Source organism: Dasypus novemcinctus, chromosome 18 (genome assembly GCF_030445035.2).
Source record: "Dasypus novemcinctus isolate mDasNov1 chromosome 18, mDasNov1.1.hap2, whole genome shotgun sequence".
NCBI classification, from domain to species: Eukaryota; Metazoa; Chordata; class Mammalia; order Cingulata; family Dasypodidae; genus Dasypus; species Dasypus novemcinctus.
The window spans coordinates 68,126,585-68,195,397 of NC_080690.1; the positions used below are offsets into that span (position 1 = coordinate 68,126,585).

Here is a 68,813-nt window from a genome sequence, read left to right on the forward strand (position 1 = left end):
CTCAAGACGGGGGGGGAGAGGGGGGGGTCCCTGAACGTCCTTGCCAGAGGCAGGTGTAGGTGATGTGTCACAAAGGCAGGTGTCAGGCTGAGGTGGGGCAGAGGCCGTGCGCCGAGGAGTGCAGGGAGCCTGCAGACGCTGGAAAAGGCCAGGGCACGGTCTCTCGCCGGAGCCTCCAGGAAGAGCTTTGGTTTTGGACTTCTGGCCCTCAGAACCGTTGGAGACTAAATTTGCATTGCTTTAGGCCACGAATACGTGGTGACTTGTTATAGCAGCTGTCAGACACTGATACAGAGCACTGGGCGCCACCTCTGGACTTTCCTCCAGCTGGTGCTCCGGGCAGAGACACAGCCCTTCTGCCCTGTTTGTTATCCGCAGTGGGTTGACTGTCCCTCTCCCCAAAGATATACCCGAGCCCTGAGCCCTGGAACCTGTGGGTGGGGACCTTGTTTGGAAAAAGGTGTTTGTCGACGTCCTTTGTACTTGAGATGAGGATCTCAGATGAGATCCTCCTGGAGGTCGGTCGAGTCCTAAATCCCGTGACAGGCGTCCCTAGAAGAGAAAGGCAGAGGGAGATTTGAGGGACACAGGACACGGTGGGGGGGAAGGTCCCGTGAAGACGGACGCCGAGAGCGGAGTGAGGTGGCCCCAAACCCAGGGAGGCCTGGAGCTGCCGGCAGCTGCAAGAGTCAAGGGGACAGTCTCCCCTCAGCCTTCAGAGGGAACGTGGCCCCCCAGCACCTCGAGTTTGGACGTCTGGCCTGCAGAAGCATGACTGAATACATCTCTGTCATTTTAAGCCCCCCAGCTGGTGGCACTTGGTTCCGGCAGCCCGAGGAAAGGAAGATACTTGGGGAGCGGCTAAATGAATTCTCATGGACTGCTGCCCGGCAGGTGCAGCTGTGGACCCGGCTCTAGACACTGCCGAGCGACAACAGGCGAGAACTGGCCGCGAGGAGCTGCTGTCGTGGCAGCCACGGCGCACGGGTCGCCTCCGTCATCACTGGCCAATTATAGGTACTCCTCAGTCGCACTGGCCACGTTTCCGTGGTAAGAGCTCCAGGTGGCTGGAGGCTACCTTCTTGGGCATCACAGATAGAGAGCAGGTCCATCGTTGCAGAAAGTTCTAGCGGACAGAGGTGTTATAGAATCTTCCCCCCATTTTCACCTCTACGGGACTTTTAAATCACAGCACTTTCCACATAGTTTCTCCTTTAAAGTAATCCTCACTATAAACTGGGGAGATAGGGGTGAGGTGCTCCATTTTACAAGCTGAGGGTCAGAGAGGGGCATTCATTTGCCCGAGATCACACAGCAAAGCATAGAGCTAGGGTTCGCTCCCCGGTTTGCTCAGCTCCAATGTCCATGCTCTTAATCACCAAAATCTTCCTTCAAGGCCTTGATGACATGACACCTCCACCAGGGAGCCCTCCCCGATTCATTCTCCTCCCAGGAAATAAATGTTCCTCCCTTTCTGAGTTTCTGGGACCCAGGTTCCTAGGTAGACCGTAAATTCCCCAAGGGCACCAACTGGGCCACTTTCATTTCTGTCTCTCCCCTGCTCTTCCAAGCTGATCCCAGGGCTTAGAAAGAGCCAAGCTATCTTTGTCTATTCCCTGTTTCTCCCAACTAGAACGTAAGCTCACTGACGCTGGGACAGCTTTCTTGCTACCTCTTTTTCTTTTATCTCACACAGGGACACATAGTTCTCAAAAATACACATTTTATTCCCTGGCATTTTATTCAGAATTTTCACATATGAATTATGAAGACCAAGACTGACTTGTCAAATGAGTTATGTTATGGGATAATTTATATAATTTCTCGAGGAGTTGGAAAAATCCCCACGTAAATCAATTGGGGCCAGGTGCCATTATGGAGAGTTCTTTGATAACCTAAAAAAAAAGAGTCCTTGGTGTTTTTGAGAAAAGTTTTCTGTTCCATTGCATTGGCTTTATTTTTTATTAAGAAGAATCAATTTCAGGGAAACTTTCTAAGGCATTTTTGCAATTTTACTTAGAATTCCCTTGATCTTTAAAAATAACTTTTATGTCTGTTGTAACTTTTCTTTTTATTAACAACTTTATTTCAAAATCACGAAAATGAAAGAACAGAAAAGGCAGCTCAACAAGTTATGGAGGGAAGCAAATTTGGCTCAACTCATACAGCATCCGCCTACCACATGGGAGGTCCAGGGTTCAAACCCAGGGCCTCCTGACCTGGGGGGTGAGCTGGCCCACACGCAGTGCTGATGTGCACAAGGAGTGCCCTGCCACGCAGGGGTGTACCCTGCATGGGGAGCCCCGCACGCAAGGAGTGCGCCTGCAAGGAAAGCTGCCCAGCACGAAGAGTGCAGCCTGCCCAGGAGTGGTGCTGCACACGCGGAGAGCTGTTGCAGCAAGATGACACAACAAAAAAAGAGACAGGGATTCCCCGTGCCGCTGACAAGAATACAAGTGGACACAGAAGAACACACAGTGAATGGGCACAGAGAACAGACACCTGGAGGCGGGGCGGGGAGTGGAGAGAAAAAACCAAAAAACAAGTTATGGAAACACTACCCTATAAAGTTCTTTTTCAGGCATTTTTATTTCATCTAATTCCAGCTGCCAACTCAGTTGTTCCTCTAGTGTTCAAATGAACGCAAATTAGTTAAATGACATAGTCAAGGTCTCCTTAATAAGGGAAAAAAGGAAAAAGTGCTTAATTGTTTTCATATTATAAAACCAAACATCATATTCTTTTTTTTACCTTTAGATTTAATATAGTACCAATGTTGCTTTTGCCACAAAAACATTACAATATTATTGTTAACTATAGCCCATAAATTACATTAGTTTATTTTCTCCACGTATCCTCACATTCTTAGTACATTCCTAACACCCTGGAGTAGAACATTCCTATATTTATACTGTTAACCACAATCCTCGTCTATTTCCAATATCATTCTTAAATATTCCCAATATTATCTTCAGCTATCCTCCAACTCACAGTAAGCTCCCTAGGCTACTCAGCCATAATCACATCCATAAATCAACAGTGTTTGTTACGTTCGTTATACTGTGTTATGATCAAGTCACTGATATGAACTAAATACAGTGAGTAGACTTACGGAGTTGGACCGTGAAGTATGGGTTGGTGGGAGATGGATATGGGATGAGAAGGGAGAGAAGATTCTGGATGTATGTAGAATGTTTAAAGGTCAAATGTAAATATGTGATAATGGTTGGACTTCATGGTAACTTTCTGTTTTTCATTACTAATTTTGGTTAGCTGTACTTTTTTTTTTTTTTTTTCACTTACAGCCTAAAATTGAGTTCCTTATGTTTTCAAAGAACCAGGTCTTAATGGTTTTTCCAAGAAGTAATCTCAACTCTGCTCTTGGATAGGTTGTGGCTTTCCTCTTTCCCCACTCCCTGAGATGGCTCCCTCGTCTGTTTGCCTATTGTTTCCTTAGGAGGCACCGGGAACCGAACCTGGGACCTTCCATGTGGTAGGTGGGTGCTCAACAGTTTGAGCCACATCTGCTCCCTGCTCGTTTTTGTTTTGTTTTGCTTGGTGTTTCCTTGATTGCTTGTTGCTTGTTTGTCAAACCTGGGACCTCCCATGTGGGAGGCGGATGCTCAGCTGCTTGAGCCACATCTGCTCTCTTGTGGCTTTCTCCTTTTCTTTTTAAAAAGATTTTTATTTATTTATTTACCACCACTACCCCCGTTTGTTTGCTCTCGCTATCTGCTCTCTGTGTCTCCTTGTCTTCTTTTTTTAGGAGGCACTGGGAACCGAATCCAGGACCGGTCATGTGGGAGGGACATGCCCAATCTCCTGAGCCACCTCTGCTCCCTGCTTGTTGTGTCTCTTTGTTGCATCACTTTGTTGCATCAGCTTTGCTGCGCCAGCTCTTCATGACAGCTCGCTGCCTTGCTTGTCTTCTTTAGGATGCACTGGGGGGAAGCAGATTTGGCTCAACTAATAGAGCATCCGCCTACCACATGGGACGTCCAAGGTTCAAACCCAGGGCCTCCTGACCCATGTGATGAAGTGGCCCAAGCGCAGTGCTGATGTGCACAAGGAGTGCCCTGCCACACAGGGGTGTCCCCTGCATAGGGGAGCCCCACGCACAAGGAGTGCGCCCCCTAAGGAAAGCCGCCTAGTGCGAAAAAAGTGTAGCCTGCCCAGGAATGGCGCCGCACACACGGAGAGCTGACACAACAAGATGACACAACAAAAAGAGACACAGATTCTGGGTACTGCTGACAAGAATACAAGCAGACACAGAACACACAGTGAATGGACACAGAGAGCAGACAACTGGGGGGGGGGGGAAAGGGGAGAGAAATAAATAAAAAATAAATCTTTAAAAAAAAAAAGGGTGCACTGGGAACCAAACCCAGGACTTCTGATATGGTAGGCGGGTACTCAACTGCTTGAGTCTCATCTGCTTCCCTGACTTTCTTCTTGGTTTCACATGTCTTATTTACTTCCTTCCATTTTCCTTAGGATTTCTTCTTCTTTCTTAAACTTTAGTAGTTCACATTTGGAAGTTTTAAGCAGATTGCTCAGTTCACTCATTTCTTCCACTTCTTCTTTTGATAACACATGAATTCTCTGTGTGGGGCTGTTTCCCAAAGATTTTGATAATTACATACAACTGCCCACTCACTTCACATCCCAATTGGATGTCCAATGCATGGCTCAAATCTTAATATGCCCCCCAAAAGAACTCTGGATTTTCTTTTTCAACCCTCCTCCCACATCTTTCTGATGTCAGTTAATAGCAGCCCAAAACCACATTTTCAGGTCCTTCAGTCAAAAACCTTGATGTCTCTCTCTTTCACATTTCACAGCCAAACTGTAAGCCAACCCTCTGGATCCTACCTTCAGAATATCTCCAAGAGCCAACCACTTCACACAGCCTCCTCTGCCGCCACCCTGGTCTACCTGCTACCATCTCACACTGGATGTGGCGGTGGCCTGCTCACTGGTGTCCTTTTCTCATCTTGGTCCCCTATATGCTGTTCCCCACACCAGAGTCAGAGGATCCTGTTAAAATCTAGGTCAGGTCGGGTCCCTCCTCAGCTCAAACTCCTCCCATGGCTCCCACCTCACTCAGATTAGAAGCTGAAGTCCTTCCAAGCTGTATCATCCCCCACCTCACACCTCCCTTACCCCTTCCCTCACTGTACCCCAGCCACGCCAGCCTCCTTGCTGTTCCTTGAACTCACTGAGTTTGTTTCCACCCCTGTCTTTTTTTTTTCTTTTTTTAAGATTTATTTATTATTTATTTAATTCCCCCCCTTCCCCCAGTTGTCTGTTCTCTGTGTCTATTTGCTGCGTCTTGTTTCTTTGTCCGCTTCTGTTGTCGTCAGTGGCACGGGAAGTGTGGGCAGCGCCATTCCTGGGCAGGCTGCACTTTCTTTCACGCTGAGCGGCTGTCCTTAGGGGCGCCCTCCTTGCGCGTGGGGCTCCCCTACGCGAGGGACACCCCTGCGTGGCAGGGCACTCCCTGCGTGCATCAGCACTGTGCATGGGCCAGCCCCACACGTCCACCCCTGTCTTTGATCTACTGTTTCCGCTGCTAAAATTCCACCCGCTCCCAACCATGCCCCAGAAATCCCCTGGTTTGTGGCCTGGCTTTATTTATTTATTTATTTATTTTTTAGCTCTTTGCTCAGCTGTTACTTTATCTGAGTATCTTCTCTGATCATGCCACTTAACATAGCTTCACTCATCCCCACTACGCTTTTATCCCACCTCCCCACCCCCGTTTAGCATGCAATACTGCTTTCACATACGGTTTATTTTTATTTATGTAGCTGGCTCTGTCTCCCCCACTAAATGGTGAGCTCCATGGGAACAGGGACTTTGTCTGTATCCCAGTGCCCAGAGCCCACTCCAGAACTGGAAGCTGTACCTTCTTAACATCAATATTATCCTAAGGAAAAAGGAGGAGGATGGCGAAGATGTAATAATCATAATAAGATCTAACCTTTATTGAGCATCTATGAGTATAGTAGTGAGCAAAGCAGTCCACATACTTCATGCGCATTTTTTTTTCATTTATTTTTCCACCAAATCCCGAAAGACAGGTATTATCCTCATCTTTTAACTGAGGCTTAGTCCTGCAAACACTGACCCTCTAGCACTGCGGGGACCCACTTATTTCGTTCAGTCATTCACTCAACTTTTACCGTGCCAGATGTTTCCGGCAACTGGGGACTGAGTTGGATTATTTATTAGTGAATTGACTGGGTTAATCATGCATTAAGAGACTGATCATGGACTTTTAATAAAGTCTGAGCCTAGGCCAGCTCCCTCCCTGGGCTAAACCGGGCTTCCCATCTGGGGTTGGAGAAGTCGGGAGTGGGAGAAGGGCTTGCGGACTCCGCGGCAGCGCGTTGGTCCGCAGCTAGAGGGCGCAGCGTCCCCCGAGGCACTTGCCCACGCTAGGCGGGGCCGGAGCGTGCTGTGCGCAGGCGCAGGGTGAGACGCCGGCGCCTGCATCTCCCGGCAGGCTCCTCCCTCAGCAGCGGGGCGGGCCCTGAGGGTGGCGTGCGCAGGCGCAGGAATATCTTCAAGGCGGGAAGAGCGCGTGGAACCGGAAGTTGAGACTTTCGCGGCTGTTGGCGAGGTGAGGGCTAGGGGCGACGGCGGCGGCCGGAGTCTGGTCGGGTCGTGGCAGCTTGGGAGGGACTCTGGGGGTGGAGGAGACTCTGGAGCCGAGAATATGTGTGGGAGGAGGCCGAGGGGCCGCGACAGGCGGACGGAGATGGGCCTGAGCGCCCCTGACAGAGCGTAAGGGACAGAGGCTCGAACCTGTGAGCAATGGAGACCCGAAAAGAAGAGTTGAAAAATCGGCGCTTCAGACAATTAGGAGACAGAGTATTCCATGGAGGAGTGAAAAGAGGTGAAGAGATTATCGAGATAGAGAAAGAGATAGGAATGGAGAGTTAGAAGTGGAGAGAGACTAAAAGATTAAAACAGAAAATGAGAAAGACATTGTGAACTAAAGAGAAATGGAGTCAAATGGAGAAAGAGCTGGTTGGAATTAAGAGAAAATCAAACCAAAATAATAATAATAATAAAGAATGAGAGAGGAAGTGCGTCATACAAATGAAGAGATTAGATTAGGAAAGGGAACAGAGATGAGGATGGTTAACTAGATACACCAGAAAAGACAAAGCCTGGAAGTGGAGAGCCTGGGAGGGAAGAGAGGGAAATGGAGAAAACCCCAAAAGGCAGTGAGCTTAGGAGAATTAGGCAAAGAGGCCAAAAGATGGCCAGTGACAGGGTTATAGAGAAACCAGTAGACCCAGAAAATCTAAAAGATTGCCTAAAAGAATGGATTCCTCGAGTCTGTGGGCCCACTGGATAGGCAGTGTTCAGCCTGAAAGGAATGGTCTCCTTTGCAGTGTCTCTGTCCCTTTCTGAGAATGGCTCAGGCCTCTCCCAGTACAGGAATTCTGTGTCCAGCAACCCTGGCACCAACCGGACTGGTGGTTTACCCAGAAGTGATGCACACTCCTCACAGTCTACGCCTTTTCTTACTCACGTGACACCCATATCTGGCTCTAGGTACTTCATGGTTGGCCTTCGTTCATCCTCCTGGGGCTGCAGGGATCGAGTCTCTGAACTTCCTTCCGTGATGGCCCTTTAGTATAGGTGAAAGCATTGCTAATACCATTATGAAGTCAGATTGTGGCCTTCGGGTCTAAAATTTCCCAGGTTACATGCCCACGGTTTCTCTCACTGTTTTCCTTATGTTTGTCATCTCTTATAATAAGGAAAAGTACTTGGCCTGAATAGCGCTTCCCTTTACCAGGCTAGATGATAAACATTGCTAATATCTTGAGATGGGTATTGTCTCCATTTTATAGGTAAAGAAATCCGCCTCAAGGAATTAATTTGTTGGTGGTCACACATCTAGAAAAAGGTGAGGCTAAGATTCAAATCCAGATCTGCCTGACTCCAAACAAAGCCCATAAAAGAAGGTGCTGAAGTCTTCTGAATTCATTAGCTCCTTGATGAATCTGAGTGATTGGGGAGTGGGTGTAGCTGAGTGGTTGAGTGCCTTCTTCCCATGTACGAGGTTCTAGGTTCAATTCCCAGTACCTCCTAAAAAAAAAAAAAAAGAATCCGAGTGATGACCTTCCAGAAAACTGCACACACAAGGGTGTGCTCTTTACTAGTCAGGAGTTTTTCAGCTGAGAGTCAACAACCCAACGTTAAACAAAACAAAAAAATAGCCATTTTTGGAAAGAGGAGGGTTGGAGAGAACTAGGCTTCAAGCATGTAGTGATGGGCCAGGCTTCTTTCTCGCCTTCTCCCTCCTCCTCTTATCTCCTCAGTTACACAGGACCATCCTTGCGCATGCCTCGTTCTGCTCACATGCAGGTGTTTCTCTAGCAATAGAGTCCTGATACCTGAGTGTAAATCCTGGAGAGGCCCCTGACTGGCCCTGCCTGGGGCATGTGTTCACTCCTCAGACCAGTCACTGGTTAAAGGAGGAGTCGGGTGCCACGACTGGTCAGGCCTTTCGTCACTTGCCCAACCGTAGGGGGTTCTGGGACTTAGAGGTGGTCAGAACCGTGTGGAGTGGGGACAGGGCTGTTCTTTAAAAGAAGGGGGGTACTGTTAGCAGAAAGGAAAAGGGAGGTGCCAGGCAAGCAAAAACATGTAACAGGCTACTTGAAAATTTTGTGTTTAATTTCAGAGGATTCCCTGGTGTCCTGAAGCTCAGGGGACCCCAGATTAAGAACCCCTGGCCTTACTCATTTCCTTACACCATACCTCTCCCATGTTTTGGGGCCAAAGTTCTGTAGTTGATTAGCCATGTGGCCTACAGTTCTTCAAATCTCAGATCAAACATGCCCCGCTCCGGGGATCCTTTGCTGACATCCCAGAGTCAGGTACCTCCTTTGGGCCCCCAGAACTCCCTGGGCTTCCTACAGCCCAGCCCCACTCACTCTGGCTTGTCACAGTCTGGTGGGGACTGTCTCTCATCTGACCATGAGCTCTGTGAGGGTCACTGGTGATCATGCTTAATACTGTACCCCTGGCTTCTAGTCCAGTGCTTGAGAAATAGACTTTCAGTAAGTGATTCTGAAAATGAATGAATGAACATCTGCTCCCTGCCTCTCCCCCCCCCAACTATTCAGGGCCTGAAAACCCAGGATGAACCTGTGTCCATCTCAGAGATTGCTGCTGGAGTTGTGAGGCACCCTGCGTATCACAAGCTTGACCCAGGCCCCTGGTCACTTACTCTTTTGCCTGTGTTGGTCCCATATTCTCAATAAGAAGAAACTCGGCTCTGAAGAAAAAGCAGTTCCTTGTTGCAGGCGTCAGCCTCTCCCTCTGGCCTTGAGGTGAGGAATGGGTGAGAGCATTTGGTCCAGGTGATCAGAACCGAGGCCGATTTTGTGACAGTGTTGTGGTCAGCAGCATGCCTCCTCCCAGAACAAGGGAGGGCAGGGGTCACCGAGACCACCACCCCCGGGCTACCCGTGAGGAAGAGACCCCAGAGAGATGGGACTGGAGCTCCCCAGAGACACGGAGCCTCTTGGAAGACGCCTTCTTCCGTGATGAGGACTACATCCGCCAGGGTTCTGAGGAATGCCAGAAGTTCTGGACCTTCTTCGAGCGCTTGCAGAGATTCCAGAATCTCAAGACAGCCACCAGGAGGGAGGAGAAAGACCCCGGATACCCCAAGCGCAGCATTGCGGCCCTGGCTGACCTACCTGACACTTACGACCCTCGGTACCGCATCAACCTCTCCATCCTCGGCCCTGACACCCGGGGCTTTCGCGGGCAGGGTGGGCGCCTGCCCCCAGAGAGAGTGTCTGAGTTCCGCCGGGCCCTGTTGCACTACCTGGACTTTGGCCAGAAGCAGGCCTTCGGGCGGCTGGCCAAACTGCAGCGTGAGCGGGCGGCGCTTCCCATCGCCCAGTACGGGAGCCGCATCCTGCAGACGCTGAGGGAGCACCAGGTGGTGGTGGTGGCAGGTGACACGGGCTGTGGCAAGTCTACTCAGGTGCCCCAGTACCTGCTGGCGGCCGGCTTCAGCCACGTGGCGTGCACCCAGCCTCGGCGAATCGCCTGCATCTCGCTTGCCAAGCGCGTTGGCTTTGAGAGCCTCAGTCAGTATGGGTCACAGGTGAGGGGGTACAGCGGGTATGCGAGCTTGGGGGAGTGGGCTGCCTGCCCAGATGTCATCATCAACAGAGGTTACCAAAGCACTTTCCCTTTGGCCCAGTGGCGATGCTTCTAGAAGTTTATCTACAGATTGGCTTCGGGTATGGTCCGTGTGACAAAGGTGTTATGCTACATGGTACAGCCCTTGAAGAGCAAAAAATTGGAGACGTCCTACAAAGCAGTTGTCGTTTCCTAGGAGGCCCAAGCAAACACAGTGCAGTGGGTCGGCTTAAACCGTGGGGCTTTAAATTCACCCCATGGTTTTGAGGCCGGGAGAATGTCCAAATCAAGGCTCATCGAGGTGATGCTTTCTCCCCAAAGACCGGGGCATCCGGGCCTGGTGGCTGGAGATACTCCCCTGTCACGGGGCAAGGCACCTGGGTATCTCCTGGTCGCTTCCTTCTCTTCTGGCTTTTCAGCTTCTTGCTTCCTGTGCCCTCTCTCTCTCTCTCTCTGTCTGAATTTCATTCTCTTAAAGTGGACTCCAGTGAGAGGTAGGAATGTCTTCTTTTATTTTTAAACCATTGGTGGCTTTTAGTATTTTAGTATGATCACAGTGTGTGCATTCATCATAGTAATGTCTTTTGTTGTCTTTCGGTCCATATTTCTGTTGGGTTTGTATCTGGAAGGGAAGCCGCTGAGTCTGATTTGCGTGTATGTTTAGCTTTAGTTTTGCAAAGTGGTTGTACCAGTTTCCCCTCCTCCCAGCAGCCAGTTCCACATGGTCACCAGCACTTGGTGGTGCTAGAGCTGTTTGCTGGCACTTTTCTGCTGGGTGTGTCGTGGTCATCTCATTTTAATTTGCATTGTAGGCCTTAATTTGCCTTTTCCTGGTGGCTAAGGACCCTGAGCACCTTTTAGTAGATTGATTAGCCATTGGAGATCCTCTTTGTGAAGTGCCCGTTCAGGTCCTTTTCCCATTTGTCTATTGGGTTGGCTCTCTTTCTTCTTGATTGAAGGGAGATCTTTATGGATTGGGGATCTGAGTCTTTTGCAGGCTTCGTGCGTTGTAACTGTCTCCTCCCATCCGCTGAATTGCCTTGCATTCTCTGATGGTGTCTTTGTTATTTTTGTTTTTTTTTTTATTTATTCATTTTTTAAAAATATTACATTAAAAAAAATGAGGTCCCCATTCACCCCCACCGCCCCCACCCCTGATGGTGTCTTTGAATTCAAGTATAATTCACTTAGTCATTTTCTTTTTATGGTTAGCACTTTCTGATTCCTATTTAAGAAATCTTTGCCTACTTTAACATCACAAAGATGTTCTTCTAGGCTTTTTAAATTTTATTTAAAAGCGTTCATATTTAGATCTGTAATCCATCTGGAATTGTTTTTTTTTTTTTTTTGCATATGCTCTGAGCTAGGGATTAAGACACCTTTTCTCTCAGTACCACTTCTTGGCTGCGGGAGTTGAGCGAGTAGCTTTACTTCTCTGTGCCACAGTGTCCCCATTTGTGAGATGAGACTAGCAGTAGTTGTTCCATTGTGTGGTTGTGAGGCTGAAAGAAGTTGAAACACATAGAGCCTTTAGAGTAGTTCCTGCCACATAAGAAGGAGTCAAAAAAAGGTGAACTATTACTGCCATAAACGATTAGTATTACACACTAGGTGCTGTTTCAGACCCTTCATGTGCATCATCACATTTAAGCCTCCCAGTAGCGAGGAGGAAAAAGTGTGTCCCCGGGAGATGGAATTGCTTGCCCAGGGTCAGTGGCACCGAGTGGCAGGGCTGGCGCTCACCAGGCTGGACCCCCGAGTCTGATGCGTGGGCATGGCACCCGCTCCGATGTTCAGTTTGGGCAGGATGAGGGCCTGGTGCCAGGCCCAGGGTCCACTCCTGACCGCCCACCCCCACCCGCCCCCAGGTCGGCTACCAGATCCGCTTTGAGAGCACGCGCTCGGCGGCCACCAAGATCGTGTTCCTGACGGTGGGGCTGCTCCTGAGGCAAATGCAGCGGGAGCCCAGCCTCCCCCAGTACCAGGTCCTGATCGTGGATGAGGTGCACGAGCGGCACCTCCACAACGACTTCCTCCTGGGCATCCTGCGGCGCCTTTTGCCCCGGCGGCCTGACCTCAAGGTCATCCTCATGTCGGCCACCATCAACATCTCGCTCTTCTCCAGCTACTTCGGCAGCGCCCCGGTGGTGCAGGTGCCCGGGAGGCTCTTCCCCATCACGGTCAGTGCTTTGCCGCCTCCTCCGCCCCAGACCTCACCCGGCCTCTGGCCAAACCGGGACCGCTCCCTTCTCCTCGCTGGCGTTCTCTTTCCCGTCTCTTCAATTCAGAACATTATCTTTCTTTTTAAAGCTACCGCCGGGCAGTGGGTGTAGCTCAGTGGTTGAGTGCCTGCTTCACATGGATGAGGTCCCAGATTCAATCCCTGGTACCTCCTAAAAAAAAAAAATTAAATTAAATAGAACTCTTCCTGAGCATTTGCAAGGCCCCAGCTAGAGTGCTAAATGCTTGTTAGAGTAAAAGCAGAACTGTGGTAACAAAGGGAACCCAAGATATAAAAGCTCAAATAAAATAGAAGTTTATTTCTCTCATGTAACAGTCCAGCTGGTCCGGGCTGGTGGGCAGCGCTGTTCCACGTGGTCTTTCAGGGACCCAGGCTCCTCTGTGCTCATTGCTCTGCTGTCTCATTGGGCAAGGCTTCTCAAATTCAGCCTCACTGACATTTGGGCTGGGTAACCCTTTGTTGTGGGGGCTGTGCTGTGCATTGTAGGATGCTCAGCAGCATCCTGGCCTCTGCCCACTAGGTGCCAGTATCGCCCCCTCCCCAGTTGTGGCACCAAAAATGCCTGAAGGCATTGCCACTGTCCCTTGTAAAATAAAAACCACCCTTCTTTGAGAACCACCGTCCTGGGGAGTTGTCCATGTCTGCGTGGTCAGAGCTGGCAGGAAGAGGGAAAGAGCCAGAGCCCAGGGGAAGCAGCTTGTCTTTAAGTTGGACTTGACCTTGCAGTTGCTCAGGTCACTTCCATGTTCATCGCATCCCATCTAGCTGCAAGGGAGGCTGGAAGGTGTCGCCTCTCACTGGATGTAGTATGCTCAGGAAGAAAGGACAACAGATTTATTTCGGGATAACTGTGGATCTTCCATTGCATTTAGCATGCCTGATCTCACTTGATTCTCTCTGGTGGATGCAAGAAAGGGAACTTCATTAAAAATCATGTTTTTTAGGTCTTTTTACAGTTTTCTGTATCCAGACTCAGCTGAGGTCCTTTTTAGCATCCTAGTTTCCCCTTCAACTTGGGCCCTGAACTTTCCTCCTTTTTCTCCACTGAGTTGCTATGGCTTGCATATTACTTTTGTCATTAATAATAACGGCGATGATCAAGGCTAAGGTGTTTGGAGTGTATCCTGCATGAGCCACAGTTAACATATGAGAGCCCATGGGATCCCCTTACTGCAGACTGAGTGGTTCTGAGCCCTGCGCTACTACCTTTACCTGTTTTACCCGTGGGGGGAACACCGAAGCTCAGATGAGAGAAGTCGGTTGTTCAAGAGACAGCTCAGAAGTGGCAGAGCCAGGACTTCAGCCCTGCACGCCGACAGACACGGGCCAGGCCCGGGGGCTTCTGTGTGCCTTCCTGGCCCACTCTTCCCTTCCCCGCCTTTCTGGCTTCCCTGTGGGCTGACGCGTGTGGACTGCATCATCGGGCCCCTCGCCCTCTCACATCCCGCTGGCTGGTGGGAGATGAGAGGGCAAGAGGGGAGTCTGTCCCTGTCCTCAAGGCCTCCAGGAGGCTGCGTTCCTCAACTGGAGGTCATGGCTCCTTTCAAGGCGGCTCTGTGCTTTGTGGTTTGGGTAACAACACCCCTTCTTGTTCCTTTGGATCGGGAACAGCTCTGATGCTCATAGTGTCTGCAGAGTGCACGTTCCTTATGGCTTCCCATCCTTACACCCAGCCTTCTGCTTCAAGCTAGAATAAAAAGGAGGACACTTCCTTAGAAATGGTTTCTAGAGTTCCAATCCTGGCTCCACCTCTGAAAATGTTGTTGATATTGAAGTCATCAGTAATTTTTTTTTTTTAAAGATTTATTTATTTATTTAACCCCCCCCCCCCCCCCGGTTGTCTGTTCTCTGTGTCTTTTTGCTGCTTCTTGTTTGTCTGCTTCTGTTGTCGTCAGCGGCACGGGAAGTGTGGGCGGCACCATTCCTGGGCAGGCTGCACTTTCTTTCGCACTGGGCGGCTTTCCTTACGGGGCGCACTCCTTGCGCGTGGGGCTCCCCTATGCGGGGGACACCCCTGCGTGGCAGGGCACTCCTTGCGCGCATCAGCAGTGCTCATGGGCCAGTTCCACACGGATCAAGGAGGCCCGGGGTTTGAACCGCGGACCTCCCATGTGGTAGACGGACGCCCTAACCACTGGGCCAAGTCTGTTTTCCCAAGTCATCAGTATTTTAAACACAGAAGAATGCACCTGTCCTAAATGCATATAGCTCAATGAATTTTCACAGATTGAATATCTCTGTGTACCGAGCAGCTAAATTAAAAGATCAGACATTACCTGTACTCCCGCATCTGTTGTCTCCCCTTCTGGTTACTTTTCTACATTGTCCATTTGTTCCGTCCTCTGCAAATTGTCCTGCAAATTGTGCCATCTGCTGCCTAACCCACCTGGTCTTCTCCGTCCGCCTGCAACGCTCCCCGTTTCCAGGACCCTTTCCCGCCCCGATGTCCTGGGCTGGGAGTGACGGGGGCCCCCCGCCTTCTGCGGGGGGCCATCTCGTCGCAGGTGGTGTACCAGCCACAGGAGGCGGAGCCCGCCGCGTCCAAGTCGGAGAAGCTGGACCCGCGGCCTTACCTGAGGGTGCTGGAGGCCATCGACAACAAGTACCCGCCCGAGGAGCGGGGCGACCTGCTCGTTTTCCTCAGCGGCATGGCGGAGATCAGCACCGTGCTGGAGGCCGCCCAGACCTACGCCAGCCACACGCAGCGCTGGGTGGTGCTGCCGCTGCACAGCGCCCTCTCTGTGGCCGACCAGGACAAGGTATCACCTGGGGCCTGGCAGGCAGGCAGGTGGGGTCTGCTCCTGTAGGTCAGGGAAGGACAAGTGTTGGGGCGGCTACGAACAGGACTGATGAGCTCCACAGATGCAGGGCTGCGGGGGGCTGCCGAGGTGGGGCTGCTCGCGTCTTTGAGGTAGGGGTGTATGTGCCAAGGAGACCTTCCCGATGAGGTCACAGGCATTAGGGCTGAGCTTTGAAAGAGGCTTTATAAGAGCAGAAGAGGGAGGAAGGCTTTCCTGGTTGGCTGGTGTCAGGGGAGGTGGGACTCTGTGAGCTGGGCGTGGGAGGGAGTGAAAAGGTCCATCTGTGAGGGTTGAGGAGAGAGGCCTTCGGGTCCCTATGTTCATCACTGCTGTGTGACAGGTGACCCCAGACTCAGCAGCCTGGAGCAGTGATAAGCGCTGATTGTCTTCCCTGGTGTCTGTGGCTCGGGTACCTGGGGGCGGCTTAGCTGGACGCTCCGCGCTCAGGGTCCATCTGAGGCTGCGGTGGGATGCCAGCTGGGGCTGCGGTCCCCAAGGGCTTGACTGGGCCGGTGGGTCCTCTTTTAATGGCTCAGTCACGGGGCAGGCAAGCTGCGCCCCCAGTTGCTCTCCAGGGGGCCTCCCTGCGGGGCTGCTTGAGTGTCCTCACAACACAGTGGCTGACTCCTGAGAGACCAAAGCAGATGTTTCTTTTCCTGGTCGAGTTGTGCAGTCGGCCCTGTGCAGCAGGTGAGGGCGCGGGCACTAGGTGTGGAATCCCGCCGGCCATCGTGGAGGCTGCCCGCTGGGTGCTCCGGGTCCCGCCAGGGTTTGCTGATTGAAGAAACAACCTCTGAGCACCTCCTTAGTGCCTCCCCCGGGGCTGGGGGGCTCTTTGAGTCTCAGTGGGGGCCAAGTCATAGTCCTTACCGGACAGATAATAGACACTGTTACCAGCAGCAGGGGAAGTGCAGGGCGCTCGGAGCCTGGAGGACTCGGGAAAGGCTCCCTGGGGGGGAGGGCCTTTCAAAGCTGAGACCCGAGCTGTGCAGCAGCCAGGGTCGGAGTGCCAGCCCGGGCTCTGGGCCCTGTACACACCTCCTCTCACTTAACCCTCACAACAGCTTCTCTGGTAGGTGTCCTTGTTACTCCCACTTGGCAGCTGGGGAAACTGAGGCACTTGTGCAAAGTCGCAGAGCTCCCCAGTGGCAGGGCCAGGCGGTGGGCCAGGCGGTGAGCCTGGTCGGTGGGCACTGGAGCCCACGCTTTAATCCAGAGGTCGGCAAACTTTCTGCGAAGGGCCAGACCGTAAATATTTTCTGCTCAGGGCCCTGTGGTCTCAGTTGCAACAGCTCCCTTTGCTGCGGTGTGAAAGCAGCCAGAGCCTAATGGGCGAGGCTGGGCTCCAGTAAGACTTACTCACAACGCCAGGCTGGAGCTGGCCCCCAGGCCGCCCCGGACTGTCCCTCAGGGCTAAGCCTGGGCCGCTGGGCTGGGGGTGGCTTGGGAAGGGGAGGCCGGGAGAGATGGGACCGGAGAGGTGGGGGGCTAGACCACACCTGGCCTTGAAGGTTTTCTCCTGCGGGTACTGGGAAGCTATGGAGGGTTCCGAGCCAGGAAAGGGACAGTGTCAGGTTTGTGCTGAAGGAGGGCTTGGACGGGATGGAGGCTGGAGCAGGGCTCGGGCCTGGGGCTGAGGAGGGGAGTGGATCCCAGGGCTGTTCATGATGTGCAGGTGTGGCCGGGGCAGGGGCGTGGGGGGAGGAGAGGCCCGGGCAGCCCCGGGTTCCGGCCAGGTGATGGGGTGGATGGGGACTCTGATGTGGGGACTCTGCAGAGGAGCGGGTTCAGGGGACGGTGCCGGGGCTCTTTTAGGCACATGGGTGTGCAGCGCCCATGGGACACCCAGGAGGCCTGGTAGGCTCCTGGGTCGTGGGGGCAGAGCTAAGGCCCCGGCCCCCGCCTCTCTGCCTCAGGTGTTCGACGTGGCGCCCCCAGGCGTCCGGAAATGCATCCTCTCCACCAACATCGCTGAGACCTCCGTCACCATCGACGGGATCCGCTTCGTGGTGGATTCTGGTAGGGGTTCCCCCCGCCCCACCCACCCCCTCACGGGCCCAGAAGGAAGCGTGGGGTCAGCCCTGCCGTCTCGGGCCTTGGCACACACCATTGTCTGCCGAGAGCCGTCTTTCTCCAGCCGCCCGCGGGCTCGTGCCCCCACCTGTCTGCTTAAACGTCTCCCCATGAAGACTCCTCCGCCGTCTACCGTCACCAACGGAGCTCCCCCTTTCCTCACTGCCCGTCCCTGATGGTTCTTTCTCTTCATGGAGCTGGCCTGCTCTTTTATACCTCGTGGCCAATTTGTTTTATTTTCTGTCCCCTCGACTGAAGTCACATCGTGAGCCCTGCTGGCTGGCTCCACTGCTGGCGGTAATGTTAGCGTGGCGTCTAGGATGGAATCCCGGAAGCCTTGGGGTGTAAATGTCCTCTATTTTATGTCCCATTAAGAAATTTTAAGCATGCTGTCAGTTACACATTGCCATGCCGCTGACTGGAAGGCTTCGCATCCTGTTTTCAGAGACAATAAAATGCGCACACGGGTTGGTCTTAGAATTGATGAGGCCTGGTTGCGGGGCCACCCCCGAGAGGGCAGTGACTTTGTGGTGTTGCCATACATACAATTATACAAGAAAAATAAATAGAACTAAGCATCCTACTGCTGAATCCCTAGTGCAGGACAGTGCCTGGTACACAGTAGGTGCTTATTAAAAACTCATGACGTGAAAAAATAAATGAAACAATGTGTGAATAAGGAAATGAATGGCTAAATTTTAAAATTCCAGAATTTAAGCTTTCTGAGGACAGGGCCTTGTCCTCGTCACTGCTGTGTCCTCAGTCCCTGGAAAAGGGTCTGGCCCAGAAAAGGCCCTGGCTCCTCTTTATGGACTGATTGGGGGGGGGGCGTCCGTGGGCGAAGGGGCAGAGTGCCCGGGCGGGGAGGCCCGTGCGTGACCGCCCCGGCTCCCCTCCCTGACCGCTGCCCTCGCCTCCCAGGGAAGGTGAAGGAAATGAGCTACGACCCGCAGGCCAAGCTGCAGCGGCTGCAGGAGTTCTGGATCAGCCAGGCCAGCGCGGAGCAGCGGAAGGGCCGGGCGGGCCGCACGGGCCCCGGCGTCTGCTTCCGCCTCTACGCCGAATCCGACTACGACGCCTTTGCCCCCTACCCCGTCCCGGAAATCCGGCGGGTGGCCCTGGATGCATTGGTGCTGCAGGTGAGGAGGGGGTGGGGGCCCATTCCTGACTGCTGTGTGCCAGGGAGGAAGGGGGGGCTTAGATCGCTCCACCCCAGGGCTTCTGGGCCCGCAACCCAGGGGAACTCATCCCTTCCTGGTGTCAAAATTCCATGTCAAGGGGGAAATTGTTCCCCAGTCCACAGGCTGTGGAAGAGCCCCTTGGCTGTATCAGAATGCTTTCAGCTGTAACAGAAGTCCCAACGAGAGGGGGCTGGAAACGGGTTCCTCGTTAGATTAGGTCACCATGAGGAACAGACCCAGCCACGTAACAGCTGAGACAACAGGACTGTAGTTCTGAGGTTGGCGGGCAGTTCCCTGTACTCGGGGACCCAGGCTTCTTCCATCCTGTGATCCCACCGTCTCCCCAGGGCCTTTTTTTTTTCCTTTAGGGAACAGAACCCGAGACCTCCCTTGTGGAATGTGGATACTCAGCTACTTGAGCCACATCTGTTCCCTGCTTGTTTGCTTTTGCTCATTGTCTGTCCATTGTGTTGCTTGTTGTTTTTGCCTGGAGTTTGCTCGTTGTTTGTCTCCTTTAGTAGGCCCTGGGAACCGAACCCAGGACCTCCCTTGTGGGAGGCGTGTGCTCAACTGCTTAAGCCACATCCACTCCCCACCCCATGGCCTTTTCACCATCTGCCTCCCTCCAGCTGAGGGGGGACAAGGATGAAGAGGAGGGAGGGAGGGTGTGAGTCCCTTCCACTCACCCTCCCTGGGACTGAGCGTGGCCACACGGCTACATCTCACTGCAGAGGAGCCTGGGAAGCTGGTCTCTGTGCCTGGGACTAAGGAGAGAGGAAGTGGGGAAGTGCTGCCACTGCTGCCACACGCGTCCCTGAGACCTGTGGCCTTCCTGCAGGTGTCCCCATCGGGGCTTTCTCATCCACTCGATTTCATTTCTTAAGACTCCAGTGTGACCCACTCCCCGGATTTCCTGACCCACCAGTGGTCAGATAACCAGTTACAGCCTGCAGCTTAAACACTAGTCGCTTGAACAATGGGGAAAAGGCAGCGTTTCATATTGCCAGGCGGCTGAGAGAGCCGGGTCCAGGCTTGGTTACTGGAGCGCGCCAGTGCTGTCCTGGCGGACCCGCTTCTTTCCGTGTTTCCAGCCTCAGTTTGTCGGCAGCTTTCCTGATGATGATGATGATGAAAAATGAGCCAGGCACTGTTCCCAGTGTTCCATGTCTATTGATTCTTTTGATCCCCACGAAAGTCCCATGGGATAGGTACTTCTATAATCCCAATCTATGGATGAGGAAATGGGTGCACAGAGAGGTAAGGGAACTTGCCCACGGTCACACAGCGGGCAGATGGCAGAGCTGGGATTCCAGTGGAGACTCTCGGGCTCCACCGCTTGCCTCCTGAGTGCTCCTGGCTTGGTGGTAGTGGGTGTCTCCCCCTGGGTCTTCACCAGCCAGAGGCAAAAGGAAGGACCTGCCCCTCTTTGTGGGTCTTGTCCTAAGGCGTGGAGCTGACCTCCCTGTCTCGGTGGCTGGCCTGGGTCACGTGTGCCCACCCTGTCACTCGTGGTTGCCTGGGGGAGTGGCCTTGCTGGGATGGATCAGAGCGCTGGTTCCCACCTGTAGCTGCACATTGAAATCACGGGATGAGCTTTAAAAAACCACATCCTGGCCCCCAGCCAGTGTTTCTAATTTAATTTAAAGATCTTTTAAAGAGTAAAGAGAACTGCCAAATGACATCAAAGCTTGGTTAGCAGGGAAGAAGCTGGAAGGGCTCTTGCTGGGTGGATGTCCAGAACTTCCGGTGCCCTCGGCCGAGGGCCAGGCAAGCAGGTTACCTCACTGAGCCTTTGGCCGAGCCTCCAGGCTCTCTGAACTTTCCTCTCCTTCTCGGCAGTGACGTTAGCCGTCATGCCAGCCTTTCTTCCATCCAGTGACCAAAGAGGTATTGTTGGTTATGCCCTGCCACCATGACCCACTGCGCCTCTGGGCCTCTGAATTATTTGCAATTCTTTTGGTTGCAAGTGAGAGAAACCCAAGTCAAACAATCTTAAGCAGAAAAAGGGATTTTATCATTTTGTATATCCATTGGGCAGGGGCTCTAGCTTAGGAACAGTTCAGGGGTTTCTTTGCTGTGGATGGGCTGATTCCCAGGCAATGGGTAAAACAACCACAAGCACCCTGGATTTCCATCCTGGCCACTCTCAAGCAGAGAGGATGCTGGAGCTTCCTCTCCCACCTCCAGTTTGCAAAGTCCCAGGGAAGAGTTCTGATTGGCCCAGCTCAGTCACGTGCACATCCTTAGGCAGTTGCTACAACCAGGGGTGAGGAGTCCCAACTCGTCCAGCCTAGATCGTGTGCTTGGTTCCCCGTGGCCGGAGTCTGGGGGAAGGGATGCTGAGCAGACGGACAGACAAATCACCCCACTCCAACTCAGGTTTTCCCACGTGTGCAACAGGCTAGTCCCAGCCGTGACCTGGCTCCACGGCGGCTCACGTGCTTGCGGTTGTCATTCCAGATGAAGAGCATGAGCGTGGGGGACCCCCGGACCTTCCCCTTCATCGAGCCGCCCCCACCAGCCAGCCTGGAAACCGCCATCCTCTATCTTCAGGACCAGGGGGCCCTGGACGGCTCGGAGGCCCTCACCCCCATCGGGTCCCTGCTGGCCCAGCTGCCGGTGGACGTCGTGATCGGTGAGGACCCGCCCCGGGTGAGGGCGCAGGTGCCGCGGTGGGGTGCTGGGCACGCTCCCTCCTGCGCGGCCCGCAGGCTCGTCTGCTCCCCCCCGGGCCCTGCTCATTCCTTCACGGGTCCTCTGTGCCAGGCACTCTTCCAGGTGCTGGGGACAGAGTGACCCACACAGACACAGGCCCTTGCCCTCGGGGAGAGGACTGGCAGTAAAACAGAAGAAGTCAAACCTCTAGTCGGTCAGATGGAGATGAGCTCCATGGAGAAAAAGCAAAGCCAGGGCCGGGCATAGGAAGTAATGGCGGTGGTTGAGGGGTTGCCTCAAGGAGAAGGTAACTGTTGTGCACAGAACTGAAGGAGTTGAGGGGCAGGAGCCACAGAACTATCTAGAACAGCAGTCGCCAATGGGAACAAAAATATAATGTGAGCTCCACATGTACTTTAAAGTTTTCTAATGGCCACATTAAAAAAGTACCAAGAAACAGGTGAAATTAATTTTGATAGTATATTTTCTTTAACCCACTATATATCCAAAACATCAGTTTCCACTTGTGATCGGTTGTGGCAGAACATCCTTCCTAGTGGTCTCAGTCCAGGCCTGTGGGTGTGACCGCTGTAAGCAGGCCGGTGGTGGTGCCCGAAGTGGAGGCGTGCCCAGCTGAACCAGGTGTGTCCTGATCCTGCCCTGGGGGGCTGTGTAGAGAAGGCCACGGAGAGAAGCCCGGGAGCAGCGACCCAGCAGGGAGAGGAAGCGACACCGCCACACGCATGGCCAAGTGACGGGAAAGCCAAGGAACCCCAAATACTGCCAGGGGAGAGGGCCAGCCAGGGGAGAGTGACCCTGGGAGGAGGCAGCCTTCAGCCTCTGGAATCATGAGCCAGTAAATTCCTGTTATACCAACCCATTGCTTGGTATTTGTTTTAGAAGCTTAGGAAACTTAACATCAGTATAAAAGTATTACTGATATTTTTTATTATTGCTTTCATACTAAGTCTTGGCAATCCAGTGTACAGTTTACACTTGTAGCACACCTCAGTTTGGACGAGCCACATGTCAAGTGCTCAGGAGCCACACGTGGCCAGTGGCTGTCGGACTGGACAGCACAGATGTAGCAGAAGGGTGTTCGGGCAGCGGGAATAGCAAGTGCAAAGGTCCTGAGGTGGGAACGTGCCTGGTTAGGGGAACAGTGACCCGGCCGGTGTGGCTGGAGTGCAGCGGTGAGGGACAGTGGAAGGAGATGGTAACAGGCAGTCCTGTCCATCCGTTTGTTTATCACCTATTTACTGAGCATCTGCTCTGGCTGGGCCCCGGGCTAGATGCCAGAGATACCACAGTGAGCAAAGCGAAACATCCACTCACACAGAGCTCGGGTGAAACTGGGGAGACTGAGCTTTTACGTGGCTGAAGATGGTCAGAAAATTAAGGAATTGACCTGACAGTTCTTCAAGGGCCAGGCAAGGTCAAGGTCCTGAGCCCGTGCAGAGACCATACCATCTGCTGTCCACAGCCTTCCTGAGTTCAGCCGGTCCCAGGCAAATGCTGGGTTTTCCTGTCACCACGGTGTGTGCAGCCGGGACTGGGAAATCCCCAGGGGTTCGGGCCCAGTCGGCACCCTGGACCCTGCAGCTGTAGGGTCTGGGATAGCCGGCCCGAGGGGCTGCCTGGGATTATCCGAAAAGGATGGCACGCACCGAGATTCTGAACGAGCGATGAACGAGCGACCTCAAAGCCACGCTCTCACCCGAATTCCATGGCACTTACGCAGCCTCCACGGGCAGAAGCAGGCCCTTGCCCCACCTCTCCTCTGCGCAAGCCGGCCCCGGCCCCACCCTGGCAGCACCCCACCTCTCGTGGTCACCAGCATGTCAAAACCCGGCTGCTGCTTCCCCTTGCTGGGTGTGCGTCACTCCCGCCCCTCCCGAGCTGGGTGACCGGGGCCTGTCCTGCCTGATTGTCCAGTCTCGCGGCCTCTCTGCTTCTACTGCCCATGACGCACGGAGTGTTCCAAAGCGCGTGGCCCAGCAGGACCTGCTGCCTGCGTCGACGCCTCCGAATCCCCGCCCTCGCGGTGCACTGGCCATCGCGATAGGGCCTGGATCCCTGGACTGACAGCCTCCTGGCGCCGGGAAGATGCCTTTCATTTGCTTTAGAGGGAAACGGGCAGAGTAAGGAGAATCAGCTCTGAGGAGAGAAGACGGTGCTTCCGCGAGCACTTGCTGTGTGCAGGGGAGGGCTTCATGGACCTCATTGCACCCAGCCCTCCCCAGTCACCCCCGGTTACAGATGGGGAAACTGAGGCTCAGCAAGGGGTGGTGCCATGTGCCCTGCCAGGTAGCAAGTGGCTCATTTTCCAGGTGAGGAAAATGGGTTTCAGAGAAAGGCTGTTGCGGGCCTGAGGTCACCCAGTGCTGGGAGGCCCTCCCCAACTCCCGGCTCCCCCCCACCCCAGCTCCCCCCACCCCGCCCCCTCCTCCCTCCCTCCCTCTCCACCTCCCTCCTCTTTCCTCCCCTTCCTCTCCCCCTCCCCCATCCTTCCCCTTTCCTCCCCCTCCCTCCTCCCCTTCCTCTCCCCCCAACCTTGAATTAAGCAAAGATGGCAGGAAAAGACTCAGCCTGGGAGGTGCACCGAAGTGCACCCTACTGTGTGCCAGGGCAGCCCCAGTTCCCAACGCCCCTGGAGTCGCCTCCTAGAGGGTGGGGAGACAAACCCTGGCAGGTCAGAAGGAGAGCCAGGGCTCGGGCGCTGGGGTGGAGGTGAGAGGGGCCGAGGCGGTGCTGCCTGTGCTTCCGCAGCCCGCGGGGCAGGAACCGCACTGTCCCCAGCCTAGACGGGCCGTGGCTCCTGCCCCGGCCACAGACCTGGGTTGGAATCGGGCCTTCTGGCTCCCAAGGCTCTTCCCTGGGCGCGGTGGAGGCAGGCAGGGCAGGATGCGGGGTGGGGGGCCGGTCAGGGCACCCCGAAGCCCCAGCCAGGGAGGGACGCGGGGTTCCGGGGCCCCAGGAGGCGCGGCTCAGTGCCTGCCTGCCCCCAGGAAAGATGCTGCTCCTGGGCTCCTTGTTCCGCCTGGCCCGAGGCCCGTGCTCACCGTCGCCGCCGCCCTCAGCGTGCAGTCGCCCTTCTCACGCAGCGCCCAGAGCAGCCCCGAGTGTGCGGCGGCCCGGCGGCCCCTGGAGAGCGACCAGGGCGACCCCTTCACGCTCTTCAATGTCTTCAATGCCTGGGTGCAGGTGAGGCTGGCGGGGGCCGTCGCCCGCGGTTTCTGCTCGGGCCAGGGCCTCGCTGAGGCGGGGGAACCCCGAGGAGGGACCCTGAGCCCCGCAGACCCGGCCTTTCTGGGGAAGACTCTGTCCCCACCGTTCATCCTCCCGACCGAGGACACAGCACGTGCGAAGGCCCCGGGGTTTCTAAAGTGCTGCTGACCAGCAGGGCCTGGTGGGGAAAGTCCAGACTCTCTGTGGCACCGCTGCACTAGCACATTCCCTCAGTCCCTGCTCTGTACCCCACCCAGCTACGGGCGGTGCTGGGGCCCAGAGGGGACCAAGACAGCCCTCGCTCGGCCCTCCAGTGGGGGCGACAGACCTGTCCCCAGGCAGTGATGGCCCAAAGCAGGCTGGGGCTCTTCCTTGTGGTGGGAGCCCCAGGGGCTGGATAAGGCAGTCAGGGAGCGCTTCTTGTAGGAGGAGGCATTGGGACTGAGACCCAGGAGGAGGAGGAGGATGGGGCGTCCCTGAGGGAGGGGCGCCTCGCACCCTGCCAGGGATTGCTGGTCCCCGTCCTGCCTCAGGCCCTTGCTGGGGTGATCTGGGCGTGGGGTAGGCCCAGAGCTGGCCAGGCCCTGACACCCAGGCACCTGCACCTCCACCCAGGTGAAATCTGAGCGGAGCAAAAACTCGCGCAAGTGGTGCCGCCGCCGGGGCATAGAGGAGCAGCGGCTGTATGAAATGGCAAACCTGCGGCGCCAGTTCAAGGTGAGGGGGGGGCGGGGCGCCGCCTGCAGGGCGGGCAGAGGCCATTTCAGGCTGGGGTGGGGGGAGAGCACACCCAGTGCTCTGCAGAGCGCGCCCCTTCTGTCAGTGATGGGATCAGAGCCCCACCCTGCAGCCACGTGGCCAGAGCTAGGGGCTGGGCAAAGGGGTGAAAATCCAGAAGGCCTTCCTGGAGGGGGCAGGCGCCCTCAGCGGCAACATGCCGCATCCTTGTGACCCAGGGACGCTGAGCTGGCCGCACAGGCCCAGTGCTGGGAGGCAGCCGAGGGCGTTGCCAGGGGCCCCAAATCTGGAACCAGGCATCCCCGTGGCACTTCCCAGCTCTGCCATTAGTCCACAGTGAGCCCCTGGGCAAGTTACTGCATCTCTCTGGGCCTCAGCTCCCCGCTCTAGGCCTGCTGTGAGGACTCTGAGCCAGCGGGTGTGGAGGGGCACAGAGGTGGTCCCACGTAGCTGGCAGTTCCTGCTGTTGCTACGATGATGATGTAGGTGGGTGGTGGGGAGGTAGGTGGCTTCTCTTAATCATGAATTGGTTCCTCCTTGACACAACAGTTCTCCAGCCTGCTAGTTAATACTCCGCCACTGTCCTTCCATCCGAGTACAGAAAGGTCTGCTGCGGTGTACTTCTCAGTGCTTGCAGTTTTCCATGAATGAAAATGAAACAGAGTCCCTGGTATAATCTATTCTCTTTGGTTTCAGATGGACAAAGCAAGGCCCCATGTGGGCAGTCGCCATCCCAGTGGGTGAAAGTGGTATCTCGTGGTTTGATTTCAGTTCCCTGGTGGCTAACGAGGTTGAGCATTTTTGCACGTACTTATTGGCCATTGAAGTTCTTTATATATTTTGGGTGTTAAACCCTTACCAGAGATGGGATTGCAACTGTTTTCTCCCATTCTGTAGGTTTCCTTTTACTTTCTTGGTAATGGTCTGTGATGCACAAAAGTGTTTCCTTTTTTTTTTTTCGGGAGGTCCTGGGGATTGAACCCGAGAGCTCTTACATGGGAAGCAGGCACTCAACCCCTGAGCTAATCCACTCCCCAAAAGTTTTTCATTTTGATGAAGTCACATTTATCTCCTATTCCTTTCATGGCTCATGCTTTGGGTGTCATGTCTTAAGACTCCATCAAATTTAAAGTCATGAGGATTTGCCCTTATGGTATCTTTAAAGAGTTTTATGGTTTTAGCCCTTATGCTTAGGTCCTTGATCCATTTGCACTTAATTTTGTATATGGTGTGATGGAGGCATCTAATTTCATTCTTCTGTATGTGGACACCCAGTTGTCCCAGCACTGTGTGTTGAAAAGACTGTTCTTTTGCCCTGCAAGTAATTTTGCACCCTTGTCGAAGATCAGCTGGTCATAGATGTGTGGGTCTGTGTCTGGGCTCTCAGTTCCATTTTCTGGGATTTCTCGTATTCCATTGGTCTGTTTGTCTGTCCTTATGCCAGTCACACATTGCTTTAATTACTGTAGCTTCGAAGTAGGTTTTGAAGTCAGGAAGTGTGACTCCTCCAGCTCAGCTCTTTTTCAAGACGGATTTGGCTCTTTGGAGGCCCTTGCAATTCCATTCAGATTTAACAATCAGGTTTCCATTTCTGCAAAAACAAAACAGCTGCTGGGATTTTGATAGGAATTGTGTCGACTCTGTAGATTGCTTTCAGTAGTATTGCCATCTTCAAATGTTAAGTCTTTCAGTCCATGAACAGAGTGGGTTGCCGTTTACTTAGGTCTTCCGTTTCTTCCAGCAGTGTTTTTTGTTTTCAGTGTACAAGTCTTTTTCCTCCTTGGTCAAATTTATTCCTAGACATTTCATTCTTTTAGAGGCTGCTTGAGATGGAATTTTCTTAATTTTCTATTTGAATTGTTTATTGCTAGTGTGTAGAAACACAAATAATTTTTGTGTATTGATCTCGTACCCTGCCACTCTGCTGAATTTATTAGCTCTAGTAGCTTTCTTGTGGATTCCTTGGGATTTTCTCTATATAGGATCATGTTATCTGTGAATGGAGATAGTTTTCCCTGTTCCTTTCCCACTTTGGATGCCTTTTATTTTCTTTGCCTAGTTGCTCTAGCCGGAATGTTCAATACAATGTTGAATGACAGCAGTGACAGCGGGCATCCTTGTGTTCCTGATCTTAGGGGAAAAGCTTTCTGTAAGATGGTGGCAGTGGGTTTGTTTTTGTTTTTGTTTTTGTAAATGACCATCTTGTTGAGAAAGTTCCCTCCTAGTCCTAGTTTTCTGGGTGTCATAATCACAAAAGGGCACGGAATTTTGGCACATGCCTCTCCTGCGTCTGCAGCTTTATTTCTCTCTTCTGTCGCTGCGGTGTGTTGCACGATCGGCGCTGGTGTGGTGAGCCCCCGTGCCTTCTCGGGACGCAGCCCCTTGGTCATGGGGTGGAATCCTTTATTAAGCTGATGGGTTCGCGTGGCTGGTGTTCTGCTGAGGATCTCACACCTGTGTTCTCTTTCATGGACCAAGTACACGTGCCTGGCACCGCGCAGAGGCGTGCTTTTATACCCCCCCCGCCAGCCCCCAGCAGCCCTGCGAGGGGGTCCTGCTGGGAAGGAGCGCTGTGGCTCGGGGCGGGTTTGCCCGTCGGCAGTGGCAGGCCCCAGGGTTGAGCCCGCCTGGGTCCGCAGCCCGCTCGGCCTGCTGGCGCCCACTCGGCCACCCATCCCCCAGGAGCTGTTGGAGGACCACGGGCTGCTGGCCAGGGCCCAGGCCTCGAAGGCGGGGGACAGCTACAGCCGGCTGCAGCAGCGCCGGGAGCGCCAGGCACTGTACCAGCTGAAGCGGCAGCACGAGGAGGGCGGGGGCCGCAGGCGCAAGGTGCTGCGGCTGCAGGAGGACCAGGGCGGGGGCTCCAGCGACGACGAGCCAGGCGGCGCCTCCCGGGGGGACAGCGTGGACATCCAGGTGGGAGCGGGGGGCTGTGTGGGGCCTGGGGGTGGGGGTGGAATTGACCGGAGCGGGGACACGCCCTGCCCTGGGAGGGGCCGACGTGAGGGTCACGGCCCCGCCCCCAGGAGGCAGCTTTCACAGGCCGGCCCCTGCCCCAGCGGGTGCAGAAGCCTTGGGCCCACGTGGCCTGGTCCGAGCCCTTTAGCCGGGGCGGGGAGGGGCCCAGGAAGCCCACCTTCCCCGTGTGCCCACCAGGACGTGAAGTTCAAGCTCCGGCACGACCTGGAGCAGCTGCAGGCGGCAGCCAGCTCGGCACAGGACCTGACCCGCGACCAGATGGCCCTGCTCAGGCTGGTGCTCGGGCGCGGCCTCTACCCCCAGCTCGCCGCCCCCGACCCCTTCAACAGCGGCCGCAAGGACTCGGACCAGGTGGGCCTGCCTGCCCGGCCCTGCTGTGGCCTCGTCCTTCCGCTCACATTCTCAGGTGCCGGCGCTGTCCCCGGCCCGTGCTGGGACAGCAGTGACCGAGCCTGACCCCACTTGCCCGCCCCGAGGCTGAGATGGGGGGCGCGGGAAGCCGCAGGAGCCTGGGAGGAGTGAGGGTGGGCTTCCCGGAGGAGGGGGTGTCTGAGCTGAGGCATGGAGGCGGGAACCAGGCCGAGAGGATGGAGGAAAGCGTGTGGCCGGGGCAGGGCAGGTCCGAGGGCCTCTGCCACCCAGCGCCCACCCTTGGCCTCTCTAGCTCTTCCACACCCGGGCCAAGCAGGGCACCGCGCTGCACCCGACCTGCGTCTTCGCCAACAGCCCCGAGGTGCTGCACGCGCAGGAGCACGAGGCCAGGGGTGGCGAGGGAACCCGAGGTACGCAAGCCCGGGCGGCGGGAGAGAGCCCCCGTGGGGCGCTGGGGGCTGTGACCGGAAGCTCAGGGTGCCCTTGGCCTTTGGGGCGCCCCCGCTCCTTCCCGCGCTGGCCCTGGCCGGCACTGCTGACTTGGGGCCCGCAGGGCGGGAGGTCCCGGGTGGGCTTGGACGAGACCTCCCCACGCTGAGCCTCCCCTCCGCACGCGGTCGGAGTGCGGGGGGTGGGGGGCGGGGAGGGCCTGAGGCGTCCCCTCGCCCTTTCAGAGGACAGGGACAAGGTGAGCAGCAAACACCAGCTCCTCGCCTTCGTCTCCCTGCTGGAGACCAACAAGCCGTACCTGGTGAACTGCGTGCGCGTGCCCGCTCTGCAGGTGGGTGCCTGGCGGGCGCGCGCGCGCGCGGGGGCGGGGCGGCTGGAGGGGCCGCGGCGGCTGGGGGGGCCGCGGCGGCTGGGGGGGCTGCGGCGGCTGGGGGGGCCGCCTGCCTCCCGAGCAGGCCCTGGCTAGCGGCGCGGCCGCTTTTCATTCGCTCCTGCATTCGGTGAGTATTTGCCGAGCACCCGCGTGTGCCAGGCTGTCAGTGGCTGAGAACGCGCAGCAGGCGACACCGTGAGCCCCAGCCCTGCCTCGTGGAGCCCACGCACGGCCGGGGAGGGCGGAGCCCAGCAATGAGCAGAAAGCAGCAAATGACTTGTGGGGAATAAGAAAAAGTAGAGTGCGGGCGGGGCTGGGAGGGGTGGGTGGAGGGGGGGTCCAGGGCAGCTTGTCGCCTGAAGCACGGTGACGAGTGGCCCTGGCTGAGCAGGGGGGATGCCAGCAAACAGCTGGAGGGAGCTCTTGGGGAGAGCGTTCCAGCCAGCGGGACGGGCCATGCACAGGCCCTGAGGCAGCCGCGCGCCTGGGCTGCTCAGGGGCCACCAGCCAGACGCAGTGAGGCCGGCAGGGGCCAGAGCTGAGGTCAGAAGGCCAGTGAGGGAGAGCCCCGGCAGGTCTGAGCAGATCGGGGACGGGATGCGACAGGTCTTAACGAGGGCCTTCTTGCCCCGCCGACAACGGACGGGGGAGGGCAAAGGCGGGTGCTCCTGGATCGACGAGCGAATGGAGGGCAGGTGCTGTGCTGGACAGGCAGGCAGCCGTGTGGACGGGTGGTGGGTGATGGGGGCATCGGTACACTGGGGAGACTGGGAAACGGCTGGCAGGTGGCTGGCCGGATTTGACGGGCGCGGGGCGGGCACGTGGGCCCAGCCCGTGGGCAGGTGGCCTGCTGCCCTCGAAGGCGGCGCCCGCCCCATGCTCCTGCCGTCCCTTCCTTCTCCCCAGTCCCTCCTGCTGTTCAGCCGCTCCCTGGACACCAGTGGTGACTGCTCCCGCCTGGTGGCCGACAGCTGGCTGGAGCTCCGCCTGGCCGACAGCGAGGTGGCCGCCCAGCTCCTGGCAGCCGCCCTGCGCCTCCGGGCCCGCTGGGAGAGGGCCCTGGACCAGCAGCTGGCCCGCCAGGCCCGGCGGCGGCTGGAGGAGGAGGAGGAGGCGCCGGGGGTCGACCCCAAGGAGGTGGCGGTGCTGAGCAGGGAACTGCTGCAGTTCTCAGCCTCCAAGGTACCCGCCGCCCAGGGCTCTGTGGCCTGTGGCCTGTGGCCAGAGGCAGCGGCTACTGTGGGCGTTAAGACTCAGGGAGGCCCGGCTCCCAGTCCACGCGCTGGGCGCCTTCTCCCTCCTCGGAGGGGCACATTGGGGTTTTCAACCAGAGAGGTTAGGTAACTTCCCCAAAGTCACACAGCCATCAGTGGAGGAGCCTGGCTCCAGAGGCCGCGTTATTAACTACTGCCCTGTACCACCTGCGTGGCTCCCTTCAGGTGATCTTTATTAAATTCCTTCTGTGTGAACGAGCCGTTTTACCCCCTGTTTAACAGGCAAGGGCATGCAGGTGCAAGGAGGCAGGCAGATCCTCCACGGAGGACAGGGGAAGAATTGGAGAGGGCAGACTAGAAAGCAGGTCCCCGCAGCACTCCCTCCTGCTGGGGGGTTGGGAGGTGCTTCTGGTCCTCCCACACGCGGATGGGCTGAGGGGGAAGTGTGCAAGCCATGGGACTTCCTGGAAGAGTGGAGAGACTTAGGGAAACGGGGCAGGGGCCCAGCGAGCCAGGCAGGGGTCAGGGTTGACCTGAGCGGAGCTGGGGGAGGGAGGGCCGGACTTCAAGGCCAACTCAAGTCTGGATGTGGTTCCAGGGAGACGGGGCAGGGGGGTCTGGGGAGGGCAGGCGGAGTGGCGGCGGGCGGGCTGAGGCGGCGGGCGTGCTTTGAGAAGGCTCTGGTGAAGAGCGTCTGGGCCCCAGGTGTGGCTTGTTTAAGCACCCGGCTCCCGTGACGGGGAAATGCAGGGCTGGGCTTCAGGCTCGGGTGGATCCAGGGGCTCCGATGGCATCTCTCTCTTCAGGTTCCCTACAGCCTCCGACGGCTCACGGGGCTCGAAGCCCAGAACCTCTATGTGGGTCCCCAGACCATCACGGCCACCCCCGGTCTCCCTGGCCTCTTTGGCAGCTCCACCCTGTCTCCCCATCCCACCAAAGGGGGCTACGCCGTCACCGACTTCCTCACCTACAACTGCCTCGTGGTGAGCCCAGACCCTGCCTTGGCTGCGCCCCTCCGCCCCGCACCCACTGCCTTCCAGCTTAGCCCGGGGATGGGGTTTCGGCGTGTGCCCGTCACCCTGCGGGCTCTGGGCAGGGTCCTGGCTGACGGTGGGGGCGAGGCGTGGGGGCACGCCCTGACGCAGCCCGCCTGCCGCAGAGCGACACGGACCTGTACAGCGACTGCCTCCGCTCCTTCTGGACCTGCCCGCAGTGCGGCCTGCACGCGCCCCTCACGCCTCTGGAGCGCATCGCCCACGAGAACAACTGCCCCGAGGCCCCGCGGGAGGGCCCCCCAGGTGAGGGGGCGGGAGGAGCCGGCGCCGGGGGCACTGCCCACGCTGCTTCCTGTGCGCCTGGGCCTTGGCGGGACGCCCTGGGGACGGGCGACATCCGCCTGCTGGCAGCACCCAGGCCTGGGAGCCCGGGCTCCACCTCTCCCTTCTCTCTGCCTCTTTCTGCTCTGTCTGTCCCCCTGGCCTGTCCCTGTTGCTGTCTGTCGCTCCGTGCCTCTCCCTTCTCTCTGCCCGCAGCTGCCTCTGTGTCGCTCCGTGCCTCTCCCTTCTCTCTGTCCGCAGCTGCCTCTGTGTCGCTCCGTGCCTCTCCCTTCTCTCTGTCCGCAGCTGCCTCTGTGTCGCTCCGTGCCTCTCCCTTCTCTCTGTCCGCAGCTGCCTCTGTGTCGCTCCGTGCCTCTCCCTTCTCTCTGTCCGCAGCTGCCTCTGTGTCGCTCCGTGCCTCTCCCTTCTCTCTGTCCGCAGCTGCCTCTGTGTCGCTCCGTGCCTCTCCCTTTTCTCTGTCCGCAGCTGCCTCTGTGTCGCTCCGTGCCTCTCCCTTCTCTCTGTCCGCAGCTGCCTCTATGTTGGCCACTCCCTGCTTGTCACCTGGAGCTGGGTGGGCGGCCCCGTGCCCCGCACCCCACACACCAGGGCTCAGGACGGCCTCTCAGGCTGCACAGGCCCACGGGTCCCCGCCCAGGGGCTCCAGGCCGGCTGGGGGAGCTCTTGGTCCTGTCTCTTCCGGTCTCTGTGTCTCTCCTTGTGTCTTTCTGTCTCTTTCACCCCTGGAAGTACAGCATAGGGATGGGCCTGGGGGAACGGGGGATTAATCCAGGAAGGCTTCATGGAGGAAGAAAAAGCCAGACTCCCCAAAGAGCTCCTGAGCCCCTTGGGTGCCTGGGATTGGGGGGGCACACGGTGGGGTGCCCCTCACAGCCTCCCTTCTCTCCTCCCTCAGGGGCCGAGGAAGCCGCCGCTGAGCCGCCCCAGAAGGCGTCTGCCCTGCAGAGGCCCTATCACTGCGCCGTCTGCCAGGAGGACTTCCTGTTCACGCCCACAGAGGCGCTGCGGCACCGGAAGCAGCACGCGTGAGCAGCCTGGGAGCCTTGGCACAGCCCGTGCCAGGGCCAGGACTGCCGCCTGTGCCCCCAGACGAGGTCCCAGCGCGGGGGGGGAGTGAGGGCCTCAGTAAAGCCCCGGAGCCCTCAAGAGGGGCTGGAAGTGCGTCCTGTGGGGTCTGTCCTGCCCACTCAGAAGCGCCGCCGTCCCCCGGCCTCCCCAGGGCCTGGCTTTCATCAGTGTGCGCCTGAGGGGCCCTGGGTGGTGGGTGCGGGGGAGCTGGCCGAGCCTGGGGACGTTGCCACGATGCCCGGCGCAGGGTCTCAGGCCCTGGCTGCCGTCCCCGGGGTCTGCCCGCGCCACCTCTGCTTCCCAGGCCGAGCTGCACCAGGAGACCCCCCCCCAGCTCACGAGGGGCGCTCCTCCCGGGACCCCTCCCCCCTGAGGCCGAGCAGGGGCTGGGGTCCTGCCCTGCCCTGCCCTCCCCTCGGCTTTCCCCCTCGGTTCTGGCTGGTAGTCCGTGTCCCCGGGCCTGGCGCCTCCCATCCGGCTGCTTCCTTGGACCCTGCGCCTCCAGCCCGAGGGCATCTCACGCTTCACGCGGCCCAAGTGGAATCCACGTTCCCTTGCTCTTCTCTGGAACGTCCCCATCTCAAAATCAGGTTTTAACTGGTGCTCCGTTCAGCAGTCATTTACCTCTTGTTTGCATTTTCTCTTCTGCCTCTCAGCAGCCGAGCAGGTTGAGCCTTCCTTTTTGGAGTTTATGTCCCCTCAAACCATAGACCCCTCTGCCCAGCTCAGGGCGCCTCCACCCCCACACCAGGCCTCAGTGCTGGCGTCGTCCTTGCCCTTCTCTCCCTCCCCGCGTGCCCCTGACAGCCAGGCCCAGGGGCTTTGCCCTCAGAAGCGACCCGGAGCCTGACCCTCCTCCCTTCCCCTGCTGGCCCCATCCCGAGCCTCCACAGCTGCCTCTTCGTGTCCCTCTGTCCGTCCACTGCCTCCTGCAGACCTTTATCCTTGAGGAAGCCAGAGGAATTCAGCCTGCCCTGTCCTTGCCTGCTGAAACCCCACCCCCAGCCCGCGGCACCCAGCGCTGGCCCTCCGGTCCAGGCTCACGGCCTGCACCCAGGCAGGCGCTTCCTCGCGCTCGCCGGGCGCAGGCTCCCTGGCCGCCTGCCGTGCTTGTGCGTGCCTGCTAGGTGCCCGCTAGGTGCCCGCCCAGCACCTCTGCACTCGGCTCCCTCTCTCTGGAACGCTATTCTCGGCACTGTCCACCCTCCCTCATTTGATGTGGTCTCTGCTCAAGTGTCAACTTCTCACAGAGCACCCAGTTGTGGGGGATCAGCTGGGTGGCTGCGTATGAGTAGGTGAAAACTGAAGGGCTGTTAGGAGAAAGTGGGCACGACCCAGGCTTGAATCACGAAACTGCCACGTCCCAGCTGAGTGTCCTGGGGCAAGTCACTTCTGCACCTCAGTTTCCTCATCTGTAGAGGGGATCATCGTTCCTACCACGGTGGGGTCCACACAGGGACCTCGAGCAGAGACAGCACCAGGACAGAACCTGGAGCTCTTGTTCCTGGTTTTGTTGTGACTAGTTTTTTTTTAGGAGGTTCTGGAGATTGAACCCAGTACCTCGTATGCGGGAAGCAGGTGCTCAACCACTGAGCTACATCCACTCGCCATGACTAGTTTTCTTTTTCTTTTCTGTCTGATCGCATCATCGTGTTTTTGGTGCATCACTTTGCTGCATGGGAGCCTGCGCCTGTCTCTGGTGCATGGGGACCTGCGCCTGTCTGTGCAGGTCTAGGCTGCCTTTTTTTCTTTTTTTACCAGGAGGTCCTGAGGATGGAACCCAGGTCCTCTGTATGGTCAGCAGGAGCTCAGTTGCTTGAGCCACAGCTGCTTCCCACTGTGACTAGTTTTTTTTTGTCTTTTTTTAAAGATTTATTTTTTTATTTCTTTCTCTCCCCTCTCCCCCCTTGTCTCCTGGCTGTATCCATTTGCTTTGTGTGCTTCTGTGTCCACTTGCATTCTTATCAGCGGCACCGGGAATCTCTGTCTCCTGAGCAAGCTATGCTTTTTCCGCATGGGGCGGCTCTCCCTATGGGGCGCACTCCTTGCGCGTGGGGCTCCCCTATGCAGGGGACACCCCTGTGTGGCAAGGCACTCCTTGTGCACATCAGCACTGCACGTGGGCCAGCTAATCACATGGGTCAGGAGGCCCTGGGTTTGAACCCTGGACTTCCCATGTGGTATGTGAATGCTCTATCAATCGAGCCAAATCCACTTCCCATAGTTTGTAAAATATTTTTGTAAAATATTTTATCCTTAACAGGAGAGAGAAGAATCAAGTAGTTGGTAGGATGAGCCTAGATGAGTATCAGAAACATTTTGAGTAAAAGAAGCCAGAAGGCAGATGTATATGCTGTATGATTTCATTTATGTGAACTTCTAGAAAAGGCAAACCTAATATATGACAGAAGGCACATCAGTGGTTGCCTGGAATGGAATGTTTTGACTGGAAGCAGGTCATCAGGGAACTTTCTGGGGATTTGGGGGCTGGATACATGCCCATGTTTTGGAGTGTTTCAAAATGTGTCACCACTTTATTATATGTAAAGATTTTAAAAGAAGGAACACCCTTTCCCTCCCTCTTTCACTTCCCCTCCACAGAGATAACCATTGTTCAGGTTTGCCATGCACTTTTCTGTTGCTTTTGCTGTGTGATTCTATTCAGTTACATGTGCATGTGGAAATAAAATGTTTTGACTTTTTCCTCAACTGGGATCACATACATGACTGCTGAATGCTTAGTGTATTTTAATAGGAGCACTTTCTGAATCAGCACGTAGGGCACAGGCTCGTTCTTTTGCCTGGTTGTATAGTATTCTATTACATGGACATACCACTTTTCTTAACTAGGTCCACATGGAGAGACATTTAAGCTACCCAATTTTTCGCTCCTAAAAACAAAGCTGGTGTGAGCATCTTTGTATGCATGTCATTTTACACATGTGTATCTACAGGGTAAATTCCTGGAGGTGGAGTCACTGAGTCCAAGGGGAGGGATATTTTCCAGGCCATTGTGACATTGCCATGTGACAGAGAAGCCCAGGACCACGGATCCCCAGCAGCCAGCCCCAGGGGGCCACAGCGTTCAGGAAGGTACTTGCTTGAGCAGCGACGGAAATGGAAACAGCGTGTCTCACCCATTGACACCATGCACAGCAGGGCAGTCGCTCCCCCGTCCTCCCTCACGTGGTATTGTCAGTGTCAGCCATTCTGATGGATGAACAGTGATAGAGTGCTTTTTAAAAAACATTTTTAGGGAAACGGACTTTGGCCCAGTGGTTAGGGCGTCCGTCTACCACATGGGAGGTCCACGGTTCAAGCCCCGGGCCTCCTTGACCCGTGTGGAGCTGGCCCATGCGCAGTGCTGATGCGCACAAGGAGTGCAGTGCCACACAGGGGTGTCCCCGGCGTAGGGGAGCCCCACGCGCAAGGAGTGCACCCATAAGGAGAGCCGCCCAGCGTGAAGGAGGGAGCAGCCTGCCGAGGAATGGTGCCGCCCACACTTCCCGTGCCGCCGATGACAACAGAAGCGGACAAAGAAACAAGACGCAGCAAAAAGACACAGAAAACAGACAACCGGGGGAGGGGAGGGGAATTAAATAAAAATAAATCTTTAAAAAAAATTTTTTTTATTATGATACAATATGCACAAAAAACCATTACAACCATTTTTAAGTGTACAATTCAGTGACATTAAGTACATTGACAATGTTGTGTAACCACTATTTCCAGAACATTTACATCATCCAAAACAGACACTCGGTACCCGTCAAGCAGTCGCTGCCCCTTCTGCATCCCCCCAGCCCCTGGTAACCTCTAATCTCCTCTCCATGAATTTCCCTATTCTAGACCCTTCCTGTAAGTGCAACCGTGTAACAGTCCTAGGAGTGGGAGCTGCTGGGGAGGGGTGGGTGAAGGGCTGCGGTCAGGCAGCGGCTGGGCCTTTTGTCATCCGATCTCCCGCGCTGGGGGTCCTCTGCTGGGGGCTCCCCTCGTCCTCCCCGGCCCGGCTCCCTGCCTGCTCCTGCCCCTCCGCCCTCATCCCCCTCAGGAGCTCCGTCCTTATTAGGGGTGACGAGGACGCCGTCTCCTGAGCCGCTTCCTGCCGTCACTGGCCGTTGTCCTGCCTGTCCCGGGAGTGGGATTCGTAGATCCAAAGACCCCGGAGGCCCCGCCGGGGTCTGCGTTTGGGCCTGGAGGAAACCCTGGCGGGACCCGCGTCCTCAGCGAGCTGCGGTCTGGATTTACACCTTCAGGGAGCAGGTGGAATAAGCAGGGCCTCAAGGTCAAGGGCAGAGCGGCCAAAACGAAGGTTCAAGGGGGGAAGGAACCACGGGGTTGGGGGGGAGCGGGTTCACCGCCTCCGGGACCCTGGAGGAACAGCCCCGGGTTCCTGGCACTTCGGCTGCTTCCGTGTCGCGGGGAGCGACGGGAGCAGCCGGGGCTTCAGCAGCGGCCTCTAGCGGAGGTGCTGGGAGCAGGAGGCGGGCCCGGGAAGAGGCGGGTTCACCGGGGCCGACTGCCTTCCACACCCGGGCGTGGCGGGAGGCCTGCGCGCAGGCGGCCCTGCCAGCCCGTGGATTTTGTCCCGGTGCCCCCGGTTGGGGCGTGGCCCCGAGGTGAGGCTGGCCTGGGTGTCCTGCCGTCAGGCTGAGGACGGTGGTGGCTGCTCCAGGGGCAGCGCAGCCAGGAAGGCTGGGAAGAGGCCGTGGGGACGTGGGGATCGGGAAGGAGGCCGAGGGCGGGGCGCCGCGGTTCCGAGTCCTGTGGGGAGGAAAACCGCGGCGGAGCTTTCTCCCACAGGCCCCAGGACATTTGCTCAGGGTGGGCGAGGTCGGGTTCCCGCGCCCGGGCCAGCGCCGCAGGAGCAGCTTTCCTCGGGGTCCCCGTGTCCCTCCGCTGGCGTCGCCCCCACGGCCGGGGCTCCGCGCCTGGACACGCGGCAGCGCCGCAGCCCTCGTGGGCACAGGAAGGCGGTGCGTGGCGCGGCCGGGGCGCAGCGCCGGGGCCAGGACGCAGAGCCGGGCTGCAGGCGCCAGCGGCTCCGTGCGCGCCGGGGGCGCGGGCAGGGGCGCAGCGGCCCCTGGAGGGTCTCAGGGCGCACTCACGGCCGAGCCAGGGCCTCAGGTGGAGCTGCGCGCGGCGGGCGCCGGGCCCCTAAGGTGTTGGTGGTGCGCACGCGCACAGCCGCGACGCCCCCGCGCGGCGGGGCCGGGAACAGGCCTCGGGACTTGCATAAAATGAAGCGGGTCAGAGTATTGAACCCGGACGCCGGTGCCCGGGAGGCACCACCGCGGCAGCTGACCGCGGCCGCTCTTGCTGGAGCCGCAGGGCGGCCTCTTCCTCACGTTTAGAGCTGGCCAGCTTTAATTCCGGGTGTCATTCAGGTACTTAAAAGCGTCTAGGGCGCCATCAGGTTACACACACAGAGTAAAGCAGCTCAGGACTTAGAAATAACAGTAAGAGCAGAGCCCAGGAATGAACGTGACCGCTGTAGGGGCTGACGATCTAGACCCCATGTCCTTAAATAAAGCTCTTTCTAGAAATTAACCACAACTTATAGTAGAAATTGTTTCATTTTACTTTTACACTTTTACCAAGACTATGTTAATCAAAAGGTAAAACAACTTACAGACTTGCCTTCTTTCTCCCTAAAGCCCCTTTTTGTTGAAGATGAGCTGACTGTATGCTCTCTTTTTTTTTTTTTTTTTTAAGATTTATTTATTTAATTTTCCCCCCTCCCCTGGTTGTCTGTTCTTGGTGTCTATTTGCTGCGTCTTGTCTCTTTGTCCGCTTCTGTTGTCTTCAGCGGCACGGGAAGTGTGGGCGGCGCCATTCCTGGGCAGGCTGCTCTTTCTTTTCACGCTGGGCGGCTTTCCTCACGGGCGCACTCCTTGCGCGTGGGGCTCCCCCACGCGGGGGACACCCTTGCGTGGCAGGGCACTCCTTGCGCGCATCAGCACTGCGCATGGCCAGCTCCACACGGGTCAAGGAGGCCCGGGGTTTGAACCGCGGACCTCCCATGTGGTAGACGGACGCCCTAACCACTGGGCCAAAGTCCGTTTCCCTATATGCTCTTTTAGAGACGCATCAGAGCAGAGCAGGGTAACAGACAAGAGATTTTCGTTGTCTTCATGACATGGCATTTTTCTAAGAATAACTAAAACTATAACCAACGATTTCATCGTGCAGATCAGTATTACAATAGAATAGACAGGGAGAACATTAAAAGTCTTTAAGAATTTTATACAATCCTCAAATATATAAGTAAATTACACATTTGATTGCTCCTTCATGTTTTCTCTTTTAGAAAGATATTGTTCACCGCAAAGAAATTTCAATATCAGAAAAAAAATATTTTTCTCCTAAATTTTACAAGGACCTAAGATTCCTAATGGAATCAAGAGTATCTTTTTTTTTTTTTAATTCTACAGGGATTTGGAGTTGTATTCTACTCTTTCTTACACACAGAATATGTGAGACAGCACTGTATTCTAATATTGTTTTTATATAAAAGAAAGATACCAGGGAACGGAAGTCTTAGGCTTTACTCTCATTCTAAAACCTCCAATGCCAGACCAACTCCATCTCCTCGCGCCGGGTTTCTGGGTTCTCGAGCTGGGTCTGGTCCCAAAGCCCCAGCCACACACCCTCAGCTCCGCGGCGCCAGCAGGTCCCGGGAACTCTGGGGTCCGCCCCAACAGCCCCGAACAAGGAAGGTCGCCCCCAGACCCCGGGCCGCAGCGCCCTCCACGCATGCGCGCACGCTCACGTGACCCTCCCTCGCACTTCCCGGTGGGGCGCCCCCAAAGGCCCCTCAGCTTCCACACTCCGCGGGAGGAGTATCTTCTTCTTATCATTTAATAAATAATATTTTCCTAAGTAGTAAACATAAGTCACAGTATTTTATGACAACCCAGTTTTAAAACAAAAAACCCAGACGTTTAACACCTTGATAAAAATTCTATCAGAATAAAATGTGACTAAAATGTAAAACATTGTCGAAATACGTTATTCACGATTGCTAAAAGTTGGAAACAACCCAGATGTCCATGGTCAGATGAATGGAAAAACAAACTGGTGTATTAACACGGTGGAATATTATGCAGCTGTGAGAAGAAATGAAGCCCTAAAGCATGTCACAACGTGGATGAACCTGGAGGACATTATGTTGAGTGAAGCAAGCCAGACACAAAGGACAAACGCTGTGTGATTGTGTTGCTATGAACCAAATATATTATGTAACATATTGTATGATTCCATTTATATATAAAACGAAAATATAAATCAATTTATAAAGATGAAAATAGACTAGTGGTTATGTAGGGCTGGGGAAGGCATGCTAAGGGGTGTGGCGTTCATCTTTCTGGAGTAATGACAGGGTTCAAAAATTTTTTGTGGTGATGAATGTATAACACTGTGTTTATACTGAAAAGCCACTGATTATACCCCAAAAAAATTGCTGAATAAATAAATAATTGCACAAGAATAGCCAGAAGTAGCAGCTATGTACAGCAGGGGAAACAGAGATATTGAGAAGTGAGTTTTATTGTTTACTTGTTTTGCCTCTTTTTAAAAAATTATTAATATTGAAATAATGAAAATGGTCCACTAATGGTTGAAGTGATAAATGCATAACTATGTGACTATACCAAATACCACTGGTTGTACACTTTGGATGAATTGTATGCTTTATTAATATGTGCCAATAAAATGATTTGTTTAAAAAATTGTCAAAATAACATTCCAATTTAACATTCTCACAGTTTACTGTGAATTAAAATATAAATATATTGATAATGTTAATTTTCATAAACATATATACTTTAGCACCTCACTTTTTACAAGGTGAAAGAACCAATTCTTTTGTAACAGTTTGTAATTAAAGAAATCTTCAAGGGTTTTATTATATACTAAAGGTTGTCAAGGGCTGAACATATTTAAACAGGCATCTATTTATCACAGTGACAGATCAGTTATACAATAGTTTGGAAAAGACAACCTCCAAAATAGCAGCAGCTCTGCATTTTTTAAAAACTCATATGAAGATACGATGAAGCAATTCTGATAAAGCACAGATTCTTTGTTCTTTATATATAGAGAGAGATTATTTCAAAAGGACTTTTATATCCTTCCACTCATAACAGACCAACCATTTAAGAGAACTGCTACTTTAACAGAGAAAGTCGAATTTTAGTTTTGCATCAGTACACCATTTGGTAAACAGATCTTAGTTGGCATAGTTCATAACAGATTGAGGTGGCGTCCTGCTTGGCTTTTCTAGAAGGCTGTGAGCATGACGTAAGGGCAGGTCCCTCGGAGGCCAGGTTTTGCTACAAAGCCTTAACATAAGGGAGCTGGGTCCACTTCCCCTGTCTCGCTGGAGCATGGTCCTGTCATGCAGCGCTCCATTTGGGGTATGTTTCTCCATCCTCGCATGCCTAGCGTGGCCATGCGGTATTACAGAAAAAAAGTTTCCTCCCTCCAGCGCCCAGCTGGAAAGTGCCCCCATGTTTCAAGAGGCCCCCCGGGGTGTCTGGGTGTAGACGGGGCATTTCCCTGCCCTGGTCTTCTGCTGGGCCCCTCTGGACCCCCGAGAGGAAGGTAAGGAAGGAGAGAACAGCGGTCCTCACGCAGGGTCCACTTCCCGGGCTCCAGCTGGAGCTCCAGCACCCTTGGTCTTCCCTGGCCGGGCCCCCCGGGCATCCCTGGGCCCCGACGCCTGCTCGAGTGTGTCTGCAGTGTGAGGGGCAGGAAGGCCTGAGGCGGGACCGCGGGCACTACACGGCGTCCAGTGACCTCCAACTGACAGGGCTCAGAAGGTTCCAACGTGAGGAGGAGGCTGTGCCCCGGAGTGCTGCTGAGAGCCTCTGCACGACCTTGAGGGGGCGCACGAGGTCTGCAGGGAACGTGCCGGGTCACCTCCGTGGCCTGCACCGCGCCCGGCCCTCCCCAGGGACACGGCGAGGTCGGGATCCTGAGGACAAGGAGCACGTGGCGGGAAGAAAGCTGCTGCCAGCGCTAAGGGGCCCCGGCGGCGGGCAAACGAGAGCTCCACGGGCTCGGGTGTTTGCAGCTGGACTGTGGTCACCCAGAGACGAGGAGATTCCCAGATGGTGGACTGGGCGGTGCCACCTGCTGTGTGGAGGAAGGAGCGTCTGGCGTCAGAGCCGAAGGGAGTGTCTAAGCTGCAAGTGAAGGTCGTGCCTGGTAAAAAGAGAGGGCCTCAAAGAGAGGTCCTCACAGCACTGGGACAGGAAGAGCGGCAGGACTCCTTCTTGACTCGGGTAATTTCCCGAGTGGCCCTGGAATCTGCAGGGCATGAGGAACAAGTCCTGCCCTGCGGGGAGGGGAGCCACAGCCAGGCAGGAGGATGGAGATCGTGCTCTGGCCAAAGGCACAGAGGTGACGAGCAGGAAGGAAAGGCCAGCGGCAGGGCCAAGGGGCCGGCGGCTGACGCGTCTCCTGTCCCTTCGTGGTCGCCAAAATCTGATGTCAGAGGGGCCCTGGTGACTTGCAGGTCCTGGAGAAAGACCTCAACCTCAGGCAGGAGGGTTCTCGACACAGTCGAGGAAGAATTCAAGGACTAGTCATCAAGTAGCAGGAGAACTTAATGCAGAGTAAAAGCACACGTTCAGGACAGGCGTGGCGTCACAAGTCGCCCATGGCTTTCGATGTGATTGCAAATGGCCTTTTAGGACTTCATTTCCAAAGGCGCTCTGCTGGTGCACAGAAATACAAACGATTTTTCAGAGGGACCTTGTATCTGGCAACCTGCAATATTCATTTGCTAGTCCAAATAATTATTTGTGCAGATGACTTGAGATTTACCATGTGCACAGTCATGTTGCCTGCAGAGAAAGACAGTTTTACTTCCTCCTTTCCAGTCGGCACCTGTTATTTATTTTTCTTTCCTGATTTCGCTGGCTAAGACAGTCAGTACAATATTGAACTGGAGGGGTGGAAGTAGGCTTCCTTGCCTTGGTCCTGGTCCTAGGGGGTAGCGTTCATTCTTTTACCAAAAAGTATGATGTCAGTTGCAGATTTCCCATAGATGCCCTTTCTGAAGCATTATGGAAATTCCCGTCTATTCATAGTTTGTTGAGAGTTTTTACCATAAGTGAGCATTGAACTTTGTCAAATGTTTTTTTCTCTGCATCTTTTGAGATAATCATAAGGTCTTTTAATATGGTGAATTTAATTGACTTTTTAAACAGATTTACATATTTACTTTATTTTTCTTTATTTCTCCCCCAGATGGTTCTCTCGTCTGTCTGCTCATTGGTTGCTCACCGTCTCCAGAAGGCACTGGGAACCGAACCCAGGACCTCCCACGTGAGAGGCGAGTGCCCAACAACCTGAGCCACATCCACTCCCTGTGGGTTGTGGCATCTGATCATTGTGGCAGAGGTGGCGTCTAGCTTGTTGCCGTGGGGGCGGTTTCTAGCTCTTTGTGGTGGGGGCAGTGCCTGCTAATCTTCTTTCAGGAGGCACCAAGACCAAACCCAGGACCTCCGATGTGGTAGGCGGGTGCCCAACTGGTTGAGGCACATCCATTTCCCAAATTGATTGACTTTTGTAAGTGAAACCAACCTTGCATTTCAGGAATAAATTCCATTTGGTGACGATGTATTATCCTTTTAATATATCAGTGGATTGTATTTGCTAATGTTTTATAAAGTGATTTTGCAATCATGTTCATTAGGATTGGTGAGCAGTTTTTTTTTCTTATAATGTCTTTGTCTAAATTTAGAATTGGGACAATATTAGCCTCATTAAATGAGTTGGAAAGTGTTCTTCCTCTCTCCTCTGTTTTCTAAAAGATCTTGTGCTGCTTTGCATGTTTGGAGTTTACCAGGGATGCCATCTGGACCTGGAGTTTTCTTTGTGGGCAAGTTTTAAATTACCAATTTAATGTATTTAATGGATAAAGGGCTTTTAAAAATTTCTATATCTTCTTTTTTTTTTTTTTTTTTTTTTTTTAAAGATTTATTTATTTATTTAATTTCCCCCCCTCCCCTGGTTGTCTGTTCTTGGTGTCTATTTGTTGCGTCTTGTTTCTTTGTCCACTTCTGTTGTTGTCAGCGGCAGGGGAAGTGTGGGTGGCGCCATTCCTGGGCAGGCTGCACTTTCTTTTCACGCTGGGCAGCTTTCCTCACGGGCGCACTCCTTGCGCGTGGGGCTGCCCCACGCGGGGGACACCCTTGCGTGGCACGGCACTCCTTGCGCGCATCAGCGCTGCGCATGGCCAGCTCCACACGGGTCGAGGAGGCCCGGGGTTTGAACCGCGGACCTCCCATATGGTAGACAGACGCCCTAACCACTGGGCCAAAGTCCGTTTCCTCTATATCTTCTTGTGCCCACTTTGTATCTTCCTAGGAATTTGTCCATTTCATCTAAATTGTTGTATTTTTCGGCAGATAGTTGTTCTTTTTATCCCCTTATTATGCTGTAGTGACTATAATCTGCAATGATAGACCCTTCTTATTGCTGATAATAGTAATTGTGTCTATTTTTTTGTTTGCTTTGTTTTAATTTGTTTTTCTCCTTTTATAGCTTCTTAAGGTGGAAGCTTAGAGCACTGATTTTCAAACTTTTTTTTCCTAATGTAAGCATTTAAAGCTGTAAAATTTTCCACGTAGCACTGCTTTAGCTGCATCCACAAATTTTAATTTCTTGTCTTTTCATTTACATTCAGTTTGAAGTATATTCTAATTTCTCCTGAGATTTCTTTTGGGAATATGTTTCATTTCCAAACATTTGGGGATTTTCTGTATTTCTCTGTGGTGTTCATTTCCATTTTGGCCAGAGAACATACTCTATGATTTTAATTCTTTTAAATGCCTTGAGTCTTGTTTCATGGGCCAAGATATTGTCTCTATGTGAGCGTTCCTTGTGCATTTGGAAAGAATGTGTGTGCTGATGTTTCTTGATGGAGGGCTCTATATGTCAAAAGAAGTTCACAATAGTTGATGGAGGTGCTCACGTCTTCCGTCATTACAGATTTCCCGTCTCTGTTAACAATTATTAAGAGGACAGTTGAAATGCTCAATGCTCAACCGTAACTCCAGATGTATTTTTTTCTCCTTTCCACTCTGTCCTCACTTCTTCATGTATTTTGAAATACACGTCTGCTTTTAAGATTATGTCCCCCTGATCAGCTGACCTCTTCATCATTAAGTAATGGTTTGGGTTTTTTCGTTTTGTTTTGTTTGTTTATTTAATCCTTGGCAACACTCTGCTCTGAAATCTATTTTGTCTGGCATTAACAGTGTATTAGTCAGTCAAAGGGGTACTGACGCAAAGTACCAGAACTCTGTTGGCTTTTATAATGGATATTTATTTGGGGTAAAAGCTTACAGTTACCAGGCCCTAAAGAGTCCAACTCAAGATACCGTAAGAGGTACCTCCCCACCCAGAGCCTGTCGCCACGTGTTGAAGCAGGAAGATCGCTGGTCTCTGCCAGGGCTCAGCCTTCCTCTCGCAGCTGCAGGCTGCCATGCGGCTTGTGTCCTCAGCTGCTTGGCTGCAGACCATCAGGCGAAGGGTTCCTCTTTCTTCCCAGGGCCGCAGGGTCAAAGTTCCCTCCTCTGGCCTCTGAGGAGCTCTCTCTTCCCCTGTCTTCCTGGGTGAGTGTCCGTCTCTTCAGCCCACCAAGGGGGCGGGGACTCAGCCTGACAAGGTCAAAGCAAAGGCCCTACACTGATTTTATTAAGTAAAGTTAGAACCTTTGAGTTTAAAACAAGCAAAGGGTATCACACCCAGAACAGGCCAGCTTACAACATAATCTCTCTTTTTGGGGATTCATAAATAATTTCAAACTGCCGCGCCGTCACCCCAGCTTTTATATGATTAGCGTTTGTGTGGAATCCCTCTTCCCGTCCTTTCCCCCAATCCAGCTGGTCCTTTATAGTTATAGTGCATTTCTTACAACCAGCATATACGTGGGTCTTGTTTTTCTTACCTGGACTCACAATCTCTGCCTTTTATTTGGAGTGTTTATGCAATTTGCTCTTAATGTAATTATTAAATGGCTGGGTTTAAATCTGCTACCTTGCTATTTGTTTTTAATGTCCCATTGGTTCTCTTTTTCTTTTATCCCCTTTTCCTGCCTTTTTTTTGGCTTGAGTATTTTCAGTATTCCATTTTACCTAAGCATTTGGTTTATTAGCTATACCTCTTTGCTTTAATTTTTCAGTGTTTGTTCTAGGGTTTGCACTATGTGCTTTAACTTATCACAGCCTACGTTCAAATGATATTGTACTGTCTTAGGTACCATTGGCACGCTCCCATCCTTTGTGCTATTGTCAGAAATTTTACTTCTACATGTTACAATCCCCACAACATTGCAATTATTTTTACTGAAAAGCATTAATTATCCTTAAAAATTTTTTTTAAAGATTATTTTATTTACTACTCCCCCCTCTCTCCATTGTCTGCTCTCTGTGTCCATTCGCTGTGTGTCCTTCTGTGTCTGCTGGTATTCTCGTTAGGTGGCTCCGGAACCGATCCTGGGATCTTCCGGAGTGGGAGAGAGGCGACCATTCTCTTGCGCCACCTCAGCTCCCTGGTCTGCTGTGTCTCTTATTGTCTCTCCTCTGTGTCTCTTTTTGGCTGCGTCATATTGCTGCACCAGTTCTCCGCGTGGGCCAGCTCACCACACGGGCCAGCTTGCCTGCACCAGGAGGCCCTGGGCATCGAACCCTGGACCTCCTGTATGGTGTGGTAGACAGTGTGAGAAAGAAAGCTGCACCTGTCAGAAAACAAAAGCTCACCCGATTGTGGAGGAGAAAATAATTTTATTAACAGTCTGGCAAGAATAGGGGCTTGACCTGGATAAAATGGCCGGGGCACCAAACAGCAAGAAACACTGACATTTATGCCCTAAACCTAGCCCGCAGGGCCCTCCCCTGTTCCGCACTGACTGGGTACTTCGGGGGTTCCAGCCTGTCTGAATCGCCTAAGTTACACGGTTCCGGCTCTCGGTTGCGCTGGCGCAGTCTCTACACCGCTGTGGGGCGGGCTGCTGGCGCTGCTTTCACTATTGGCCCCGCCCCCACTTCTCACCATTGGCCCTTCTCCCTTTGGCCCCGCCCCCACTTCTCACCATTGGCCCTTCTCCCTTTGTCCCCGCCCCCACTTCTCACCATTGGCCCTTCTCCCGTTGGCCCCGCCCCCACGTCTCACCACTGGCCCCCCTGGTTTGGGAGCCACTTTTCAAATTCCCGGTACACCAAAGCCCCTGGAACCCCTTTCCGTCCCTCCTCCAGGCCTCCCCTTTGTGAAAATTAAACTTAACCCTTTCCTCCAAGGGGAGCCCAATGGCTTGAGCCACATCCGCTTCCCTCCTTTTAAAATTTTAAACACGAGGGAAGCGGCTGTGGCTCAGTCAGGTGGGCTCCGTCTACCATACGGGAGGCCGAGGGTTCGCGGCCCCGGGCCTCCTTGTGAAGGCAAAGCTGGCGGTGCTCTGCTGAGAGCTGACGGCCCATGCGCCCGGGAGAGCTGGTGCAGCAAGAGGCCCAACAAAGGGAGGCAAGCAGACACAGAAAGAAAAAAAAATGTGCAGCAGATGGACACAGAGAAGAGACAGCAAAAGAAAAGCCACAAGTCGCAAGGGGGAGGATAAATAAATAAATATTTTTTTAAAAAATTAAACATGAATAAAACTAAAAAAACAAAAGAAACAAACAAAAAATAAAGAGAAAAAAATAAAAATTTGAACATGAGATTAAGAAGTCTCTTATAATTACTCAAATATTTACCTTTTCCGGTGTTCTCCATTCCTTTATGTAGATCTGAGTTTCTATCTGGCTACCATCTTCCTCAGCTTCAAGCACTTGCTTTGACATGTCTGCCGGTGACAAATTCTTTGATCTTTTTTCTGAAAAAGTCTTTAGTTCACATTTTTTTTATTACCATTAGCAGTAGTAGTAATTTATTGAGTACTTAATGCATAACAGGCCTTATAGGTTCCTTCCTTGTGTTATCACATTCCACATTAGATTTTGAGGAATATTTTTAGCAGAACACGCACACTGTAGGGTGGCATTTTCTTTGAGCATTTGAAGATGTCATTCCCTTGTTCTCCGAGGAGTGACGCCGGCTGGTTGCCGTGGGTCCCGAGGGGAGGGGCGGGAGGGGTAGAATAGACGGAGCGTGGGGCATTTTGGGGGTGAAGGAAGCGTTCTACACGATCGTGCAATGATGGGTACAGGCCATTTAAATTTCATCAAGATTTATAAAAGCGTATGGTCTGAAACGTAAACCAGTGACCATGGTTGGTAGCTACGTTTCTTTATTTTTTAAAAGATGTATTTATTCCCCCGCCCACTGCCCACCCCTGTTGTCTGCTGTCTGTGTCCATTCGCCGTGTGTTCTTTTGTGTCTGCTTGTCTTCTCTTTAGACTCCACCGGGAACAGATCATGGGACCTTCTGGAGTGCGAGAGTATTAGAATCTGCATTTTAACAAGATCCACAGGTGATTTAAATGTATAGTAAAGAAGCCCTGGTTCAGAAGAGGGGGTTAACAAACTTTTTATCAAAGGGCCATATAGTACATATTTTAGGCTTGACAGGCCACAGGGCCTCTGTCACAATGACTCAGTTCTGCCATTGTCCCCTGAAAGCACCGGGTAGACAGTCTGTCAACAAATGGGTGTGGCTATGTGCCAATAAAACTTGATTACAAAAAAACAGGAGGCCGGCCCCCCAAAATATTCGTGTCCTCATTTTACGTCTCCTTCCTCACCTGTAGAATGAGGGCAGTGACGGTTCCCACCTCACAAAGCTGTGAGAATTCACTGTATTAACCCACACGCTCAGAACGACGCTTGGCACGTAGTAGGTGCTCAGCAAACGTGAGCCACAGTCATCATGAATGCAATAAGAAATGTAACCAAGACTTGCCTGGCACCCACCCCTCCGGGCCCCCTAGGGAAACGGGGCTCTTTCGCAGGCGAGAAGTCCCAGCTGGCCTCGGCTTCCCGCCCCCTCCCCGCCTTTGCCCGTCATCCCCGGGCCTGCCTCCCTCTCTTCCTTCCCTCCCTTGGGGCCATTTCTTCTTTTTCTATGACTAATAAGACCCCCCTGACTTTCTGAGGCCCACAATTACCTCGCTGAGTCGTCTTCCGACTCTGGCAGGAAGGAAAGTCCCCGGGCGCCGTGAAGGACCCGCGCCCTCACTTCCCTCTCCAGCCCCCCCTCCCCAGACCTCTGCCCGGCCGCCGGCCGCCTAACCCCCCTGGCAAGGTCGCCGGACACTCCTTGTCAAGGTCGCCGGTGACCTTGTCAAGCCCAGCGGTTCCCCCTCGGTCATCTCAGCCAACGTCGTGGCAGTATCCCACCGCTGATGACGCCCTCCTTTCCCCCAGGCCGAACCTCAGTTTCCCCCCCAGCCCGCAGTGCCTAAGGAACGAAGTCCGTGGAGGAGGCAGGCTGGGTGCTGCCAGCTAACCGGGGCATGGCGCGCCATCCGAGAGAGGGAGAAACGCGCCTGCGGAAGGGCCCTCGCCTCGCAAAGGGCTTGCTCTCTGCCCAGGATCCTTTCCCCTGCACCCCCAGAGTTGCTCTAGCCTCTGGCCCCTCCCTGACCGCCCCCCCGGCCCTGCCCTGCCCTTGCCCAGGACTCGGGGCCCTTGTCCCCTCTCCTGCGCTCTCGGCCCCTCTAGTTCACCCCCCCAGGCGGCCCACGCCACACGCCGGCTCGGCCTCTCCCTGCTCGGAACCTCTCCGCGACAGTGGACTGTTCCTCAACCCTGGGCAGAGGCGCAGCGCGACCCCGGCTCGGGGGGCCGAGCCCTGAGAACACGCCGTGGGCGGAGTGAGCCAGGCACCGAGGGACTCCCCGGGTTCCGCTTCGGAACTCGCCAGAGGAAGCCAGTTGCGAGCAGGACGGTGCGTTAGAGGCCCCGGGCTGGGGTGGGAGGGGCTGGGGGGGGAGAGGGGCTCTCTGGGGTGTGGGAAGTGGTGGCAGTGGGTGGTGGCAGGAGCGCAGCAGTGTGGGTGTGTGAGTGCCACCGAAGTGCATGTTTAAGCGCCACCGAAGTGCACGTTTAAGGGAGGTCAAAACGGCAAATTTTATGTTATATATAGTATCATAATATTTTTTCAAAAAGAAAGGGAGAAAATGCTGTGTCACAGCCACGGGCACAGGCGTTCCTCAGGGACAGGCACGACAGCACGTTCGGGCACAGGGTCTCTCCCTGCCTCGGACGCTCGTGGGGACCCCATGGGGACCCCACCCCACAACCCCATCTACCCCGACAAGCGGCCGAGCAGCCGGGTGCAGGCGTCCCACCGGGGCCCCGGGGCCACCCCATGTCCCCCCCGTGCCCCCCGCCCCCCCCCGGCCCCAGCACACCCCGCACGGGCGCCCCCCACCCAGGGCAGGCTCCTTACCCCGGGAAGGGGGGTATTTTTAGATGCAGTTAACCTCGCTCCCCATTTCCCCAGCTCGGGTGGCACGTCCAGTCGGTTCAGATGGTTAAGGGAGCGGCACTGCCAGCTGCGGGCAGAGGGGGCGAGCTGCACCCGGTGGCCCCCGCGCCCGCCTCTGAGACCCTTCCCCTGAAGGCGGGGACGGCCTGATTCTGCAACCGCCTTAGCCCCCTCCCCGCCTGCCCTCTCTGGTAGGGCTGTGCGTGGAAGTCCTGCCTGCCGTCTACACCTCAGCCCTCCCGCTTCGGTCCTGGGGAGTCTGGGAGAAGCACTCACCCCGGTCACAAAAACAACTCCTAACCCAGAAAACACTCGGTTTCAGGCCCTTGACGACCACCGGCCCTCACAACTGGACTGAAGGGGTGAGGCCACCACAGGCCCCAGAGCCACTGCGGCCCCGCTCCCCGCCCTCTCCCGCCGTGGGCCCCGCGCGATTTCCTCTCTCTGGGCCTGTTTCCTCGTCTGGAAAAGGGGGACAGGGGGTGCCCACGCCCCCGGCCGGTGCCCAGGTAGGGAGGCCTGAGGAGCGGGGCGCGCAGCCAGCACTCCCCAGAGGGGGGCGTACCCTGCTCGGCTCCTCACGACCCTCGTCACCTCCCAGCACTAAATGACAGTCAGCCACGGGGTCCCACGGGTGTCCCGGCCGGGATGCCAGCCCCCCGCGGGCAGGGCCTTCGTCTGGTTCCTGACGTCCCAGGGCAGGGACGGGCGGGAGCCAGCAACCCGGGACCCGGTGTGTGACTGGGCGGGTGACGCCTCTGCAGGGCAGGCCCCTGCCTCCGCCCCCACCGCCCCCCGAGCACCTGCCGGAGGCCACAGTCGCCACAGGGAAGGGAGGGCCGAGGACGTGCCTTTCTCCAGGGGCTGAGGGTCCAGCTAAGAGTGAAAGAGGCGAATAAAGGAGGGCGGGAATTTAGGACCAGAAAGGGGAGGAGAGAGAGGGTGGAGGGGGCTCTGGTTTGGCTGCTTCTCTGCAGAGACAACCTCTGTGCTGGCGGAGGTGTCCCAGGGGACGGGGACGGCCGGGACAGAGGCCAGGAGGGGGCCAAGCCGGTCATTTGGACTCGTGTCCAAACCCAAGGAACATGGGCTCTGCCTTGGGCTGGATGAAGGCTGTGCCCGGCGGCCGCGTGCCTGGGGGGTGAGCCACTGCCCAGAGCCATGAGCCTCTCAGTTCAGGTGTGACCCAGGGGAGGGCGGGCGGGTCCCAGGTTCCTGGAGGACACGTAGAGAGAACTGGAAGACGCAGGCGCCAGGGGGAGGGCCAGCGCCACGTGGTGGGAGCAGAGGCGCTAGCCGAGGGCCTGAGGACCCCGGCGGCCAGCCTGGGGCCTGGGCTCCGGGAGGAAGCGAGTCTTGCTGCTCTGCTGACTTTGCACGTCTAGCCTCAAAAGTGTGAGACTCGCCGTTGCTGTGTTTAGCCAACCCACGTGTGGTATTTGTCACAGCAGCCTGGAAACTAAGACAGGCATTAAGCTTCATTGCGTCTGGGGGACAAGAGTGGAACTGCCAGACCCTGTCGTCCACGGCGTTTCATGTTCATAGGAGGGACATCTGAGCCTCGTCCACCTCGTCGGCAGGGCCACTCGGGGCCCCTGTGGGGGCACTGGGCATGGCAGGTACGAGGTGGATGGGAAACAGCCACTGAGCGTGTGGACTCGTGCACGAATAAAACCTCAGAGTGAGAGCCTGGAACTCAGGTCCACCAGGACCAGGGGCTCTGCGGGGGCGCCCCTCCACCACCACAGGCCGACCACGGCCTCAGACAGAACAGGCCCAGGGGCCCTGCTTGCACGAGGACTCTGAAGTGGTGGCACTTTACAGAGTAAGTGTGACAGTGTCTCAGGATCCGAGAGTCTCGGCAGGTTTCCGAGTGTGGTCTGTCTCCGTCCAAGGGAATGTCACGCGGCTGCTAAGTGGCTGAGTCGGGATTTGAACCAAGGCAGTTCTTGAGTCCAGGTTGGTGACGCCCCTGCTGTCCTACCTGTTGGGTCACATGTGAGCGTTCCCAAGGGTAGCACTGGGTGACTGCCTCTGGAACTCTGCCTGTGTCACCAGCGAGGCCACCCTCTTCTCTGTGTGTATTAGCCTCTGGGGATGTCCTGTGAGTGCCCTTCTGGGTGTGGGTGTGAGCGTGAGTGTGAGCATGTGGGTGAGCATGAGTGTGAGCAGGCGTGGGTGTTAGGTGTGTGAGCATGTGGGTGTGAGCAGACGTGAGTGTGAGCAAGTGTGTGAACATGCATGAGTGGGAACGTGGGTGTGAGCAGGCGTGAGTGTGGGCATGTGAGTGTGAGCAGGTGTGTAAGCGTGCGTGAGTGAGCATGTGGGTGTGAGCAGGTGTGTGGGCATGTGTGAGCAGGCGTGAGTGTGGCACGTGTGAGCGCTGCTGTGTCGTGTCAGTGTGGGAGCACGCGCACATGGCTCTCTCCCGAGCACCCCAGCGTCTACGAGCGCGTGTGGCCCCACGTCTGTGCCTGCGTATTTCTGAGCATGTGTGAAGCTTGGCATCTGCTGCACTGGTGTGCACGGTGTGTGTGTCTCCGTGTGAGTCTGTCTCGGCCCCATGTGCATGGGCTCAGGGGTCCAGGAACACATCCTCCATGGCCCCCCACACCCTAACGCACCCCTCCCCAGGGGCCTGGACTGGGAGCAGATGAGAACACACCGCAGGGGGACAACCCGAGGGACGCGAGAGACCCCAGTGCAGATGTGGGAGAGGCCGGGGCATGGCGGAGGGGCCCCCCGGGCGGAGGGGGAGCGGAGGCCAAGTTCAGAGAAAGAGGCAGAGACCTGAGAGGCAAGGAGAGACGCAAGACAGAGTCTGAGAAGAGGGGCCAGACGGTGGGAGCACCCAGCCCGCCTGTGCGGCCTCTCTCCAGGGGAGACAGAGGCCTGGGAAGCCAAGGACCTCAGCAGCCCACCTGCCCGGAGCCCCTGGGCCTCTCGTCACAACAACCACCTCTGCCTTTGGCTGCGTGCCTACTGCGTGCCAGGGACCGCTCTCAGCACCCGCCTTGGACTAGCTCAATGACTCAGCACAGCAATTCCACTATCCCCATTTCCCAGATGGGGAAACTGAGTCTCCAGGGGTCCAGAGGCAGACTTGAACCCTAGACCGTAAGCACCACCCTCGACTGCCTCTCAGAGCTCGGCGCCCATGGGACAGACAGAGAAAGGAGTCAGAGCCTGGGAGCCACAGTGTGGTCGGCAGATGCCCAAATGGGCACAACTCTGCCTCTGTCACACTCCCACATCTCACGCAGCGTGACTCTGCAGCTCCAGCCTTCAGAGGCAGCAGAGAAGAGGAGAGCCAGTTCTGAGCCAAGGCCCCCGGAGCGCCCTTCTGCTGGCTCATGGAATCCCACCCGGCCACCACATGGACAGAGGCCCCAGTGCCCTGCAGCCGACTAGACACAGGGGAGAGCCCAGCTGAGGTAACAGGAACTGCCAGGTGAGCACTGTACAAAACACCAACTCATTGACTGGGGAGCTAAAAGAACAACAGTGATTTGAGCCAAAACAATTTCGGGGGCTGATTTGTTACGCAGCTATAGCTAGTTGATACACACCAGAGTGCCCAAGGGGAGAACAGGATAAAGAGTATCAATCATTGCTATAATTCGTGATTCATAAGCTTCAAATTGATGAGCATTTGAAATCTTAGAAGAGACATAAGAACTCAGATGGGTGGCCTTTTGTTTTTAAGACTTTATCATTAAAAAAAAAGTAGAAGACATTAGAGAAGGGAGGTAGGGAGAGACAGAAGGGGGGAAGGGGTGGGAGGATGAAGGGAATCTCCCCCAAATGTCGGATCCGGGTGACCCTCCTTCCCTGACGGCCCCAGTTCCCCCCCATCCCTTCTCCGTCCTGGAGGAGGGGCCCCCAGCCATCATCTTCCGAAGACCCAGGCCCGGGCTCTGAGTTCGGGTTTCGAGCAGAGCTGAGTGCAGAGGCGAGGCTGGGGCCCGGAGGCTGCGTCGCGGTCCTTGGACGGGCCCTGGGAGGAGCGCTCAGCCCTGCGGACCGAGGGGCCCCAGGGAGGTAGGCGTTGAGGGGGGGGCCTCCCGAGGGGGGCGCCTGAGGCCCATGGCCGGGCAGGGGCTGGAACCAGGGGTGACCCTGCATTCATGGTCCAGAGGCTGGAGTCTGGGGAGACGGAGGGAGAGGGCCAGTCAGGAGGCGAGGAGGGGGTCTGCCCCCCCAGCCCCGAAGTGAGAGAGACGCAGACTGAGCCACTGAGGGAGGAGGCAGAGAGGGAGGGCGAAAGGGACGGCCGGGGAGAGCGAGGCAGAGGGGGCAGAGGCCGAGGGACAGACGGACATGGAGGGAGGGAGAAAGAGGGAGCCAGCAACGGGGGAGGCCCGCCGGCCGCCGGTGCTGAGTGGGGGGACCGGACTTCGCACCACGCACGGGGATTGCCTTAGCCAGGAAAAGGAACGACGTTCTGATTGTGCGACCACACAGGTCAACCTTAACACACTTGACCAAGTGAAGAAAGCCGGTCACAAAAGGGAGAACACCCCAGGATTCCACTTAGACGAAATACCCAGAGTAAGCGACTTCGCAGGGACAGAAAGCAGAGCGGGGGTTACCAGCAGCTGGGGATGGGAGGGAAGGGGGGTGCCTGCTTCATGGGTGCAGAGGTTCCGTTTGGGGTGATGAAAAAGCTTTGGTAGCAGATGGTGGCCTTGGTGGCACCACACTGAACGTAATCAGTGCCGCTGAATGGCACACTTAAAAACGGTCCAAGTGGCAGGTTTGATGTTAAGCATGTATGCCCACAATACAAAGCAAATTTAATGCGGGAGGGAAAGGGACAGACCAGAGCTGAAGAGACGATGAGATAGAGAAAGCCAAGGAGAGAGGCAGAGAAAGAGAGAGACAGAGGACAAGACAGCGAGAGAGGAAGGCAGGAAGGTTTGGAGAGAGGCAAAAATGAGGCCCACAGAGAGACAGAGAGAAAAAGACAAGGCGGGGGAGAGGGAGACAGAAAAGAGAAGAGGGAGGCGGGGGAGAAGCAATTCCACAGACTCAGCACCTGGAGGAGACCCCTCTGAGGTGGGGTGCTGGGAAGCAGGTGCGCTCCCCACGCCGCAGGGCTGGCCCCACTTACCCAAGTCTTGGACCAGCCGGCCCACTGCTCCTTCTCCTTCCAGGCTCAGGCCCCGGCCCCTCCCCCAGCCCGAAGCCTGGCCCTGGGTCTCCACTCTCCTGTCCCCATGCCTTGCTCCTGGCCCCACTTCATTTCTCAGCCAGCCCGTCCTCCTCCCCTGCGTGTGAGTCTTGTGGCCTCGGGTTTCTAAGTGCTTTGGGCCTTTTTGTAAGCTGTTCCCACTTCTCAACACTCCTTTCCTGCCTTACTCCTCCCATTCTCCTCATCTCAGCTCCAAAGTCTCCTCCTCCAGGGAGCCCTCCCTGAACCCCTCAGGCTGCTCCCTCTAGGCTCCCCATCCACAGGCTCCTTTGTCTCAGCCCCAACTACTCTGGGTTGTCACTATCTGAGTCTGTCCCTCCACTAGTCTGTCCCCCACCACCACCAGACGGTGATCTCCATGAGGGCAAGGTCATGATCATAGTGGTCACTGCTGAGTCCCCCACAGAAGGCCAGACACTGAGGGGCTCAGGGAATGAGTGTTGAATAAATGAGTGCATAGATGCTAAACTAAAGAGTTTGGACTTTATCCAGAAGGCACCAGGGAGCTACAGAGGGTTATAATCAGGGGATTGTCAAGATCTGATCTGTGCTTTAGAGACTCCAGGCTGCCTCTCCACCCCAGACCTTTGCACTGCTCTTCCCTCTGCCATTCTGAGCTGTGTGAACCTAAACAAGCAACCTCTTCTCTCTGATCCTCAGTTTTCTCATCCATGAAATGAAATGAATAATAGTTTCTCCCTCTTGGGGTTGCTGTGATGACTAAATGAGAAGACGCTCTGAAGTGCTGCCACAGTGCCAGTCCAGAGGAAAATCTCAAGACGTGGGAGAATAAAAGAATGCACACCATCGTCCTATCCTCTTTTGCCCCCATGGACTCCTATTCATCCTTCAGTGCCCACTTAGAGGCCACTTCCCCTAAGAAGTCTTCCTTGATGCCCCAGAGAGCTGATGAGTCCCTTTTCTAGATGAGCTATGTTTTATTGTTTCAACTCTTGCACTGTTTGATTGTCATTGATTTCTGATGTCCATGTCCCCGCAAGAAGAAGCTTCTCAAGGGCAGAGCCTGGGATGGAGCAAGGGTTCAGTGCATGTTTGGAGGATGGATGTATGGATGCATGGTGGGTAGATGCACGCTTGGACACATGGTGAGGGGTGGATAGGTGGATGGGTAAATATATGGATGAGTGACTAAGTGGATGAGTGGATGGATGGATGGATGGAAGCATGGAAGGATGGAAGGATGGTAATGGATGGATGAATGAATGAAGCTGGGGAGAACCCTCAGTTCAGGCACCCAGGACACCCAGCTCTGTCTCCCCTGTGGTGGGCCCACTATTGGAGTCTGGAGGTCTTAGGAAGGTTTGAGAGTTGCCATTACCCCCAACCCAATGTCGCCCAATGCTGGACACTCACGCTTCTCCTGAATCCAACCTCTATAGATAATGCCACTCTCCTTCTAAGTTCAAACTCATCCCCATCGACCCTGGAAGACAAGAGAGGAGAATCTAGGGGTTCTGCACCAGACACCCCCATCTGTCCCCAAGCCCCTTCACCAGGTGGTCCCTCTGACCAATGACACACTGAGTCATCCTTTAAGGGGGTGCTGGTTCTTTAAGGAAAGACGGAACTTTCGAATGTGGTGGGCTGTGCTGTGGAAGTAAGGGAAAGGTGGGGATCAGGGCACCTGCATATGCCAATGAGCTGCTGTATGATTTATGCCCAGAAGGCATCTTCACCTAGTGGAGGGGTCTGGGGTGCTGGGTGTGGCTTAGCCGAGGGGGCGGGGTCTTACCTGGCGGCCTGACCGTCACGTGCGGCTGAGTCTCCGTGTAGCCCCCCACGGGCTGGCCCTCTGGGCTGAAGGCTGCACCCTGTCCTGGGAAGGGAGTCGAGGGCCACGGGCTGAGCCCGAGGCTGCCCGGCTTCCGGCTTTGGCACGCCCCCAAGAACCCCAGGCCCTCCCTCCCCACGTCTTCCCCGCACCTGTGCGGTTGGATTGATCAATCATGGGCTGCACGATGCGTCTGCGGGCGTTAATGAACCTGGGAGAGGGGCAGGTGTCGAGAGGTGGGAGAGAGGCCTGAGATGAACACCCAGGGACAGAGGAAGCCGGGGAGAGAGGGCAGAGGCAGGGGAGGCCGCGGAGGCGCGCGGGGCTCGGGCGCCGCCGTCAGCACCGCGGACAGCGCCCGCCCGCGCGCGCCCGCCCGGAGCCGCGCGCCTCACCAGTTGTTGACCTGCAGGATGGTGAGGCCGGTGTCCTGAGCCAGCTGCTTTTTCTGCTCTTCCGAAGGGTACGGGTGCTGCGGCCACCAGCAAAGGTCACCCTGGCGGCACCGCCGCCCCCACCCGGCCCCCGAGGCCCGGCCCCCAGGCTGCGGCGGGTTCCCCGGGCCCCTCGCCCAAAGGAGGCGCGCAGGGCCCGCTGCCAGCAAGGCCGCCCCGGCATCTCTCGGCAGCTGCAGCCCGAGGGGCAGGCCGCCCAGGGGAGGGCGCGGCCCCGCCCGGCCCTCGGGAGGTGTCCTTCCCTTCTCTGGCTCTCTCGCTCTCTCTCTCTCTCCATCCGAGTCTGTTCTTGTCTTTCTGTTTCTGTTTGAGAAACTCCCGGACTCTCTCTGCCTCTGTCCTCCAGTCTCCCCCTGACCCCGTCTTGCTCTGACTCTCCCCACTCCCACCCCCCGACTCTCTCCTTGTGTTTCAGCCTCTCCCCGTCTCTGTCTCTATTTTCCCGTCTCTCTCCACGAGGCTGGGTGGCGCAATGGTTATGGCCACACTGCCCGCGATCTGAGCCCACTCTGGGCGCACGGCCCCCGTGCCTCGGTCTCCTCGTGTGCACAGCGGATCCTGAGACCCCTCCCCCACGGCTGGCAGGGGGGACTGGTGCGCTCGAGGCCCTTAGCAGCCCCCGCCCCAGGGAGCACTCAGCCTCGGCGGCGCTTGGGGTCCCCGGCTCCTCCGGACCCGCCCCCGTCCTCCCGTCTCTCTGGCTCCCTCGGGGGTCAGGGCCGCGTGGCCGCCCTTCTCCACCTCGCGCCGCGTCCGCCCGCACCCCTGCCGCGGGCCCTCACCGAGAGGTGCTGGAACAGCCAGGCTCGCATGATGTTGGTGGCCACCTTGGGAAAGATGCCCCGCTTCTTGTTCCGCCGCCGCTCCTGGTCCAAGTCCTCGTCCTCGCCCCCAGAGCTGGGGGAGGCCACGCTGGTGTCCAGCCCGTCTCCTGGAGGGACAGGCACGCTGGGTCAGGGGAAGTGAGGGGTGGAGGGCCAGGGGGACCCTTGCCCAAGACCCCGCCCCAGCCCCAGCCATCCTTGCCCCTCTGGAAGGCCTTCATACAGTCTAACCTCAATTTTCATACTGGCTCCCATGTTGCCCCTCCAACTCCCAAGCCCCTCACCTTGGTCGCTGGAGTTGTCCCCGCTCTGAGAGGCCAGGCCCCCGCTGGATGGACCCGGGGTCCCCAAATAGACGGACCCACTGTCCTCTTGGTCTCTAATCCATGAATTGTTCTGGGGGACAAGAGAGAGAAGTCAGCGCCCGTGGTACCCTGGCTAACACAGTGGGGTCTGGGATTAGGACTCCTGGGTGCAAAGATCCTTCCCTGCTACATACTGACTGTGTGACCTTGGGCAAGTCATGTCACCATTCTGTGCCTCAGTTTCTCCAACTGGCAATGAAGGACAGTGACCGTCTCCCCCTTACAGAGTGTGGTAAGGAATCAAAGAGCTAATTTACGTAGAGGCCCGCCACGACTGCTTGATGAGGACGTGCCTCCACGGGCCCATGGTACTTCATCTGAAATCTCGGGGCCAGATGTGTTCCAGAGTTCCCAATTTTTCACATTTTTAGACAGTAAATCAGTGCATACGCCGACATCCCCAGCAGGGCCTGGGGCATCACCTTCTCATCAAACTCATTAACATTTCTGCAGTAAAATGGATGGGTTTCGAAGCAAGCGGAATAAATAAGGGCTATAAATAGCCTCATTAGTTCAGGTCAAACTCGGCTGCCCGTTGGATTGGCTCAAAACCAAGGGGGGAAACACCTTCCTGTTTTCAGAACGGCAGATAAGGGTTGCCTGGGCTGCATTTCCTTTAGCCAAAGTCTGACCCAGACGGGGCTGTCTCGAGTTGGCCTGGTCATTCAGCTTAAGGCCCGGTTCAACCCCGGGAGGCCTGGGCTGGCGGGGCAGGCGGCGAGGTGGAGGAACTTGTCCCCGCGGTGGCCTCCATCAGGTTGCTGTAGGTCCTCTGTGCCTGTGTGTCGTCTCAGCTCCCGTCTAGCAGCCCTCCCCGTTCGGCCCCGCCCCCTGCTTCTGGGCCCCGCCCCCTTTCCTTCCAGCTTAGACCTGGGGGGGAGGCGGCCCCTGGCTCTACAGTGGCTCCAGCGCAGGGGCCCACCCCTGCCCCTGTGGCTTTCCCTCAGCCCCGCCCACAGCTGTGTAAACAGTCCCCCCTCAGATGACCCAGGGCTGCCCCCCACCAACTGTTTCCAGCTGAGGGCCAGCCCAGGAGGACCCCCCATGTCAGAGGTGCCTCCTCCAGGCGCTGCGGGTCTGTGTGGAATTGGACGTGGCCGTGCATCTGGGACGCGTCGCCTTTAAGTGCAGAATTACTTCGCTCTGAAGACTCCCGGCCTGATCTCACGTGGCCCACAGCTCTTGGGGTGCCATGTCCCAGCGGACGCTGTGGGCGGGTGTGTACCTGAGGCTCCGCGGCACACGGGGCAATGGCTGAGCGCCCAGGTCTCTGCAGGCGAGCCTGGGTTCCTGTGACGGTCGTCGCAGGGAGCACGTGGCTCCGGGACGGCGCTTAAATGTGTTTTTTCTGAAACACGGCTGCATTTCCACGTGGTTGTGTCGTCTCTGCAGTCATGCGTGGCGGTATCGGGCACTGGTGATGCCAAGGCTACTCTGCTTTTTTTTTTTTGGTCTGTGGCTGGAGTTTGAGAGTTTTGTTGTCCGATTGGCGGGGCCACGGGTGTGGTTAGCATCTAAGTCACAGTCCCGTAGCCGCGTGGCTGCAGCCCCTGTGAGACTGTCACGGGACTGCCCCTGTGGCTGTGGTTCCGGCCTGGCCGTCCCTGACACGATGTCGTATCGTTATGGACTTGTGCTGGGAGTGTGTCAGCCTTGTGGGGGTGGCCCTTGTGTGACCTTTTCCCGCATCGCTGCCGCTCTCCCTGTGTGTAGCTGTGGCAGGGGGATCCACACGGCTGCTGCGTGGCTGCCACGTGGGAGTCCCGAGTCCACGAGACCGTGGCACGACCACGTGCTGAGCCACGTAATCTGGCTGCTTCGCTAGGTCTGCGTCGTGTGGCCGAATACCCAAGCCCGTGAACCTCCTTCCGAGCCTGCGTGGACGATCGTGGGGCGGTGCAGCCGGGGACGGCGCGGTATGTGTGCTCTAGCCAGACCCTAGCGGAACGCGGCCGCTCCTGAGTCCTGCGGCTCTAGCTGGCTCTGTGCGGCTGTACCTGGCGCTGGCATCTGTCTGCAACCTGTGGGCTGTCACCAAGCTCGGGGAGCTGAGCCGGGGACGCCCGCGGCATTGCATTCGGGCGGCTCCTGCGAGCTGTGAGTTTGTGCTCTCTGAGTAGGACCAGGAAGGAGTCCGCGTTCCCGTCTCTAAATCAGCTGCCCCTGTGTGGCTGGGACGTGTGCCCAGGTGCTACAAACCAGATGGGCCTGAGCCCGTGTGACGGCTGTGCGGTTCGGGGTTGTGCGTGTGGGTTCACACCGCAGCCGACCCGGGGCTGAGTGATCTGTGGCTAAATTTGCATGGCCGCGGCTGACAGTCACGGGTCTCGGTCATCACGCGTGTGGATGTGTGAGCATTCACGCACAGAGCTGTGTCACATGGGATGGCCGTGTGGCTGGGACGTGCACGCATGTGTTTGTCCCTGGACGTGGTGTCTGCACTGGAACCAAGTCTGCATCACTGTGCCTGTTTTTGTGTGCCCGTGTGCGTGGGACCTGTGGCTACAGCCAAAGGCCAGTGGCTGCGTCTGCAACCAGGGGCCATTGTGTGGCGGGGATGTGAGCGTGCGTGTGCCGCAAGCCGCCGGGTCTGGGAATGCCTGATGCTGCCCGGCCAGGCTTTCAGGGCTGCGTGGCGTGGCTGCACCTGGGTTTTTGCGATAGCCACGTGGTCAGGGTGGCAGACGCAGGCATTGGGTCTAAGTCTGGCTCTCTTGAGCGTGTGTGGCTGTCATGTTGTTGGCGTGTGAATGTGGCGTGGGCGTGCCCTGGGGTCAGGCTGAGGCGTGCCTGAGGCTGCGTGTGCTGCGCGCTGCGCTGTCGCCCAGCCGGGTCTGAGCCTGGCTGCGGTGGCGGGGTGGCTCCATGTCCCGTCCCGGGCCCACCTGGTCCGGGAGGCCGGGGCAGGAGGCCGAGTAGTCCTCCAGGTCCTCCCTGCAGCTGCCGTCCCTGTCCTCGATGACCAGGTCAATGGGCATCTTTCCCTTGAGGCAGGTGATGTAGCGGTGACAGAAGTTGTCGCACAGGTCGTGGACCTGGGGGGGGCACCGGGGTACTGGGGGGGCCACCCGGGGGGCCAGGGCTGGGGCGTACAGGGGCGGGGGCGGCATTCGGGGGAAGGGAGCCCGAAGGGGGGGGGCAGACAGGGGCGTGAGGGGAAATGAGCACTTACCTTCTCCAGCTCTAGCAGGTGGAAGCGGAGCACCTGAATGGCCTGGATCATCTGAACACGCAGACAGGGAGGGAGGAGAGAAGGGAGGAGGGGTGAGGAAGAGGAGGGGAGGGGAGGGGACGGGAAACCGAAAGAGAGAGAGAGAGGCAGCATGACAAAGGCAGAGAGAGCAGGGAGAACGGAGAGGGCAGAGAGAAAACAGAGGCCAGAGGTGGAGACTCAGAATTAGAGGCAAAGAGGGGGTTAGATGGAGAGGCAGAGACGAGAGCGGGAGGATGAACCAGGGTGTGCTCCAGTCAGCACCCCCTTGTCTGCCCTCGGTGCCCTCCTGCCCTCCCCCTGCAGACTGCATTTCCCAGAGCCCTCTGCCAGGAGCTCTGCTCAACTGGAACCCTTGTAGGAAGCGGTGGCGGCAGAAGGCAGGGAGAAGCCAGGGTCCTTCCCCCCCTCCCTGTCTTTCCATCTCCGTCTCTTTCCCCCCCCCTCTCCCCCCAGCATCCGGGTTTCTCCCGGCTCGGGCAGCCCCACGCATTCCCCGGGTTTGTGGGAGGCAGCGGATCCGGCCGAGCTGCTGGCCTGTCGCCCCGCCGCCGCCGGCTCCCCGGCCTTACAGGACCGTACCGCTCGTCCCCGCACGGCCTTGGGCTGGGGCTCTGCTCCCCCATGACTGTCAGGCCCAAGTCTACCCCTTGACTTGCATTAACTTGTGAAACCTCCCAACACCTCCACAAGGAAGGAATTGCTCTTAGGTGTACTCTGCAGATGAGGAAACTGAGGCCCAGGGAGCTGGAGCCTATAAGTGGCAGAGCTGGGATTCGAACCCAGGCCACCGGGCCCACGTCCTCAAACTCCAGGCAGTGGTCCTTTGGCCCATTTGAAATGCAGTCCACCCTGGAGCCTGGGAACGTGGGCCTGATGGCCCCCTCCCCACAGCGAGCCCCCAGGGCAATGGGGGGCAGGACAGGAGACCCCGGCGGAGCTGGGGGCACTGGGCAGGGCCTGGGTCTCACCAGATTGTCCAGCTCGGGGTTGGAGGAGAAGAGCGGCCTCTCTGAGCGGACCTGGGAGGCGAGAGAGAGGCCGGGGAGGGCACGTCCATCTCCCCCCCGCCCCGCCTCGGGGCTCCCCTGGGCGTGAGGGAGGCGCCCACCTGCTTGGCGAAAGCTGTGATGTCCTCGTTGAAGGAATCGGAGGAGCAGACGTCACCGCCGGGGGCTGCGCCCAGTCCCGTCCCGGCCCCGTCCCGCGGCGAGCACGTGGCCAGTTCACATTTCTCAAAGACCAGCGCCAGCAGGGGGAAGAGGGGGTGTCTGGGGAGGTGGGAAAGGAGAGGGTTAATGGAGGGGTGGGGGCGTGGGACTCCGAGAGAAGAGATGGAGACCAAGGCATGAGAGACTCAGAGGCCAGGCAGACCCAGACAGACAAAGAGACAAGGAGAGGAAGAAGCAGAGAGAGACAGAGAGACAAAGAAACACACAAAGGGAGAGGGCGGGAGGCAGACGCGGGCGACAGGGGAAACCAGAGGTCAGCCGCCCTGGGACCCTCACCCGTAGATCTCATCCTTCTCCCTCTTCAGGCCGTCGCCGTCCAGGCCCGGGGCTGGGGGCTGGGGGTGCCGGTGGGAGCCGTAGGGCCCAGGGGCTCTGGGTGCCGAGGGCAGGGCCTCGGAGAAGCCGGCCAGGGCGCCAGCGCCATCTGCGACGCCTGGGTAGTGGGACAACTCGCCGCACTGGGGGAGGCGAGAGGAGAGAGCCCCGCGGGGGGTCAGCGCCCGCCGAGACCCCCATCCCCAGCCCAGGAAGCTCCCTGCCCCAGGACCCAAGAGCTGGGCGTCTGTCTGCCCCAGGACGTCGCCCTTCTGCCCACACACTGTCCCAGCCACCCTCCCGCGACATCCCGTGGAGCCTTGTGCTCCCGACTGTGAAAACAGTCAGAGCTCCCTGACGAACGGCCAGGAGGACCCAGAGAGGACAGACTGACTCTGGGAACTGAGGGTCAGGGTGGGGGCTCCGGCTGCCAGGCTGTGGGGCGGAGTTGAGATGGTGGTCCCAGGGGGGAGGATGAGAGGAGAGAGATGGGAAAAAGGCAGAGAGAAAGAGGAGCTAGAAAGAAGTGCAAAGAGACGGCGTAGAAGAGAGAGAGGAGAGGCAGGGATGGGGAGAGAGACTGAGACCCGGAGAGAAGGAAGAGGGGGCGAGGAGAGATTTCCAGGGAGACAGCCCTTGGTTTTGTGCACACGTGCAGGCACACGCAGTCTTCCGTCTGATTTCATTTTAGTTTGTCAAATACGTAAAAGTCTTAGTATCTTAACTTTCATTCGCTCCCCGCACACCACGCGAGTCCACCACACACGGCAGCACACACATGATGCTCTCCCACGTGCGTCATGACCCCCAACCCCCACGTACACTTTGAGGTACACTGCCTCCCAGCAACAAGCAGGTTTAGAGTACCACCTGCCCCCACGGTCACCAGAGGCACCTCTGACACACACGCACGCACAGTCAACTGCCAGGCACAGGAATGAATGAATGAGACCATAGCATATGAATGAATGAATGAGACATCCAGCAATGAATGAATGAAGGAATAGCCCGTTGGCACAGGGATGAATGAATGAAGGAGATATTTAGCATATGAATGAATGAATGAATGAATGAGCTATTTGGCACAGGAAGAGAGGGAGGGAAAGAGAGAGGGAGGAGGAAGGGGACATTTAGCACATGAATGAATGAATGAATGAATGAGACATTTCTCACATGAATGAATGAATGAGACCTTTAGTGCACGAATGAATGAATGGGTGAGATCTTAGCGCAGTTCCTGGCCCCCATTCAAAAAACACTTGTTGAATGAAAGAATAACCCCACACACACGTTCGTGCACCTGCTCAGGCCTGAGAAGAAACACAAGCTTCCCAAGGAGACTCCCCGCTGCCGGCCAGAGCCACCGCCCCAGGGGAGCTCCCAGGACAAGCCCTGACCTGGGAGATGAAGAAACTGAGGCTAGCGCAGACTCCACCTCCCCCCACAGCTCTCCAGCCCGGGGGCTGTGTGTCCACCTCTCCCTGTCTACACTCGAGGCTCTGTGTGTGTGCCCACCTCTCCCTGTCTACACTCGGGGCTCTGTGTGTCCACCTCTCCCTGTCTACACTCGGGGCTGTGTGTCCACCTCTCCCTGTCTGTGCTCGTCTTTCGCTTCCTTCCCTAACTTCTAACGTAAAGTTGCGTCCTCCAGCCCTGAGCTGCTCCCCCTGGCCCCCCACGCCCCTGACATCCTGCGATGCCTGCGCCCCCCATACTCACCCCGTCTCTGATCTCCTCTTTCTCCCAACCCTCGGAACCTGAGAGAGAGCCCTCTGGCCCAGCCTGGTGGGACCCCCACGCCCCCAGCCCTGTGCCCACCCCCAATCCTGAGGGAAGCTTGGAACAAAAGTAGACCAGGGAGAAGGCCAGGCCAGTGCAGGAAAGGAAGGGGGGGGGAGAACAGCGTGGGGAGGGGGGGTGTAGAGACACATGCCGGGCAGACAGAGGAGGAGCAGAGAGGGGAAGGGGGGGTGAGAGCACCCGCGCTGGAGATGGCGGGGCGCTGGTGGGGGCAGGGCCAAGGAGATGGGGGGCCGGGGGGCCGGGGGGCCGGGGCGGGCGGGGGCCCGGGGTCTCCTACCCTCCGGGCCATGAGCCGAGGCCGGCGGCCGCTCCGGGGTCCTTCCAGAGCCCGGGCCGCGGGGAGGGCGCGGCCGGGGACAGCAGCCCCGAGGGCCCGCGGCGCCGACGCCAGGGGGCGGGCAGGGGGCTGGGTGGCCGGCCCCCCACCCCCCGCCGTCAGTGGCCGGCGCGGGGCGGCGCGGAGGCTCCGAGCATGGACCCCCCCTCCCCCGCGGGGGTCACAGCGAGGGGCTCATCCCAGCCAGAGGAGGGGCGCGCAGGCCGCGGGGGCTCGCCCGAGACCCCCTCCCCGGGGCCCCCCGCCCCTCCCCGGGTCCTGGGAGAACTGAACGAGCCGGAGACAAACAGACCGAGGGACGCGGGAGAGGCGGGCGCGGGGAGGGGCCGGGCGGGCCGGCGCGGGGCGCGGGGCGGCGGGCCCGGGGCCGCGCGGGCGCTGCGCGGGGGCGCCCAGGCCGGGGCTGGGGTCCCGGCGTCGGGGGCCGGAGGGCGGCTGGCGGCCCGGCCTCTCCCCGCCGCCTCCTCCCGGCCTCTCCTCTGTGGTCACATCCGGAAGTTCCACATCAGAGATGCTTAACCCGCTGTCCGCCGGCGGCGCGGGCCGCGGGCGGGGCGGGAGCAGCGGCGCCCCCGCCCCTCGGGGGGCGGCGGGGCTGGCGGGGTCCGCTCCCGCGGCTGCCGCTCCCGGGCCTCGGGCCCCCCCGCCCCGGGGTCTTCGCCGCCCCAGGCCTGGCCCCCCACCCCCGCCTGGCTCGCTTGAGTCCCGGGGTCTTTCTCTCTGGGGCTTCAGCACTCTTCGTGTTTCCGTCTTTGTCTCTGTCCCTGTCGTTCTGTCTTCTGTCATTCCCGCGCTCTCTCCTTCACTCTGTCTCCCCCCCCCATATCTGTCCCTACACATCTTTACCCGCCCACACAGGGTCTCTGCCCCCTTCCAGCCCCGCGGGCTTCTTAGGCCTCTCTCCCGCACAGAAGCAGCAGGAAGGCGCCCACATTTCAGTGTCTCTTCTGGCTCTGGTCCCCGCCCCCCCCCCCCGGGAAATAGGGACCCTGGTGGCGTGGGCCGCGGCCCTCTGTGTGAGAGTGACTGTGTGCCATGATGTCCCTGAGCGGGGTGGGTATCCTGTGCGCCCTCGTCTGGCTGTCTGGCTGTCCCTCCGCCCATCTTGGACCCCTGCCTTTGAAAGGGTTCTTAGCCTGAAGAACCCCAGTTGGGGAATTCGGAGTCTCCCGAAACAGGAAGGCAGAGTTATGCGCCTGGTTGCCTGTGTGATGGGGAGAAGGTTCCCAGCCTTTATCCAGTTCCTGGGGAGGTCTGGGGCCAGACCAGCTTGTGAGCTAGTGAGACAAAGAAAAAGATTTGCGCCGCAAAAATTTATTGAGCAGCTGCTATGTGCCAGTCAGTGTTCTGGTGACGCAGCAGAAGGCCAGAGAACTTCTTGCCTGCATGGAGCTCATATTCTATTGAGAGAGAGAGAAAATAGTCAAGCAAACAAAGAAACGTGCAGGTAAAAGGAATGCGTGGAGGTGGCGAAAGCTCTGAAGACAGCGCCGAATCAGAGAAGGGAGAGCAATTTGTCTAGGCTGTTCAGGATTAGCGCTCAGAGGAGGGACATCTGTGCAGAGGCCTGGAGGAGGCGAGCCGGGGAGCCAATGGGGATCTGGGGTGAGAGAGTTCCAGGCAGCGGGAACAGCAGGTGCAAAGGTCCTGGGGTGGGAACGTGTCTGGGGTGTCTGAGACAGTGGAGGAGCCAGAGGAGAGCAGGAGAGGGAGGGAGGGGGAGAGGACTCCTGGGGTTTGTCGTCGTGCTCCCTTTTTCTACTTTCAAAGTCTTTATCCTCTGGGGTCCTCAGACTGCTGAGGGGTCTGCAGACGGGTGTCAGGAGACCTGGAAGCCGCCTCTGACTGCAGGGGCAGCTGTGGCGCATTTCCCCACGGAGGTGGCCGGTCTCCTTCACCTGTTTTAGCAAAGAGGTACCTGGCCTCAGAAAAGCTGCCAATCATGACTCCAGAGGGACAGTGCCAAAGAGGAAGGGGACAGGGACCCCGAGAGAGCAGCCAGGCTCAGGGATAGGAGGACCGAGACGGAGAGCGGGGAGGACCCCGAGACAGGGTGACAGAAACCCGGGGGGGGAGGGACCCAAGGAGGGCAGAGACAGAGCAGGGGAGGCCGAGAGGGGCGTGCAGGGGGTGAGCCCCCTGCTGGGCTCGCTGAGGCTCTTTAGGGCCCCTGGGCTGAGTAGGGTCCCCTGCCGGGCTCACTCAGAGGGGGGCAGGCGGGGGGTTGCCTAGGATTTCTTGTGCTGGGCCCTGTCCTTTGGGAGACGCTGGCCCTTTAAGGGAGGCTTTGGGAGGGGGGGGGTCTGGAGAGGCTGTCATCACTTGATCACTGCCACCGTCCCCTTCACACACGCCCCAGATAGATGTTTTGGAGCAGAAAATTAATTTAAATCACTTTTTAATTAAAGATGCGAAGCTCTTCTGCCTGCCCCCATCCTCAGCCGAGCTGCAGGGTGGGGGGCCCGAGTGGGCACACCCAGGCGCCCTTGGCCTCTGCGGGAGGAGGCTGAGCCCCCCCCCCCACGCTGAGTCTGAGAACCCGGGCTTTATCTGACAGTTCCAGCTGGGAGGGGGGGTGCGTGGACAGAGGGCTGGGGGCCCCAGGGGACTGTACCTTACCTGATGGGGGTGTCGCCGGTGAGGGGGGCTGTGACTCAGAGAAAAGCACGTCAGAGAGTGGCAGAGGGACCAGGGAAGGGGGGGCAGAACTAGACCAAGAGGAGGTGGGACAAAGAGGGGGGAGAGAGCAGACGGGGAGGGGAAGAGAGGGGCCAGACAACAGGCGTGTGTGTGAGGGACGGACAGACAGATGGGCGGTAGGGGGGCCTGGGAGAGCCACAGACAGCCAGCTGCCTCCTGCCTCCTCCTGTCCCTTGTCCCCCATCCGATGCTCCCCCCCAAGACACTCCCACTTTGCCCTTTCCACCATGCTGTCCTTTTCTGTAA

The 68,813-nt window shown here is 56.7% G+C and overlaps 2 protein-coding genes across 5 annotated transcripts; one reads left to right on the top strand and one right to left on the bottom strand.

The window, feature by feature from the left end:
* Positions 1-6,546: 6,546 nt before the first annotated feature.
* DHX34 (DExH-box helicase 34) lies at positions 6,547-35,608 on the top strand. Its single transcript, XM_058280488.1, is given in 18 exon segments — positions 6,547-6,628; positions 9,156-10,150; positions 12,057-12,368; positions 14,935-15,189; positions 17,148-17,250; positions 18,226-18,443; positions 20,946-21,120; positions 24,149-24,186; positions 24,189-24,344; positions 24,984-25,085; positions 27,789-28,022; positions 28,263-28,436; positions 28,750-28,867; positions 29,132-29,238; positions 30,187-30,462; positions 31,301-31,477; positions 31,654-31,792; positions 32,727-35,608. Coding segments are annotated over 17 exon segments (3,429 nt in total). The 5' UTR covers positions 6,547-6,628; positions 9,156-9,439; the 3' UTR covers positions 32,861-35,608.
* An 18,419-nt stretch (positions 35,609-54,027) lies between these two features.
* On the bottom strand, positions 54,028-66,308 carry MEIS3 (Meis homeobox 3). Of its 4 annotated transcripts, none has more exons than XM_058280492.2 (13): positions 65,808-66,308; positions 63,689-63,870; positions 63,292-63,451; positions 63,152-63,202; positions 62,142-62,192; positions 61,855-62,004; positions 58,889-59,000; positions 58,563-58,711; positions 57,721-57,797; positions 57,478-57,536; positions 57,287-57,370; positions 56,908-56,977; positions 54,028-56,557 (listed from the first exon to the last, which is right to left on the bottom strand). In XM_058280492.2, the coding sequence occupies exons 1-12, from the start codon at positions 65,817-65,819 to the stop codon at positions 56,928-56,930; spliced, it is 1,137 nt and encodes a 378-aa protein (XP_058136475.1). In that variant the 5' UTR covers positions 65,820-66,308; the 3' UTR covers positions 54,028-56,557; positions 56,908-56,927. The 4 variants fall into 4 exon arrangements, with proteins under 4 accessions (XP_058136475.1, XP_058136473.1, XP_058136476.1 ...); XM_058280490.2 differs by having other exon boundaries at positions 54,028-54,485; positions 65,808-66,307; XM_058280493.2 differs by having other exon boundaries at positions 54,028-56,977; positions 61,855-61,953.
* Between the last annotated feature and the right edge of the window lie 2,505 nt (positions 66,309-68,813).

Bases quoted from the DNA above. Each gene is read 5' to 3' on its own strand.
- MEIS3 (XM_058280492.2), bottom strand. The intron at 59,001-61,854 runs GTGGGCCCGGGA...CTTGTCCCCCAG, and splicing joins GCCCCGGCCTCCCGGACCAG to AACAATTCATGGATTAGAGA. The intron at 57,798-58,562 runs GTGAGGGCCCGC...TGGTGGCCGCAG, and splicing joins GGCTGTTCCAGCACCTCTCG to CACCCGTACCCTTCGGAAGA.